Source organism: Falco rusticolus, chromosome 3 (genome assembly GCF_015220075.1).
Source record: "Falco rusticolus isolate bFalRus1 chromosome 3, bFalRus1.pri, whole genome shotgun sequence".
Lineage (NCBI taxonomy): Eukaryota > Metazoa > Chordata > Aves > Falconiformes > Falconidae > Falco > Falco rusticolus.
Window position 1 is genome coordinate 108,435,163 of NC_051189.1, and position 58,323 is coordinate 108,493,485.

General features: G+C 54.3%; 1 protein-coding gene across 1 annotated transcript; it reads right to left on the minus strand.

Moving 5' to 3' along the window:
- Positions 1 to 6,152: 6,152 nt before the first annotated feature.
- EPHA8 (EPH receptor A8) lies at positions 6,153 to 57,672 on the minus strand. The gene is made up of 17 exons (XM_037381879.1): positions 57,506 to 57,672; positions 44,587 to 44,651; positions 35,336 to 35,999; positions 22,020 to 22,175; positions 20,837 to 21,172; positions 18,005 to 18,129; positions 17,664 to 17,826; positions 17,090 to 17,186; positions 16,377 to 16,444; positions 15,720 to 15,845; positions 14,687 to 14,872; positions 14,002 to 14,063; positions 13,408 to 13,617; positions 10,886 to 11,035; positions 9,478 to 9,668; positions 8,926 to 9,081; positions 6,153 to 7,539 (listed from the first exon to the last, which is right to left on the minus strand). The coding sequence occupies exons 1-17, from the start codon at positions 57,588 to 57,590 to the stop codon at positions 7,425 to 7,427; spliced, it is 2,955 nt and encodes a 984-aa protein (XP_037237776.1). The 5' UTR covers positions 57,591 to 57,672; the 3' UTR covers positions 6,153 to 7,424.
- Positions 57,673 to 58,323: the final 651 nt, after the last annotated feature.

Here is a 58,323-nt window from a genome sequence, read left to right on the forward strand (position 1 = left end):
TTGCACTGGCCTCTTATTTTAGCTCCCATCCCACTCAGACCCACCTTAGCTTCCCTGTGCTCCTCAGCTCATCCCAGTTCCTCCTCCTGCCACAGCTCTTCCCAAGTCTCTCAGCCACATACTAGTTCACTCAAATCTGTTCTACCCCCCTCCCTTTCCCACCACCCACCCCTCCATTCTGTCTTAAAAAGCCCCATCACTCGCACAAGATGCTCCTGTATGATGTTATCGCCTCTCAGCAGGGCTCAGTGATGGGGAAGCGTTGATGGAGCCAGTGGGATTCATCTGTCCTCTGGAGCATCTGGAGTCAAGGAGGCTGCTGCTCTGCTCCCGAGACCCTGCAGAGCCCAGAGGTTTTCAGCTCCCCAAGTTCACTCCTTGCTGCACCCCAGCAGAGAGTCACATCAAAGAGCACAGCCTTTTGTTTGGGCCCTGTTTGAAGTTTGCTGCTAATTTTTGGTATGCATGCAGCAGTGTTTGGCTCACACTCGTCCCTGGAATAAATGCTCATTGCATTGCTCTTAAATGATTGGAGACCTCCAATTTTAATCTTTTATTCATAATCTTCTTCCAGCTCAGACACAGAAAAAAACATGTAAATTCAAAACCTGCGAGAATTGAAAATTTCGTAAGTGCTGCTGACCCTTCACTGGCAGCTCTGAATGTGAGAGAAATAAAGAAATTGTAATAAGGAACCTCATCTTTTGATAACAGGTTTAGAGGAGCCTAGCATGAGATGGGGTTTCACCCCTCCCTGCTGCGTATCCATGTGGGATGGGGTCGGAGGGTGTAAGCCTGCTGCTCCTGCCTCTCCGGGGCTTCCCGTGTCTCCGTCTCCTCCGCACTGGGATGGCAGCTCTCCCGGTGCCTGGAGCATGCCCTGCCCGTGTTGCAGCACACATTGGTTCCCAAGCTCATGCCCTATCAGTGCACCAATGCAGGTCCGTCCAAACTGCCTTTGTTGCTCCACACTCCCTCAGCTCCTGTCCAGGCACAAAGACCACCCACCACTCAGCACCTCTGCACTGCACACCCTCGCCTCTCCTCCTCGATACAGTCCGTCAGTTCGCACCCCGCTCTGTGTTTGGGAAGGACACATTATCCACCAAATGCCACTTCTCCCACGCTCTCCATCCCACTGCCCGCTCCCTACAAGGGCCACTCTTCAGGACAGCTTTATCAGGGGAAGATGGGAAGGCGGGGAGGAAATGAGACATAGGCTGCGGGGAGGAAATGAGACATAGGATGAGTAAGAAGAAATCTATATGAGTTAAAGACTCTGAGGTCAGGAAGACATCACTGAGTGCCTGGGAACAATTTCACCTTCTTTCACCATCAGCAAAATGAAAATCTCTAATGTGCTGTGGCTGAGTGTAGATCAACAGGTTTCAACGTCTTCACCCTTTTCACAAGTTTTCTGTGTGGTGTGCAATGCCTTAGCCTTTTTTAACTCAATAAGAAGAATCTTGCTTTTTTTCACTTCCAAGAATAAGCAGCATGGTGTGTAGGGGAAGTGTCGCCAGCTTTGCATGCAGAAATCTTTCTGGCACTTGCAGGTGGTCTGCAATTCCCTTCCAGAAGGACCAGCATAAGCAGGAGATGCAGCAACTGTGCGCTGGGATTTCCCAAGGCACAGCTGCCAGGAGTTTTCATCCAGAAAAGGCTCTGTTGTTTTTCTGGATATTGTGGGTATCTGACAGCCTGCTCAGAAGAGCAGATGTAATTGTGCCTCGGTTGCTGGATGAAGGACCCATAAACTGCTGAAAGTACAGAATCTAAGCAACCTGCTCACGTGCTGCACAGCAAAACCGCTCCCCGCCCCCCCCCCCCAACTACGTGGGGGGTGGTGGGGTGGGTCACAGATCTCTGAGGGCCTGGGCTGTGTGTGTCTGGGGATCCCCTGGCACTCCCCTCTGGGTGAGATGCTTTAGGTTGCATTCCATGGGCTGGTGGGACTCCCCTGGGCACAGGGGTGGGATACACGTCATGTCACTGGAGGTTAATCAGGCTGATCAGTCCAGGTTCCCTTTTACACCCGATTGAGAGAGGAAGGCGCTTTCACAAGACGAGTAATGAAGGGCCATTCCTTTCCTCGTTTTCCCACTCAGCACAGCAGGTGACTGCTCAGAGGGAGACCTCCTAATCTGAGACCTGCGCTTCTTCTCCGAAGCCCATCCCATGCTTCCAGCCCCTGCAGCAGAAGCCAGGCTCACTTCTGCTTTATCAGAAACTGTGGATGAGTGGTCCTGACTCATCCCCGCCAAAGCCCAGCTCACTCCAGCTGGGGAGACCCTGGCCTGATGGCACAGCAGGCGCTCTGTCAGCCTCCCTTCATCCTGGGATAAACCCTGCTGCTATCTCACTCCTTGACGGTGCTTTCCAAGGCGTGACCTATTGAAGACTTCAAAACCCTTGCAGAACCTAACCCGTAACCCTTCCAAGGGTTAAAACAGCAGCTGTGGGTGATACTTCTATCTTACATCAGATTATCCTGAGTAATTTGCTTGGACATGATGCTAAATGACTGTGCTAAAAGCAGAGAGAGAAGGTGGTTTGGGAATACAGCCTGCCTTGGCAGACTAAGCTGGTATGTGATCAGACAGGAATCATATCAGTAAATACGAAGCAGAGTTCACCATCTGTTAACACCATCCACGGAGCGCATCTGACCCCTGCAAACCTGCCTAAAGTTGGCACAAACTGAGTGTGGGTGCGGAGCTGAGGCGGGTGGCTCCATGCAGGGCTCTGCAGGTGCTCTGCAAGTCCAGACTGCCACCTCCAGGCACACAAAGCTTGCAGAGCCTCTTTTGCTAATGACACAGCCGAATTTGGCCTAGACAGCTGTAAATGAAATGCTTCGGAGATGACTTATTTGTAGCTTGGGGTAATATTGGGTGTGACTAGAAAAGAAAAGCTGTTCTACTAGGGAAAGACCAGCTTGCAACCATGTAAGCTGGAATTAAAGTCTCTTGGGGGACATTTAAGGAAGTGTGAAAAGCCCGAGGGCTATTTTGATAGATGGAAGGGGGTTACTTGCTGTCATACGTAAGCCAGAGATTCCATCACCTCTCCTTGGATGGAGGACTTTGCCTCTTGACCAGCTCCTTCCCCCGGACAAGTTCCCTAAGTCTTCTCCACAAGGGATTTGCTGCCGAGCCAGTTCCTCTCTGAGCCATCAGGATCCCCAGGTGTCAGCCCTGTCCCCAGGGCCGGACCAGACACCTACCGCCTGCGGTGGAGTTCAGTGTTGGGAACTCGGAGCAGCGCACAAGGTCTGGAGACATGGCTCTTTGTCCTGGAGAGGAACCCGCAACGACTGGCCTTTGCCAGGGCTGCCGTTTCATGGTCATTCATCTTTTCCAGAGGGGGAAGAAATGATGTGTTAAAAATGACACGACCATGCCTTGTCTTGCTGGTGGTTGTGAGAGCGGGGTGATACCCTGGGCTGAAGCTTCACAGTCTTTCACAAAGTGATGCTGTAGTAGCGGTGGAACACGGGTCCTCGCCCACACGGAGCAATGCACACCAGCCTAGCTGACAGCATCTGTCCCTGGCCATACCTGGGGAAGGAGCCAGGCACCAGCAGCATCCACCCTTCCATAGATCGAGTGTTCGCTTTGGGACTGAGGCATGTAAGAAAACTTCGTACATTTTGCACAGTGCGGATGCCGGCTTTATTCATAACTGAAATAAATTAACAAAATGTGAGTTCTCGGTGAACACTGACACATCCCAGCATTCCCAGGCTGTCCCACTATGCCTGGTGCCAGCAACGGACTGTGACTGAGATGTGACATGGTTGCTGTCCCTGTCCACCTGAGAGGCAAGCGTCTGAGCAGAACCTGCGTGCACTGGACGTGCACGCAACGGAGCGGAGTGAGGTGACCTTTAGAGGTCCCTTCCAACCATATTTTGTGAAATCTCTGGCAGATAAAGGCTCCAGCAAACTAGAAAGCTGGACCACGATCCTAAGGATGTGTTTGGGTGGGTGATGGGCAAAGGAGAAGGGTCTATGACAGGACACCTCAGGAGCAACAGGAGAAGCCACAGGCATCCTGCGGCCATGGTACTGGTGGCAGTGACAGGAAAGGTAAATAGCAGGCTAGGAAATGTAAGGGGGAATGTGGAGATCAAGGCTTGTGAGCTCAGTCCTCAGTGCTGGGGAGACTGCCCAGCAGCAGCTTGCCCAGTCTGGGGGCCTGTGCTGTGGGCAATGGGTCACTGGGGAGAACGGCAAAAGGGGGGACTGGGAGGAAGGATGCTCTGGCAGGATAACTGGATAGCACGTAGGCAGCTGGCACAAGGAGGACTGGGGGGACTGGGAGGACAGGGCTGCACAGCACCCTGGATGGGCCAGGCTGGCCTTTCTCCACAGCGGGGACGTGGAGTGTGGCTGCATTGCCTGGGGACGGCCACCTCCATCCCTGATGCCGCTGCAAAGGCTGGGGACAGGTGAGGAGGCAGTGAGACGGATAGAGCCAACCCTACCCTGTGCTGTGATGCCCTTTTAGTTTCCTATGGCAAGAAAAATACGCTTCTTCCCTGCAAGTGCTAGTGTTGTCTTTGTCCCTGCGATTCAGAGGCTGGTTATTCCTTCACTGGAAGGCAGCTGGAGCCACAGCTCAATGCCCACAAGAAGGGTTTTGCAAACTCACCTACAAGATACTTCAGCTCAGACTTCAGGGCATGAGGACTGAGGTTTCACTTGGGTATTTTTCTTTTTTAAAAAAAGATTCCTGAGTTTCCAGGAGAGGGTAAGATTGGGTCTGGGAAAACCTGCAGGAGACCCCCAAGGTTCAGAGGAGCCTCTGCAAGCAAAATACCTTGTGCTTGCATGATCTCCTGCTTGAGGTGCTCCTACACAGCCATGACTTGATGGTTTTGGAGAGGCTTCTCCCAGCCTGCAGCACAGCAACCTCCCCCTCCCAGGGACCCTGCAAGCCCTTCCCTGCACCTGTGGACCCATCGCACACACTCCTGCTCCCCATGTGGATCATCCTTCACATGTGGGAGGCTTTCTGGAGTGGAGGAAAGTGGTGGCTAGCTGGGCACCCCACTGCTAGCCCCCCTGTGCCTCTGAAGCAGCCGTGGAGGCCCCCATGCCCTCTGCATGTGGCAAAGCAGCTCTGCGCAGCACAGCGACAGTAACAGGCAAGGAGATGGCCCATGGGAAGAAGGAGTTTTATTGTCCAGGAGGAGGTGCACACTCTGAACATAAAAGGCAAACTCTGCCCCACCATCCCTGCAGCTGAGAGCAGCCCAAGGACCCCCCAGCTGCAGGATCTGACTCATGAACCACGTGGCAAGTGGCCATCGGGCAGCTCCCGACCACGGACCCTGCAGCCTGTGTTACCAGGGTTGCCCAGCAAACCCCAAGGACTTTGTGGACACTAGCCTGACCTCTGCTCTCCCCACGTCCATGATGGACTCACCCTCCGGAGAGTCCCAAATGCTGGAAGAGAGGCCATGGCCAGCACCCCCCATCCTGTGCTGAAGGGCTTGGGCTGAGCTCCATCATGATGCTGGCTGCAGGGGGGGTGTAACGGGTCTGTGTGCAGGACGCAGGGTGCAATACAAATTAAACAACACATTGCATCTGTCCCCCGTTACAAAAAGCTTCCATAGGAAGAAGTAAAGTGCCCGCCACAGTCAAAGAATCCATCAGGACATAAGCACCCTGAAAGGAAAGCTAAGCCAGCCCCGGAAAGGCCAGTTTAGCCTGGATTATTGCAGCTGAGAAATGGCTTTAACCCTCCCCCCACCCCACCCCTCGTGCCCAAACAACACTGGGAGGAACAGACCTCAGGCCAGATCCTACCAGTACCTGCATTTGAGTGATGCTGGATTTACTGTGCCAGTGCTAAGTACAGGATGCTGTGGGCCAGGCTGGTCCCTGGCAGTCAGCGTGGCTCACCTCCGGCACTTCTTCTCCAGCAGCGTCCCCCCTCAGCCACGCTCCCAGCAGATTTTTTTTTTTTGCAGTGAGTTCAGCCCCACAGCTGAGGCTTCTGTGCTTTGAGACCTTTTTTGTGTACTTAATATCATATTTCAGTCAAACAGTTCCCAAACCCATAGAAAACTGTATTTACACCCAAAAGAAACCTTCCCAGCCCACAGCCTGCCCCCCCCCCCCCCCCCCCCCTCCCGGCACATCTGCATCTCTGCAGCCAGCTCAGCCTCTCAGACCAGCTCCACAAGGCTTTGGAGGCCACTGCTCTGCACCAGGCTACCAAAAAAAGATGCTCCTATGGAGGAGAGGAGAGCTTTGGAGGAAAGGCCAACCTCCCAGTCACGAGGCTCACCAGCTGGGTAGTGCTGAAGTTCCTCTTTACCTAGAGCCCCCGTCCCCAGACATAGAGCTGTGTGACTGCAGCTGGAAATGCTGCTCAGGACCCCTCTACAGATGACATGGCAGCCCTGGGCATAGGCAGATAGCATGGTAATGGGACAGCTCTTGGGTTTCTCTAGGGCAATATAAGAACACAGAGTTGGGCAGAAGTCTCTCTGTCCCTCCATCACGTGAGATGGAAGCAGACTCTCCCACTCCCCTCTGCTCTGGTACAGCTTTGGGAGATGCCAGGATGGTTGCTCTGCTGGGGGAGAAACCCGAGCTTGTGGCCATGCCTGAGCTGCCCTGGGATGCGGTGGTGGATCCAAGAGGAGCGGTGCTGGTGGCTTCAGGAGGTGGATAGCCTCCTGCAGCACCCTGGGGCTTCTGGAGGCTCCAGATAGCAGACACTGGCCAACTCTCCTCCATGCTGGGGAAGTCTCCTCTGCATGCAGAGCCAGCTGTTCCTGGCACTGCCACCTTGTACTCTGTCCCCTGCCTTCCTGGGCTTGGTAGAGGTGGACCATGAAGTCACTTGCAGGCTGGTGCAGTTCAGGAGGTCCAGGCTGGAGTACACTGGAACTGGGAGGCACTGGGAGCAGGGCTGTCTCTGCTGTGTGGCAGCCTGTGGAGCCCTCCTCAGTTCAGAGATCCAACAAACTGCCCAGCTGTCAGATCCAAAGGAGCTGCGTGCCATGGCAAACCCACTCCCACTGCTCCTGGTATTGCTGTTGCATCTGATACCCCTCCAGCTGCAGGTGCAGCTGGGGCCATCCTGCTGGCTGAAGGGGTTACCACCTGTCCTGCATAGTTGTGTGGGGACCCCCAGTCCCACAGGGACATGGTAGAGGATGGAGAGAGGCATGACCTGTCCCTAGACCACTTGGAAAGCTGCTCCCCCCTTCAGATGGGGGAAGGAGGCAGCAGGACCATCGAGGTATCTCGAAAGCTGTGTTTCCACTGTTACTGAAATCAAAGAGATGCTGGCAGGGCTCCAGGTCCTGGTCTGGTGCCCCTTTTCCTGCTCACCACCCTGCTCCCCCTTTGCCAGGGTAAGTGTTAAGGAATGCCCGATGCGGGTCCTCGAAGCTGATGATCAGAGATGCCTCCTGGGGCCATTTGTGTTCAGCAGCTGAGATCTCATGGCCTGGATGCTGCTCAAGATCTTCTTCTGGTGGCCCATCATAGTGATGCCCAGACTCCGAACGTCCCTGGAGAACAAAGACACTGTCAGACACCCCACAGACCGTACCTGTGCCGGGTCCCGGAGGGACAGTGCTGCTCCCGGTGTGTGCGCACCCCATGGACCAGCCCAGGACCTCATGCCTGGCTCCTCTCTGCTTGCCCATCAGCACAAGGCTGCTGCTGCTGAGGTCCAGGAGCATCCTGCCAGGGACAGAGAGGCTGCCATTCCCTTGGGCACATCCTCCTGACACAGCTGCTGTGATAGCCCTGGGGGGAGCAGGGGGAGGATCACTGACAGGCTAGTAGGTGACAAGATCGATTCTCTGAAATTGGATTCAGTTTTAGCGAGATGTCCTCAGATAACCCAGTCAGAAAGACGGATGGATGATGAGCCTTCCCCACTCAAAAGCTTCCCTGATGTGCATGAGAAACAAGGATCAAGATCAGCTCAATCCCACAGCAACGGCCCCAAGTACAGCACCCGATCAATGCACATGACAGCCTACATCTCTCCATCTTCTCTTTCACAGGCTCCTTCTCTACCTGCTGCACCTCAGCCAAGGCACACACCGTCACTGGAACTGTCCGGCAGCTCCATGCCTTTTCACAGGGAACAAGTCTCCTCATAGGTAGAAAAGGTTGGTGCCAGCCCTGGCACTGATGCTAACACCAAGGGATGGGGAATGTAAGCCCAGAGTAAGAGCAGGTACAGTTGCCATCTTTTCTGGTACCACTTGAAGCATCAGCCACTTTGGTGATGCCCTAGACAGGTGGCAGAGCAGGAGGGGTCATGGGACACGTCTTCCCCAGCTCTCCTTACTTAACCCAGCCTTAGTCACTTGGCTGTGACCTTCTACTCACACCACAGCCCTGGACGGAGCCTCCCTGCCCAGCTGCACTGAGCAGGGAGCCAGTCCAGCACACTGGGGTCTGAAGAAACTCTGAGGTGCCCCCAGCTCTGGTAGTTTCCCAGTGATCCCAGAGAAGCTGCCCCGTATGGCGCAGCCACGCTCTGGTCCAGGCATGCCTTTTTCAGGGGACACAAAGGTGAGAAGTGCAAGGAGATGGCAACCTCATATCTGACCTTGCTTTGATCTGGAGGTTGGATTACACAGCCTCCTGAAGCATCTTGCAACCTGAATTACCTAGGAACCTATGATGACATTGGAGAGCCACCACAGAGCACCAAAGGTGACTTGGTACTCACACCCTCTCAGTACAACTCCACTTTCTCCCAGAGGTCAGCACAGCCTTGGACATCATCCCAGGTCTCAACATCATTTGCTAAGGGCTGTGTCTCTGGCTTCAGGGACCAACTAGATCGAGCAAGCCAAGGCAGGACGGTCACTCTTTGGGGCTAGTGGGGCGGTGCAGGGCAACCCAACCGATGCTGTGTGTTCTCTGGTACTCACTCGATGTCCATGCGCATCACCATGCCCAGGGAGGAGTACCCTGCCATGGCAAAGTTTTCCCGGTAGTGCCCCAGCCGGATGGAGTCCAGCCAGTCCTCCACCGTCAGACAGCTGGCCAGGTCAAGGAGACCCCTCTCAAGGCGTGTTTGGGTAAACCTGGGAGCAGGACAGAAGGGGTTAGACCAGGAGGTATCAGTCCTAGGTGGCCAGGTTGGGAAGCCCACCTCCAAGAGCCTGTGGGCCTGCAGCTGAGGGCAGGACAGAGCCCTGGCAGGCTGGTGAAGGCAGGCACATCACTGCATGGGCACTGCTGCACGTATTGACCAGACCCTGGCGTGGGGATGCCACAGTGGGAGCAAGGCAGGAAAGTGCAGAATGAGTCCCAATGCCCCCGATGACCTGCACCCATGGGCCCTACGCATGTCCATGGTCGCAGGGGAAGCCACTGCTGCTAGAGCTGGATAAGAATATCCACGTTTGCTGCAGCCCACGCGCTGTGCCCAGCACCAGCTGTCAACCCCTGCTCATTGTGGCAGCTCAGGCAGCCCTTACCGGTTCACAGTGGCTGTGCACTTCAAGTTGTCTGGGTTGCGGATCAGCTTGTCCAGGATGCCGACAATCTGGGAGAAGCGTGGCCTCTCACTGCGGTCCTTCTGCCAGCAATCCAGCATGAGCTGGTGCAGTGTCGTGGGGCAGCCCATGGGGGCAGGCAGGCGGTAGCCTTCCTCCACCGAATTAATGACCTGGAAGGAAGCCACACACCGAAGTGGAGCTGCACCCTCACCCGGCTCCCAGCACCCCAGACGGTGGCACACAGGGCAGATTCCTGGTGCATGAGCTGCTGGGGCCATCAGATGGGGAAGCACGGGGGGTCGTACACAAGATTCATGCTAAATGACATGTGAACTGCCAGCGAGCTTTGAGCAGTCTCTGTGCAGAGCCAGAAGCAGACTGGATACCACGCACATACAAGAAATCACTGCTATGGCAGCAGATTTATTAGTGAGTGGTCCAACAGGTCTAAAATACTGAGCTTTCCTCCAACAGACAAGCCACGAGAGCTGCACTCGCCTTCGGTTGTTCTACAGCCAGGGCTTGTCACCAGCAAGGCTGGAGGGAGCCCTGCTCGAAGGGACCATGCAGAGGAGGAGGTGTAAGCCACTGCGTCCCTGCCCTGCTGTCACAAAAGCCACTTTCTAAAATCATAAAAACACTAGGGAGAGAAGGGACTCTCTGGACTCCCAGAGCAGGGAGAAGGCAGACAGACTTATAGTCCCTGTAGGCAGGAAAAAAAAAAAAAGAGAAAAAAAAAGAAAAAAAAAAAAAAAAGAGGGAGCCCTGTGGTTCTGCAGAGTCAAAATACTAATTTTATTGCCTCCTTTTGGAAATTTTGCTCCCATTGTAGCCAGGAATATAACCTACATTTTCCTGCAGCTTTTATGCTACTCTTGAGGTGACTCCACATAACTCTGACAAGCCCAAAGCCTGCTGCTGGGTGGTGAAGCCTGGAGGTCTCAGCAGCCTCCCCTGGGCAGTGGGAGGGATGGACCGGCAGCACTGGGTGCAGAAGGGACTGGCAGGCTAATGCAGCCAGCCTGCTGTGATCCCAGGGCAGCCCTGACCCCTTCCAGGGAAGGAGAAAGGTGACACACCAAGTGCTGAAGCTCTCCAGCCAGCAGAAAGGCTTGTACCGAGCAGCAGGCAGGGATGGGGAGATCCACAGTGCCTACAGCCAGGAGGAGCCGCAGCGCTGCAAGGGGAAAGGCTGCGCAGCGAGGTGATGGGCACTGATGTCCCCACGGAGGGGACAAGCACACCGTGCACAGCGCTGCGGGGATGTGAGGAGAGGCAAGGGCTGCTCTCGGGGTCCCTTTTTCCCACCCACCCCCCCGCTAGGCTGGCCTGGGGGCGGGCAGGAGGAGAGGCAGGCTTGCCACCATGCTGCCCCGCATCCACTCACGTCGCGGTTGGTCATGTTCCAGTATGGGCGCTCGCCGTAAGCCAGCACCTCCCACATGACGATGCCGTAGCTCCACACATCGCTGGCCGAGGAGAACTTGCGGTACGCGATGGCCTCCGGAGCCGTCCAACGAATGGGGATCTTCCCCCCCTAAAAAAAAAAAAGTGAGCGACAGTGGAGGCTCAGAGCATGCAGGGCTCGGGCACCCCTACCTCTCTGCAGCTGGGACAGCATGTTGGACAAGTGATACACTGGGATGGCATCTTCTGGAAAGGACTGAGGAGGCAGTTTGCACAAGATATGCCTAGAGGTGTACCTGAAGGATGACTTCAAGGTGATTCCAGTAAAGCAAGGAGAAAGCTGTGCTGTTTTGCAAGGTCATCTTCATGCACGCCTCTGGCCCTCGGTGTTGAAGAGAGAGGAATTCAAAGTGATGAAGTGGGACCGAGGGCTACTAGACTGCAACAGCACAGAGCACAAGCAGAGAGCCTGACTTGAGCAGACAAGGAGAGTGATGGCATGTGCTCCCTGTCCATTACCACTCTGGCAGGCAAGCACTGAACAGGAGGACTTGTTCAATTAAAGGACCATGCTGACAAAAACCAGAAATATATAGGCTATGGATACGTTTAAGCTGGAAATGTAGTTGCCAGCCCTCTGAAGAGGGAAGTTGTGGTGTAGGGTGTGTTTCCCAGACCAGCTAGGGTAAGCACGATGTGCCTGGGAAGAGCTTTCAGGTATTCCTGTCTAGGGAAAGTTGCCTCCCCCCGAGTCCTGCCTGCTCTGGCACACTCCTTGATGGGGACTGAAGATGAATGATGTGTCCTGTGGGGAAGTAATACCCTGAGCAGGTCGAGGACAGCAGAGGTGGAACACAGGATACCATCTTATCACAAGTTTCTGAACAAGAAAGTACCCTCATTTTCAGGATACCCTGAGACCTCACCAGAGATCTCATGCTCTTGATCCTGTCGCTGCACCCTTGAGCTTCAGATCTGTCCACACTGCACCTAGTCTTCCTCCAAGCAACCAGCTCTGGTGGGTTTCACTGTGCCAAGATGTCTCAAAGACTCTGTTTGTGACATTCCTGGTGGCTGCTCCATCCTCTAGTGACCTTCCTGCTTGCCCTCATAGGGGGGACATGAGACAGCATCCCTGGAAACTGGGCAGGATTGAAAAGGGTCAGCAGGTAGGTTAATACATGAGCTCTGGTCACTCAGGTCACCTTCCTGACCCAGTGTGGCCACCGACATACTGTCCCTGGAAACTTGTGCACAAAGAGTGGGAAAAAACTCAGATTAGGGAAAGCTCAGAGGCTGGCTCGGTGGGACGAAGGGCAGACTATGTGTGTGTCTGTAGGCCACAGACAGGGAGATGGGCTGCTTCGACATCAGCAAGCCCTAGCTGACCTTGGGCCCCTTCTTACCATTCCTCTGGGAGTCCCAAAGCCAAGATGTGGAAGATGCTGTACTTGAACCAAGCAGCAGGAACCTTCCCCAAAATTAAAGGATCTGGAATATCAAGTGATTTCTTGAGATACCAAAGGGAGCAGCTGAATGCAAAGACACACAGGACTCTTTTTGGCTCACTTTCCACTTTGCTGAAGTCAAGCCAAGAGCTGAAGGCCATGTTCTTCAGGATGGGCCACTGTGCACTCATCCCTCAGAGCTGCAACCACTTTGGGCCATGCTCTGCATTGCCATCAGCTACTGCAAAGCAACCTGAAGCTCTTTCTGCTTCTCTAGCCTCGGTCCTTCTGAAAAATGATGCTCAGACTCCTCAGCTGCAGCTTCAAACTGGCCTGCATCAGGAATCATCTATCCACCACATTTTCCCAGCCAGAGGTGTGCCTGTGGAGCACACTAATGCCTTTCATGGCCAGAGAGGAGCAAAAAGAGAACATTCCCTCATTTTGCCTCTGAGGACCTCCAGTGGATGAGCACACCAAGCTCTAAGGCTGCCAGGTTATCCAGAAAAATCTTAAAATGGCTTCACAGATGAAAGTATTCTACATTAAACCAAAATTGCTTACGTTGCAAAGCCAATTGCTGCCCTTTCCACACCTCTGAATGAGGAAAAGTCATATGGAAAAACTAGTGTGTGGCCACACCACTGGGGAGCGTATTGTAACACCCACCTACTGCCCAACGGCCCTAGGACAACTGAAGACATGGATGGAGCTACACAGTCTAGGGAAGGGCTCCAACGGGGACGTGGGAGCATCCCTGTGCAGTGGGCCATGCGTGCCCACGGGAGGTGTTGGCTGGGGAGGTTTGATGAGCTCCCTGCTCTCCTGCCCTGCTTCTCTTATTTTTACTTCACACTTCAGCGTTGGGATGTCCTTGCATGAAGGACAATGCATGAAGGCTCAGAAGCTCTTTGTGTTCATGCTCTTGGTTCAGGTATCAACAGCAAGGTGACTAGCTCCATTCCTGCCCTGCCTAGCTTGACAGTGTCCGACTCTCCCACCACAGTCACTATCAGTAAGGGTCACCAAGACTGCAATGCTAGGAGCCACGCACCGTGGTGGTGTACGCGGCATCGGGGTCATCCTCCAGGATGCGTGAGAGGCCAAAATCAGACACTTTGCAGACCAGGTTGCTGTTCACCAGGATGTTGCGGGCAGCCAGGTCCCGGTGCACATAGCCCAGGTCAGACAGGTACCTCATACCCGCTCCGATGCCACGCAACATGCCCACCAGCTGGATGATGGTAAACTGCCCATCACGTTTCTAGAAAGAAAATAACCCAGAGTTCATTTGTGGTTTCCACCAGCATCCTAGAAATGCTGCCTTTGTTAAACTAATGCCCTGGTACCTCTCGTCTTTGGCTTAGTACCTCCTCTAACCACAGCCCCACTCTTCTGCCTCCCCAGCCCCCTTCCAGCCCTCCCAGTGCCTCGGACATGTCACTCAGGCAGGTGTCCCTGCCTTTGCAGTGCCACGCTGGGGAGCTGGCTGAGATGCCCTGGATGCTGGAGAGGTGACAGCCCTGAGCACACACTCCGGTGCAGGGGTTGCAGTGGCCGTGAGGCTGAGAAGCAGGAACCAGCCTCTCCTCCAGCCACATAGCCCAGGGGGATGTGCAATGAATAAAAATACAAAAGAGCTCCTTACCCTGAGGAAGGTGTCTAGCGAGCCGTTCTCCATGTATTCAGTAACAATCATTACCAATTTGCCTGCAGAAGACAAGGGAGGTCAAGTTAGCAGAGAAGTCACCTTCCTCCGGGAAGCCCAGTGCCAGGCTTTTGCTTGGAGAGACATGAATCCAGGCCTGTGGATCTCCCGCAGCCCTGCAGAGCCGTCTCACCCCTGCACCATGCAGGACAGGGACAACAGTGGGGATGTGGCAATAAACCTGAAGCTTACCCCTCCCTCCAAGTGCTATTGATGTGGCTAGGTCAGCTTCATTATCCTGCTGAAATCTGCATGCCATTAGCATACCGCTTTGCATCAGAATGTGCCTTTTTGGAGGAAGACTTCAAGTAATGATTTAATACAGACAGCCTTTAAAATAAATGCTAATGGGTAGGACATCTCCTAAACTGATGAACCTGACCTGGGGCACAATGCGGAGCAAGGTGGGGAACTGCCACGTGGAAAGTTTGTCCTGTAAGAGAAGGCGAGGGGGTGGGATGGAGGTGACCCTGGCTAAATGGACATCTGATGACCCAGCAACCAGGGCAGCTGAAGGATGGAGCGCACCCAAAGTGAGCCCTGACCCCCGTCTCCCAGGGTGCCCACAGGGAGATGCTGCCCAGTTCTGCCCCACCGTAGCATCCCATCCCTGCCAGCCACATACTCCTGGTCACCACCCCCTCCAGGTGGATGACGTTGGGATGGTCGAACTGTGCCATGATGCTGGCTTCGCTCAGGAAGTCCCGTCTCTGCTTCTCCGTGTAGCCTGCTTTCAGTGCCTTGATGGCTACGGGAATCTCCCTCTTCCCCGGCAGCTTCAGGCGGCCGTAGCACACCTCTCCCGACTCCCCTGCAAGGCAAGGGAAGATGAGGGCATGGGGAGCTCCTCAGCTTCTTGCGCTGACTCACCAGCACCAGGGATCACCCAGTCTGCTGGGATGCTCACAGCATGCTCCAGCCCCTCAGGATTCCTGGGCTCTCCGAGTACAGAAAGTACTCGTGCCATGTCTGGGAACTGGGCAGAAATAGCAGAAACCAGTTCTCTGCTGCCTTTTACTGAAGGCGGTGGGCCTAGAGTGGTGATTATAGTGGCCCTCGCTTTACCACTTTTAATGAACAAATTTGGGAGTCTCTTAAAGCAGCAGGGATGTCTCTCAGCCACGCTTCCTAATGCTGCTCAGGGGTAAGCCCTTGGGGTGCTGCTGGTGAAGTTCCTGCTCTGTCTCTGCCCTGTGCTTCCCTGCAAGTCCCTGCTCCTATGCAAAAATCCCTTTTGTTCTGAAAATTTACCATTTTTCCTTAGAATTCCATTTGCATCTTGTCACCCCAGCCACTTGCTCTGAGCTTTCCAAGCAGGGTGGGCACGTTGGAGCACCCATGCAGGACAGGCTGAGCCATCTGCTGTGTCAGCCTGAGCTGTCAGTGCCACGCTGGCTGACAGCAACCCTCTGCACCAGGCTGCCTCCAAAGAGTTTATTTCATGCACCAAAAAAAAACCCAATCCAAAAACCTAAAAAAATCCCAGTGTCTCCATGAGTTTGACCTCAGAAGGATAAGGAGCAGCTGAAGCCCTGGTGGAACGCTGTGCCAGTGCTGCACAGCCTGCTACGGTCCCAGTGAGCCATGAGGACGGCACAACCTCGGGCCATGAATTGCCCTGAGCAGATGCAAAGAGGCAGCCTGGCCCAGGGACTCACCAGACCCAATGACCTTCTCAATCTTGATCCGGGAGGCCTCGATTTCACGGGTGAACTCATGCACGGCTTGGCAGGGGTCCTCGTATGTGTGGGGATCCACATAGAACTTGGACTCGGGGAATTTCACTGCCGGGTTTCAAAAGGGAGAGAGGAGGTAAGCTCTTTCAAGCAGCCTTGCTGACAAGTAGGGGCACCCAGCAGCTGGGCAGAGGATGGGCAGGGGCAGGACTTCTTGGGTTGACATGCTGAGGAGCCACAGAGGCTGCAGCTCCAAGGAAATCTAAGGTGCTCTTTGGCATAGTAGTGTCCTCAGAGCAGGCCAGGACATGGCTACCCAGGTCTCCTCCATGTGATTGTCCCTCAGCATCACCCCCCTGCTCCCACCCCTCACCTGTGATGAATTTTCTACTCTTCAGGCCTGCTGGTGTCTGGGAGGAACCTGCCACAGTCTTATCTCACGCTGTACAACCCTTCAACCCCATTACCAGGCTGCCCCTGGGATCAGAGCTCCTGCTCAGCTCTCCTAGACGCATCCCCAGAAGCAGGCAGTGGTCAAGCCCCTCACCTCTGGAAACCACAGCAGTGCCAGGAGGTCCCTGTCCATCCACAGGGCTGAGATCCCTCACACCCCAGGAGCAGCAGCAGGGGGGTTCCTACCTTGCCCATTCTGATAATGCATCTTCTCCTCATCGGAGTCCTGGAAAGCTTTGCTGTACCCACAGTGCCTGCCATGGGGACACAAGGGTCAGAAGAGGTGTGCCCATCCCTCACTCTCACAAGCAACCCAAAAGCAGGGTGGAAGGCGGTGCATGCAGGGCTGTAGGCAGCCCAGGAGGAGCTGGAGCTAACACCTGGTCCTCCACCAGCTGCATCCCCGCATCTTGCTGGACAGACACTTTGGCCTGGAGCAAGATACTTTCCAGGTGCTCTCCAAGGCTTGGCAGCTCTAAAAGCTGCAGCCCTTCGGTCTGCTCTGGGCAATGGCATGTGTGCTCCACATGCCTGGCTCAGCCATGCTGAGATGTAGCACACACAGTCCCTCTTGGCTCTTTTTGATGGAGAAGAGCTGTCTCTACTCCCCCTAGCCCATCCAGTCAGCCCTTGTGCTGGTACTGGTATTGCTATGGCTATCACTGTTGGTGTCACTACTGCTATTCAGCCTGGTGGCATTAAGGGAAGGTCTGGAGATTGGCTTTGCCTCAGGGAAAGTGGAGGCAGGGTGACCCCTAAACAAAGTCTCTTGGTTGCTTCTTAACCCCTGACCTACGGATACTCTGGGCAAACTGAGAGGAGAAAAGTTGCACCCAAGCTCTCCCATCCCTCCTGCCCCACTTGGTGACAAGCTGCCCTGACCTCCAGAAAACACTTACCTCTTCTTGCAGATCAGGACCACCAACAACGCAACAAGGCCAGTGATGAGTGTCAGGCAGATCCAGACGATTGTCATTGTGTCGTACCGGAGAGAGACTGGAAGAAGCAGGATAGGAACGAGGAGAGCTGGAGTAGGGAGCACTTTGCTGAGCTCAGGAACTTCCCTACCCTGGTGGGGTCATGGTCTTCAAAGATAAAGTGCCATCCCCCATCCAGCCTAGCTTTTGGGCTCTCCTAGTGTACAGGGACCGTTTACACACAGGGAAACCAAGCACAGATCTGGGAAAGCCATGGTGATACAGCAAACCAGTGCACAGAGGAGCCTGGAGCCTCAGGACCTCTTCTTCAGTCTTTTCTGCCCTAACTGCTATGTCCTTCCTCCCTCTTCTTTCTAATGTATTAGCACATCTCAGGAGGGCAAGGCCAAGCAAGCCCTGCAGGCTGAAACTGCAGGAGACATGCCTCCAGCCTCACTCCCTGTGTGGCAGAAGAACAACGGCCAGGGAGAAGGGCATCACCACCCCCATGCTCCCTACCCCACACTTCCCACATCCCACAGCTGCACACACTCACCTGGCTTCCCCGTTTCCACCTCCACAGTCTGACTGAACCTCCCGCAGCCAGCAGAAGTGCGAGCCCGAACCTGGAAAATGTAGCGGGTTGCAGGCTTGAGCCCAGAGATGGTGGCAGTGGTGCCCTTGGATTTCAGTGTCGAATAGCTCTGCATTTCCTTGTCCTGAGGAAAAAAACACCACCAAAAAAACCTTGCTGCATCAGCACAGCAACCACAGTCTTCCAAAATGGTCCTTTGTGCTGGCTGATAGCAGCAATTGTACCAGCAGGATTTAAACCATCATGCCCCCATCTAAATCTGCCACGCTGGGACCGCTCTGCGGCACTCAGCTCAGCGTTACCTTCTCATAGTACTTGATCTCATACTCCAGGATGATGCCATTGGGCTGGTCTGGCTCTTGCCACAGCAAGGTGACGCTGTTCTGGCCCGTGCTCTCCTGGTGGACCACCACCACCTGGGACGGGGCTGGGGATGCAGACAGCAGAGTGTTAGGTGCCTGCTGGCGGGGGTCCTGCATGGGTGGGAGCAGCAGGACACAGCAGCAGGGAAGGGAGGAGCTGGAGCCCCAGGCAGGACCCCTGGTTTAGACCATGTTTCTGTTTTAATTAAAGCCATGTGGAGATGAGTGCTGTAAAGGGGCTTGCAAACAGATTTTATTCGCTTCAGTTGCCTCAATCTCTTTCCCATGGAGCGAGCAGGCACTGAGGAGATTAAAGAGGAGGGCACTGTCCCAGCATAGGCAGGAGGGGACAGGCTTTGATCCAGAGCCAGAAAGGAGGCTGTAGAGACCCCAGAAAGACCCTGACCCCCCTGCACCACCTGGGTAAGGGGGAGAGAGGGTAATTGCCCAGAGGGGTGATCAGGGACTGAGCATCAGTCTAAAGGTGCCCTGGGGGTGGTCTCCTGCCCTGAGATACTTGTCATCTACCTGGGCCTGAGTTGGGAGCCTGTGAATCAGTCTTTACCTGCCATTCCTGAACTGGAGCTGTTGCAGCTGGGGGAGCCAGCTCAATGGCCTTTTTTCCTGCTGGAAAAATCCCTCCTGGAAGGACCCTAGGATGTGTGGTGGATGCTGCAATGGCCAGGCACAGCCACTGGGTCCTCATGGAGACCCATCTCCATAACCATGAACTCATGGAGAGGGTTCAGGCACCACCTGTGACCCTAACTGCTGGGTGAAAAAGGGTATGTGGCAGCTTTGGGGAAGACGGAGCTGCCATCTGCCGTGGCTGCAGCTCAGGGGTGTCATCGGAGTAGCACAGAGGCTGCAGCAGCAGCAGGGCACCCAGGACTGAAAGGTAGCACTTTCAGCTCTGTTCATCTTTGGGCTGGCTCCTCTGAGAAGCAGAAATCACTGTTGGGACACAGGACGTCAGAGAGCTGGGTCAGGGTGGGATGGTGGGAATCAGCAAAACCCCATGGGCACATGCAACCCCACCTCTCCAAACAGCCCCAGGGCATCTCTGCTTCGGCCACTCCTGCCCCGCTCAGCCACCTGGGGCTGGGGGGGACACACAATAGCAACCAGCACCCAGCATGGGCAAGCCACCCTGTGCAGTACTGTTGGTCTCCCTCAGCCCCTTCTGGTGGGCAGCGATGCTCTGTGGTGGGCAGCAGCTGGAGCACCATGCAGGCACAGCATCTGAACTTCAGTCACTACTAACTTCCCAGCCCCGCTGGTTTCACTGCCCAGCATCCACTTTCCACCAGAGAGGTTGAAATGAGAATATTCAGCCCTTCCCGAGAGCATCCCCCTTCAAGGCACCAGGCTGATGCTGCTTGTCAGCGCTAGGAGGACTCATGCAGGAGGGAAGCCAGTGGGACTGAGCTGTTTGGAGAGGGCTGAAGGAGCACTATGGGCAGGCACTAGGAACAAAAGGGCCTTGTTCTCCTGCCAGCCATGAGCTAACCCAGCGAGGCTCCCAGGTTTCTCCTGCTGGCACCACTGCTATGAGAGCAGAAGGGGCTCAGCATCACAAGGGGCTCCTGTGGGCTCATTTCCAATGGGGAGGATTAACAAGGAGGGTCAGGCCCTGCCCTGTCCCCTCTGCCCACGCAGCACGCTCCATGGAAAGGGGCTTGGCTGGGCTCTGCAATGGGGAGATGCCCAGATGACCCTGGAGCGAGGTCCTAGCCCAGCTGGGCTAGAGCATTGCTCAGAGGTACCTCCTAGGAGAGAGCATTTCACAGCAAGGGATTTGCAAAGATGAGATGTGCACAGGAGAGACTTTTCCCAGCAAAAATTGCTGTCACTTGCCAGGGCCTGGCATCAGGGTGAGTTAATGTCGCAGCACTAGCAAACTAGTAGGCTGCAACAAGGCTTTTACCATCACATCCCAGGTTAACTTCAATAACTAGTTAGCACACCTTGCCCTAGCACAGCCACCAATGCCCCACAAGGTTTCACAAGGTCATCTACTGCTCGTGCTGTTTCTTCATCCTCTTCAGGCCAGTCCACCCTGCTTCTTGCCTCTGCTGCATCCTTCTCCTTGTCTCTCCTCCACCCAGGGCTGGCTCTCACTCTCCTCCCGCTGCTTCCTCCAGGCCTCTCTCCATCCAGAGGTCCTCCTCCATGCCCTTCAGAGCTATTTAACTACTTAGCAGGAACCAGCCACAGCAGCACCTTATCCACGTCAGCCAACCCACCGCCCCTGAAGCCAGCCCACAGCTGTATATTATCAATGTTAATTAACCTGCCTTCATTCCCCTATAATTCCTCTACAAGTTAAGAGCAGAGGATGAACTATGGCTTGGCCCCTTGGAAAGGGACAGAAGGCTGAAGGAAGAGCCTGAAAGATTCGTGTTCTGTTTAGTGTTCCTGTCAATAAACAAGTGTTCTCTGTGTCCCCCGTCTCCTACAGAAAAGGAGCCTCCGCCAGCAGTTACAGGCTGAAGTGGAAGAAAAGGATGACGAGCAACGGTGAACCAGAGAAGGGTAAGGGTTGCCTTGGGCAGTAGCTTGTCTCCAACCCAACCCAGCTCCCTGAACCTACCTTCATCAGCAGAGAGGACAGGGGTCAGCCCTCGTGGGTGTCTCATGCCCATCACCAAACCAGCCCTTGGCTGCTAGGGCAGGTTGTGGCTCCTGCAGATACTGGCTGGGGCAATGTCGGAGCTACATCAGCAACACCCGTGCAGGCAAAGCCTGAGGGGGGGTGTCTGCTCCTCCTACCTGCCTGGTTTGTCGTGATGTTGGCAACTGCAGCTCTCCGGGACTCCAGGCTGAGGTCAGAGACACCGTTGACAGCCTCCACCCAAAAGGAGTAGTTGGTGTGGGCCAGGAGGTTGGTGACCGTCAGTGCTCCCTGCACCAGGCTCATCTGCTGGGGCAAAAAGCGGATCCCACTGCCACACGCCTCGCACTGGCCAGCGTCCCCCGCACAGCGCCTGCAGACCACGTTGTACACGATATCAGCGCGTCCCCCCTTGTCCAGGGGTGGGCCCCACTCCAGTGTCACCGAGGTGCCGTTTACACTGGAGATCAGGTTGACGGGAGCAGAGGGGGGGCCTGGAAAAGAAGCAGAGGGTCAGGCAGAGCGGGGGCTGCTGAAGGTATCAGGACTGGTAGGGTGAGGACCCATGGGGAGATGCATCTTGGGCAGCATGTACCTGCGCGTATGTATGATGCTACAGGGAGCACAGGGCTGCCCAGAGGGGAAAATGCTCCAAAGAGAAGACAGCAAAGACACAGACGGGTCTCAGGGTGAAATGTCATGGAGGTAAGATGCTCTGGATCAGGATGCCAAATGCCAGGCAGGCAAGAGCTGGTGTTTGTCTGGGGGAAGCAGGAAGCGATGGCGATGCATGAAGATTTTGGGGGAAGAGCCAAGGTGTATGATGGGCTGGACAGTGGAGGACAGGACCTGCTCATCTGAAGGGAAGGGTAAACCCGCATCTCCTGGGGAGATTAGCAATCCGGGGTGGATATCCCCTAGGGAAACACAAGTCAGATGTTGCTGACCTGTCTTTCACCCTGGTTTCAGCTAGCAGCCCCACACCTTTCTGCCCTGCTGGACCCAGTACAGAGAGGACTCCTCTGGGGATGCCCCTCAGAGCAGCATATTGCAGAGGGCTGAGCAGAACCCATATGACAAACCCTGGTGCCACTGTTCCCCCACAGCAACAGAGAGCACAGCAACACCTGAGGATGAGACAGAGGGCAGTGGGGGAGTGCAGCTAAGAGGGTCCCATCCCATGTGCCAAAGGGTGTCCTGGGGTTGAAAGGCTGCTGCAGTGCACGGGGCAGTGTGCACAGAGGCAATGGTGCATGCTGCTCTCTGCCAGGGAGCATCTGCTGGGTCAGAACATGATGCCTGCCCCACCACAGCACAGACCTGGGCAGCGGGGGTACTCACGCGTGCAGGCGGCTGAGGGGGGGTCCTGCACCGCCCTGTAGAAGCTGCTGTCGCAGCGGCACACGCGGGCTGCCCGGCTCTCCGAGTGGCTGTGCAAGGGGCACTTTGCACAGAGCTGGTCCCCAGGGGCTGACTTGTAGAATCCCAGCTGGCAGGCTGCAGAGGAGGGAAGGGGCAGAGGTCAGAGGGATGCGCCTGGATGAGGTGCATGCCATGGCCTGGCAGACCCCGCCAGCACAAAGCTGCACCCCGCTCTCACCCCCATCCCAGAGCATGGGAGCCAGCCCTCCCCCCAGTGCTGGGTGAGCCCCCCTCCAGCTGTCCAGCTGGAAACCGGGCTCTGTGAAAACTGCTTTTGTCTCTCCCCCAGGCTGTACTTCTTGCCATGCTGGTACCTGTTCTCCACTGTTTCACAAGCAGACTTGGTTGTTTCTGCTTTTTGTGAGCTGGCTGCAAAGCTTGAGGTGCTTTCCTTGATCGGTGCCCAGAGCTCTCCCTCCTGCAGCCACCCCTCTGGCCCAGGGCAGAGAACGCTTGGAAGCTCAAACCAGGCAGCACTGGAAATCACCTTGTAAACTCTTCTAAGAACCATCATTTACTGGGCAAATTTACAGCACAGTCCTCACCTCACAGTGGTCACCATGCTACACATGCTGGGTGCGCCCAGACACCCAAGGGCACCCACATGGGCAACTTGAAGAATTAAAACACTTGGGACATGGTGCAGGTCCCCCTGCAACCCCCCTCGGTGTGCTGCTGCTGCACAAAGCAACACATTTCCTTGCACAAACCAAAGGAAAATGCGTGCTGTTTGCTCTCGGTGGAGGGACAGCAAGACCAAACCAGCCAGCCTGAGTTTTTTTTCCAGCAACACAACCAACACAACCAACACAACCCGCCTTCAGTTTCTTCCCCTCCTCCTGGTGCTGGGGGCTGTGTGGCAGGAGCAGCCGCTCATCCCACGCCAGGGCTTGCATCAGTCTGCTCCATCCTACCCCCACTTCTCCCAGCAGCCCCGCGGGTGATTCATTTGTCACACAAACAACTCATCTCGCGTTAGGCAAATCGATTAGCTCAAGAGTGACATGTGGCATGTCAGGTATCTGTCTGGGGGTGGAAGGATCTGTCCTCTTTTGCAGATTTTGATTCCAAGTAAGGAAAAACAGGCTCTGTCTGGGTCCCCGTATTCATCAACTACTTCTAGGACCAGTTCCAGTGATTCAAGCATTATTTCTGGCTCTGACTCATTTCTGTTTTTCCCTGCTGAGGTAGTAATACCTTCATTTTCCTGTCTTTACCCCCAGTGGCCAGCTCTACATACAGCCTCAATTTTTCTTCCAAACATGTAGAAGAGTTTTGTTTGTGATCCAGTATCCCTGGTGGTCTGGGTCCCTCTGTGCTGTCTGTTCTGCTTCTAGGTGCTGATTTGTTTTCTTATTAATAACACTCCCTTTCCTTGCCACTGATCTCCCCAGACTGACTGCTACCAACGTACACAGTGATACAACAGCCTCTTTATAACTAAGCTGCTGACCAGCAATGGCAGCTGAAGGCAGTGCTCCAGCCACACACATCCCTGATGGCTTGCTAGTCCCTCTTCAGACCCTGTCACCAGTTTCTGGGGCAGTTTTGCACCAAAGGCTACTTTAAAGTCAGGGAAGCAATACCAGCAGAGGGATGTACGCGTGCTGCATGTGCCAGAGATGCTGGTATCGTGGACTGGTCTCACATTTTGGTACAGCAGGCTGGAAAAAGCAAAGGCCAGCAGTTCCAGAGTTTGTTCCTCCAGAAGTTCCAGAGTTTGTTCCTAAATTCCTGCTTCTCCACTTCCCAAAGGGCATCAGAGCAAGGAGCAGAAATGCCCAGACATGGGGATGCGAGGGAAGGCAGATGGGACTCACAAGGAAATTGCAGCGGCCTGGGGCTGGCTTTGCTCCCCAGCTCTCTCGACTCCTTTCACCTCCTCAGAGGCAGCAGAAGAGGAAAGAACAGAGGAAAGACAGAGCTGGGAGAGGGGGTGTGCTGTCCCCAGCCAGCTGCACCAAGGACAGCCTGGGACATTTGCTAAACCCTGGTGCTGACTGGTCCTCATGATGCCACACGTCAAGAGAAGCAGGGATGCTCTGCCGTTACCAGGTGCCCTCTGCCTAACACTGCAACACCCTCCAGTGTTCCACCCCTTGGTTTGGGGTGTAAGGCTGAGATGAGTGCTGGCACACCCTGTTCTCAGGTGGGGACAAATCTGGGAGGTAGCTAGCTGGGGGGGGGGGGGGGGGGGTGGGCGGAACCAGCAAATCTTTAAGAAAGAAAAGTTCCCAGCTTTTCCCTGTGGAAAAGGATGAAAATGCAGCATGAGCACAGTCTACCAGATGGGAAGCAAGCAATGAGAAAGCCCCACGGTCCGTGCTGGGCAGCGTGCATGTCAGGATCTGCTGCCTTCAACCTCTGCCAATGCCCCTCGGACCTGCAAACCCCCATCATCTCTATCCCTGCGGCAACCAGGGACTCCTGATTCAAAAGACACCTGGAGTGGTTCCCCCCCCTCTCCTAATATTTAATCAAGGGCAGAGAAATCAGTGCTACATCAGGTATGAAGAGACAGGCCAGCAGGAAGGATGAGAACACGAAGCGCAGCAGATTTGCACCCAGCAACTGTTATCACTTAGCATTTAATGCTGTAAAAAAACCCCAAACATCATTAATTACCTGTAGCAATGATTCACAATTATTTTAGATGCATTCAGGGGGAAAATCATCCTAAATGACAAGCTATAGGTGAATATGTGCACCAGGTCAGAGCTGTTGGGAACTACCTCCTGGCACCTGGACAGCTGAGCATGTGAGGAGGTGGGAGAGCAACTGGGGCTGGGGCAGGCACCGCTCTGGATGGGGTCAGACACCTCTGTGTGTCTCAGTGCTTGCTTTGGATGGAAGAAGGACACACGTGCAAAGCAGGCATGGGAGAGGGCACCAGCCTGGAACCTGCACAAGAGATGAAATCCCTGCAGTAGAGAATGACAGGCATGTCCTGCTCTGGATTGAGCTCTCTCGTGCCAGGCCAGTGACACGTGGAAGACCAGGACCTCCTGGGTTAGCTGTGGTAAAAGCAAAGCAGAAGAGAAGTGGCCAGCAAGAAAAATTCAGTGAAATGCACCAGGTCTAAAATTTACAGGGCTCCAGAGCCATGGCTGTAAGCACACACTGAAGCCACCAAAATCTGAAGCTGCCCACCAGGGAGGTGCAGAATGGTTGTCCTGCTGTCTTCACAGCAACCAGCTACTGCTGTCTGCCACAAGTGCCCCCCCAGGAGCCCTGCAGAAGATAGGGATGTTTGTATTTTAAATTATTGCATGCAACTGATAACCTTCCTCTGTGTCTGAGGATCTCTGGTCCCCTCTGTGGACCACCAGAAGTCCTGCTATCGGTGTCCTTCTGGCCCCAGTGCCATTCCTCCTGTAAAACCCAGCCAAGGCTGACTGTCCTTGCAGTTTCATCTCACAGGGTGGTTTCACAGTGCACGTGGGACAGCAGCAGACCTTCACCTGCAGCCCAGCTCAAGACTTGCACATCTACACTGTGCTTACAGCCCAGACACTTGGCTGGGCCAGTGTCACAAGCAGAGCCTACAGAAACCAACACTAAACCTGTGCTTGGCACAGTGCATCCCCAGCCCTCTGTCACCTAGGTGGGTCCCCAACTGCCATCCCAACCTGTTTGGGGTCAATACCACGGGGCATCCACTGAGCCCCCCACCCTGCACAGCACATCGTGCCTGTTTTTTCCCAGCCCATCAGCCCCACTCTCTCACACATCGCTTGCCCAAGGGGCCCCAGAGCAGCAGGTTTGTCTCAGAAACAGTGAGCATGGGTAGGGCTCTGCCAGCCATCTGTAGTTCGGTCCATTTGTTTCCCTCCCTCTCCATCCTCTGGGGACAGGACAACATCTGCTAATAAGCTGGCAGAGCTCAGGAGATGATAGATGAACCTGTCGGGGAGATGCTAGCTGAGAATGAGCCACTCTTCTCAGGCTGAAGTTGCCATCTGGGACTAGCGCTCTGCAGGTGGCCCTGGTGGGACCACTAAGGGTGACTTCAGTGCTGCTGCAAATGCGAGCATCAACCCCGTGTCGCTCCCTCTCGGCTCCATATTCAGCCCAGGAGGTTTGGCCAGGGTGAGGGCATGGCTGAGAGGGTGCCATGGGGCAGCTTAGCAGCACTGGTGCCACCGATTGCCCACCTCCCCGACCCTGCAACAAAGCTGAGCATCAGCAAGCAGCAGAAGAGCAGCAACGTTTCTCCCTTTGGCAGTGCTGGGAGGAGATAAGAGATGGAAATGAGGGTGTCAGAGCCACTGTGACAGCCAGAGACAGGCACTGGTCCCAGAGCCCTCCAGGCTGCGGGAGAAGCTGGCACAGAAAATCCCAGCTCCTTTCAATCCAGTTTAGGCATGATGCCTCCAACCTCAGCTCCTACATGACACAGACACTGAAACAGAAGCATGTTACTCACAGTCATGTCTTAAAAAGAGGCATCCACCTCCTTGCCCCAGACCTTGTGGTTCTGCAAGGCTGTGTCCCCTTTCCCTGCAATCCCAGGCTGCGTCCCCAGGTTGGTCAGTAGTCTGGAGGGGGTCTGGGGGGCTGGCTGGGGTGGCTTTCTCAGGTAAATTCTTGGTCTGTAGATCACACATTGCTCTGCAGCCCTCCTGATGCTCAGTGCACCCTTTGTGTGCTGCTTGCCCCTGCACTCTCTCACACCCCAGACCACTGCCTTACCCCTAGCCCCTGAGTGGGAACAGCCCAGTTCCCACCCTGCAGCCCCTTTGCACAGCTCACAACGCTTTCCACCCCCAATATTACCTTACAACTCATCACACCACTATACAAACCTGAATTTGCCTCATATCACCCCAGACTCCACCTCACATCACCTCCCCACTCCTTGGTCCTTCCCCCATCATTCAACACATCCAGCACTCCTTTGCACCCGGCATGTTGCAGAGAGGGGGACAGAGGGGAGTTTTCACCCATGAAGATTTTGCAAAGCTGGCAAAACCCTCCATATCAGGCTGCAAGCAAACGGCACATGCAGCAAAGGGCATCCTGCACAGCTTCTTGCCCAACACCCAGATTTCACAGCCACCAGGACATGTTGTGTAAGAAGGACCCTGCTCTTCCAACTAGAGTAATTCCACTTGTAGTGCTGGGTAAACTGGAACCATGGTGTTCCAGACTGGCTGCATCCCAAACTGGGTATCTGCATGGTGCTGCCACAGAAAGATCAGCAGGTCTTGCCTCTTGCTTGGAATACAGTACTTTGGAAAGCACTCCTGCTCTTCTTCCCTACATCTTTTAAAAAAAAAAACCAAAACCCAACAAAACAGGAAACATCTGAACCCTTCTGTGGGAGCGGAGCCGGGGTGGTGCTGTGCAGACTGACGTAGGTGAGGCAGCCTGGCACGCTCTCAGAGTGAAGGCTTTTATATAAAACTTATCTGGAGAAACGCTACAGCTTGCAGGAGTTGGATGGAAACAGGTGGCTTAATGCTAGAATTAGAAAAAAGCTGTTTCCAAAACTCAGTTTTGTAGTGGAATTTTAGACAGAACTATCCAAGGCTTCTGAAAAAAAACCCCCACAGTTTTCACCGGATGAAAAACAAACCCAGAAAACGCGGCATTCAGGAGGGAGTGGGGCCAAATGGGAGCCACTGGTGCAGATGGCAGTGCTGGAGGCAACCCTGCATCCCTGCTGCAAGGCTTCAGGGAGCAAATATCCTTAAATGAGGAAAGGACATGCAAAATACCAAGGATTTAATCCCAACCCCTGCAGGAACTGGTATGCAGCTTTGGAGGGGATGCACACATGCAGACGGCTATGGATGCATACAGGGGCTGAGCTTTAAAATCAAGGGTGCCCAGCACTCCAGCAGAAGCAGAATGAAGAGCATCACAGGGAACAGCACAGCCCTCACCCCCGCACAGCTGAGCACCACCAGCTTCTGGATCCCTTTCTCCTTCATGGGGAAGTGTCAGAGGCAGCATCTTGTTTTCAGGAAGGGGAAGAAGTTGTCACACAAGAAGTGGTGACACGAGTGGGATCTGGATCTCATGTCGAGTACAGAACAAATTTTTGGCACGGTCCTACTGCTCCGTGGGATGAAAAGCATCTTCCCCACGCAAGGCAATCACACCCAACCTCCAAATATGCCAGTAGCGAATTTAGGCTCCCCAGCCTCCCATTGCGTTACACCATCCCCAGTGTCAGTGCTGGTACAAAATGCCGGGGTTTTCCCACAAGCTGCCTATTTCTAAATTCCCCAACAACAGCTTCCCAGGCACCTGAACAGTGGTACCTCACATCCAGAGCAACAACCTGTGCCCACGACCTGCACCTGGGCAAATTCTGTGGAGAAAAAGATTGCAAACCAAAAAAACCCCACATTCCAAAGCTAGTAAAGGTCTTTGAGAGTTGCCAGATCCATCCATCACAGTCCCGCTGCTCTTCAGCACTTCTTACAGGGACTACAGAGACCTACCAAGCACAAATGAAATTTGTTTCATCCCCATCAATACCCTGAACTCCAGTCTAGCATCATTCTCACCCTTCATCCACGTCAGCGGCTAAACACACCAAACTCAGAGGAAAAGTGACAAACAATAAAATATTCAGCCAGGGACACAAAACACTGTTCTGTTGGTGGGGGAAAGGCAGCTCTGCAGTCATCTCTGCCCTTTTTCTCTGTTCCTAACCAGAAAAAAAATATCGTTTTAGGTGTGTGTGTGGGGGGGGGGGGCTGCTTTTTTTTGTTTTCCTAGAAAATGCAATTGGCCACTTGCTGGAGTGTTAGAGGAAGGGATGAAGATGCTGGACATGCTGAGATCACCTCACCCTGTGCCCTGCCTTCTCCAGCGTGCTTGTTGAGCTGAATTAGCCATGCATGGGCAGCCCAGAAGATCTGGGATCCATACAGGCTGATTAGCAGCCAGATCTGGAACTATAACCTGGAAGTCCTGGTACAAATCAAGTGTGAGTCCAAGGATCCCATCCCAAGGCTGGATAATCCTCCAGGGGAAGAAGTTTTTCCTAACGTCCATCCCGAACCTGGCAAGCGGGTTGTGTTCCTGAGACATTGTCTTTGCAGTCTGCTCCCATCTGAAGTCTGATACCTGGGTCCTGAATAGTCCAAGATTATATGATTTGGAAAACAAATTATTTTCTTTTTTTTTTTTTTATAGGATACAGGGCTTTGCATGGGATAAGCAGAAGGTGATATAATCTTAACATCCAGTATTGCCTGCATTTTACAAAGCAGCTGACTGGCTTGCAAACCAATAATGAAAATCTTGTGAGCCACTAAGTTCCTTTGATTTTCTTGCCTGGCGTCACGGAAAGGCCGTTTGCATAACTCCCCTAGCGCGTCTTTGAAACTATCACTGCTCCTGCCCTTGAAAGGTTTATTTTGGTACAGTCATGGCAGAAACCCTACGTGGTGGGCACCCAGGGCACTGGTGCAGTCTAACTCTGGGTATGACCACCTGGTACCCTGCCAGCAGGCACCGGAGGCTCTGAGCAGGCATCACTGAGTGCAACACAGGCACCAAGCCTGCGGTTCGGAGCTGGCACGTGTGTGCTGGGACTTGCATTGAAAATCTCCTTGAAATCCGCACCAATTTGCAAAGAAATGTGAAACATATTCCAGCGTGTTTGTCCAGAGCTGCAGTGACAGGGTATTTTGACATACATTTATCTGTCCCCTTGACACATGGTATATATGCATAGGCAGGACCTAAGGGAGGTGGAGCGCAGCCTGGAAGCTGAAATCCCAGGTTTGCTGACTGAGAGGCATGTGTGACCCCCAGGTGCATTTTGGGGGCCCCTGTGTAGCCCAGAACCAGGAAAAAGGGGTTTTGCTTGGAGTCAGCCCAGCAAGAGCAGTGTCCCATTGCCAACTGACCAGCCTCTATCGGCTGTTCCACGTGAAGACACAACACAAGGAGCTCATGGTTGCCCTGCGATGTTTGTACACAGGTAGGAGAAAAAATCACTGTTGCCAGAAAAATGGGAGCGAGAGAAGCCCAGGGCTTCTCAGACCATCTCTGACTTAGGAAGGGAGAAGGAGTTTGGGAAGAGTAGGGAATGGAGCAGGGATCTGGTGGGCTCCCTTAACTCACTAGCATCTCTTTCCTCCTCTCTGTGTGCTTCTCCACCCCTGCTGCACTGAAAGAAAGGAGCACGGGCCGTGGTCTCCCTGGGTTAGTACCCAGGGGCAAGCAGCATCCCCATGTGCAGTGCACTGGGCAGAGGGGTCTGTCCCCTTGCACCCAATCTCAAAGAGGGCAGGTCGCATGCCTCCACCTTTCCTCCCCTTTCAGCATCAGCAGCTGGACCACATCTGTTCACACAGCTGCAAAGGTTTGCTGCTGTGGCCACAGGTCATTGCCCAGCAGAGCACAGCTGGAGCCCACATCTCTGACCTGGCTTCCCCTGCCAACGGCTTCACCCGTGCCATTGTGTTCCCTGGCATTTGGAGGGCTTACCCTCCTCCTGGGTGGCCAGGGTTGTGCCCACCAGCAGGGTACATGTGTGATGGGGTGCAGCTGGAATAGGGGTTCCCCTCCTCTCGTGCCCTATAGCACTGCTCCCCCCTTGCCCCACCAGCTGGAAAGTCAGTCCCCACTGACTTGCTTCATAAAGGTCCGTGGATGCAAAACTGTATTCACAGGCACATAATTACCAAGCCGGGTATTTTCTCCTCTTAATTAGCAATGCTGTAGCGCTTTAATTGCTCGATTAAAGTTGCCCACGAGGAAGGTTTAAGGTACATTAAATGTGCTGATTGGTTCATCAGCGTGAATCCCACCAACTGGAAAAAATTAACCAGCTTCCAGATTGCTAACCAGACTCTCCAGATCTATTTCCACCAGCCATGTGCCACACACAGGAGGGGTGGGACAGCCCAGCAGCAGAGGGGTCTGTCCATCAGGGGCCAGCAGCCCTTCTCCTATTCCCATCTCTCCTCCAGTTTGGGAGATGGAGAGGAAAGGGTCTAGGCATTGACAGCCTCCCTCTCTTCTCCTTGTCCAGAGGACACAGGCCATTATTTTTTTTTTTTGGCTTAAGCACAGCTGGATAAAGTCTACCCCAGGGTCAGATCCTCATTCAGCCGCACACATCAGACCCTTGTTTGGTAGCTGTTCTGGCTCAGCCCTGGCAGGCTACAAACACCCATCCTCCTGTGCAAACAGGCTGATAGAGCAGCAATTGCTTAATTGTTGCTCCCTCATCACTGTTTTCCAGGCAAAGGCAAGAGCCAAGCTGAAGCCACCGAGCACAGCAGAAGGAAAGCACCCAGAGCAATCTTGAGGCTAAGATGCCCAGTCCCAAACTTTAGAGAAAAATTCTGAACTGCTCCAGAAACCCATGGATATACCTCAAAGGCACTCTTTTTAATGGCATTTCTGCTGAAGGCTCATCCACCTGCTCTGACAACAGGGAAGTGGGCCTGTTCCTTCTGTTTGACCCTTTTTCATTTGTATGTTAAAGAAAACATCCTTCCTGGGAGATTCTGCACTCCTGGAGGTCTCTGTGACTGGTGGCTGGGTGGGTGGGTGGGTTTGTGTCAGCTCCCAGAGAGCAGCACCATGATCCATAGCCATAGCAGTGCTGCTGATACTCCAAACCAGCTCTGTGCACGCAAAACTCATCATCAGCTAAACAGATTTTAGCCCAGCTTTCCAGTTTTGCTCACTGATAGCTGGTGACAGATGCAGCCCAAGGACTAATCCAGATCCAGCCCAAAAGGCTGACCCTGGTGCAAGGACCATGGGCTCAAAACCTTGGTGGCTCAGGAGCCGGGCAGCCCACCCCAAAGAGGGTCTGGCTGGGGCTGGTAGGAGGTGGGGGGGTGGAAAGCCACTGTCCTCACCTGCGTGAGCCACCCTGTCCACCTCCCCATCCATCCGCGTGTCCCAGCTCTCAGCCTCTTGGCTGTTTGAGGAGGCGGCTTATGGGTTTCTTCCCTTCCCACAGAAGCAGAGCCAGGGTTAAAGTGCTCCCCTTTCTCATTTCTCTAATTGCACTGACCTTATTGAAATGGGTCTCTATTTGTCCTGTGCAGCAGCTGCATATAAATAAGGTGAATTATGCTGATTGTTTTCTTATCTGATAAATTGCTGGGACAGTTCCTTTTCACTTATGCTGTTGCTTATTCTGCTATTTAGGCAGAGCAGTTGCTATTTGCTGTGTGTAAGAGATACTAACGTGTCTTGCTGCGGACTGATGCATTTCAAGGAGGAAAGAGCAGCGCATCCAAGGCTGGCTGTGGATGATGGGGGTGAGAGAAGCAAAGTCCTTCAGAGCCTTGAAAACGGAGGGGAAAAGCAAGTGGGGCAGCAGGGCTGTGCTGCCCTGGAAGAGACATCCTCCCCCCGGGGTTTCATCCTTGGGGTGGTTGTGGCAGAAGATGCCGTGGGACTAGAAGCTGGGAATTTTAGGAGCTGGAAGACCCCAGGACCCCATCAGCAGCTGTGGCAATTCATGCTCAAACCCGGGTTCTGCCCAGGAAGGCACTGCAGCACCTGTGCCCAGCCACAGCTGGAAAAGGGGGTCCTGTGTCTCTGAAGATCAGGCAGATGCCTGAGGCACAGATACGGGGGACAAATGTCTTGGGCAGTGCGGGGCTGTGACACAGCTGATGCCAGGCTAGCTGGCATCCTTAGCATGGTCCTGACCTTAGTGCCTCGATCTGGTCCCCTGATCCCATGAGAACTGCCCCTCACATCTTTATGGCAAACACCAGGACACCACAACAAGATGAAACATGTGGATCCCACTGGGGCAAGTGCAAGGAGTCAGCGATCCCAGCCACCCCCCCACCCCACCCCCCCAAAAAAAAGGGGCATCCAAGCTGGTGGCTGAAAGTCAAGGGGACAAAAGGCAGAGAAGTTCCCCACGTTTCTACGCATCCTCCACCATGTCCCACCTCACCCTGTCCTTCCCAGCTCTGTGGCACAACCTTACTTCTCCTCTGAAGAGCTGGGAACAGCTCTGGCCATGATCTGGTTTCCTGAACTGTCTTCCATCACTCTGGCAGGTCCTTAGAAAAATGAACATTAAAGAGGAGGGGGAGAAACCTCCACTGTTCAAACATCTTTAGCTTTGACAAATAAGGCGTCTGGCTGTGAAAGGCAGAAGGAAATTAATTTGGAATCACATTTTAAACACTGCCATAGAAGCAAAGTATCTTTTCTCTAATTTTTTCCCCCAAGCAAAAAATGAATTTCCCTGATATTTATAGAAAGATTATTAGGGCCACAAGGAGTGATTTATATCATCTCATCCCTGTGAAGGAGAATGAAAAATTGCTGGGGCAACAGCCACTGGAATCCTGCTTTTGTCCACCTGACAATTAAAACAGCTAATTTCCAACTCCGACAGATCCACTGGGGTTATAAATCATTCTGGAAAGGCACTTTTCACTGTGAAAAATGAACTCTGCCCCAATCAGGCACAAGAAGCTTAGATCAGAGATTTGCATCTGTTTGCTTTCGTCTGTAAATATATGTACTCCTGCTCCACACCCACCTGCCAAAGGAGACAGGAGGCAGGAGGTGATGCCCCTGCTCACTTGACGTGGGGCTATCGAACTCCCTGTGCTAGGAGCTGGAGAAATGGGATGGGGGAGGCAGGAGGGCAAGATGACTCTGAGGTCCATGAAAGGCCGGTGACATTTCTGTCCTGTGATGACACAAGCCCCCGAGAGCTTCACCAGGAGCATCGCTGGTTGAGCAGCGTGGACCTGAGTGCAGCTGCATGCAGAAGGTCCAGCTTCTGCCTGTGTGTCCCCCAGCTGGGGAGGCAGGCTGGACCGTGCTTCCTCCTATGCCCGGCCTATGGACAGGGGAAATCCCACCAGGAAAGGGCAGGAGGGCAGAGAAGGAGCTTTTCCACAGCTTTGTTCCCAGGAGAGAGACACACGTCCAAGGGAGCACAGGAAAATGAGGCAGGCTGAGCACAACGCCGATGCCAGGGCTTCCCTCAGCCTTCAAGCTTTAGGGTGGTGATGCCCTGGGGCAGAGTCTGCTGCATGGGACTGCAGGAGGGGAATATGGGGAGGGGGTGTTTGGCCCTTTTGAACCAAACCTCCCTGCAGTCATGGGGCTGGGACCCATACTAGTGCCCCCTCCCACGGCAGCACATGGCTGGCCCCATGCACGCTTTGCAGCCACTCTTTAGCGTGGGAGAAGACAACCCTTTCTAAATTATCAGATCCATCCCAGGTTGACTTTCAAATCAATGGGCACAGACAGAAGGAGTTGCGGATAGAAGCATTTATTCTGCCCGTCCTTCCCACTCTGTGTAGCTGGGGACCCGCTGGGGCCAGTGCTGGTCCCAGCAGCACCTGGATCCGTTCCAGTCTGGCGTTGGACGTCCTAACCTTGCGTTAAGTCTCCCTAAGACAAATGCTCCACTTGAGAGAGACAAACTCAAACAAAGGCCCCGCACTCTTATTTGTGCTGCTCCCCTAAACACGTCCCATAAAGAAACCAAGAGCAAACAAATCTGCCTGGAGGGCTCTCACGGGGAGCCCCGAGCGCTGTGCTCTGTACACACACATCCCTGTACCTGGTGCGTGGCTGCTGCTGGTCACCCCGCTTCCTTATCACAGTTTGTACAGTCAGCAGCTTGAAGCCTGCCCAGTGGCACAGAGGACCCCCAGGAAGGCTCTCTGGACCCCCAGATGACAGTGCTCTGCAGCAGCCCCAGGGAGGGGTGATGGATGGACACAATAACCTTGTTTTGTAAAAGCTCGGTGTTTTTTCTTTTTGCTTTCCTGGCTTTCAAAATCCCCTGCCAAAGGGAAGCGAGCGGCGGGGCATGTTGGAGAGGCTGAGCTGTGCTTTGCTGGAGTGCACCAGCAGGGATCTCAGCACCAGCCAGAGCTGCTGGGGGCACTGGTTTGGGACTCAGCATGAGCCAGAGCTGCTGGGGGCACTGGTCTGGGACCTCTGGGCCACGCACTCCACGGTAGGGGAAGATGGAGCCAGGGCAGTACTTGTCCCCGTGCCAGCCCCCATCGCAAAGCCATGCCCTGTGCACCAAGACCTGTCACAACCATGCTCACAGGAGTGCCCAAAGGGCTTGCTGGTGGTACCAGTGGCACATTTTGGAAGCATGAAGCCATCCAGCAAAGGTTTGGGCAGCCCTTGGCCTCCACAGAGGCCAGGCTTCTGTCTTGTGAGCAGGTTTCTGTCCTCAGCCCTTCCCCAAAGAGGCGAGAGCCCCTTGCAGGCACCGCCAGTAAGAAGCAGGGACTCACCCATGCAGGAATCCCGCTGCTCTTCATAGCCAGCACTGCACACGCACTTCCCAATGGGCACCAGCCATTCTCCCTCGGCACTGCAGTACATTTTGGGGGTGTCCCTCTCCTCCGAATGGCCCACGCACTCTCCCCGCACTTCCACCAAGGAGGATGAGTCTGCCCCAGTCACAGCCTCGGAGAAGGATGCTAAATTCCTCACCATCGCCGGGCACTTCTTGTAGTAGACCCGCACGGAAACGATGGCGATGCAAGCGCCTATGTCCTGGAAGGCCAAGTAGAAACCCCTCTTGCTCAGTGGTCCCACGCCCCGCACCTCCGTGTTCAGCTTCAGGCGCCTCACCCCCAGGTCCACGTTGGTGAAGCTCTCATCAGCTGCGATGGTGTCGATCTTCATAAACTGGCTCTCCCGGGTGCTGGTGCCCAGGTCCCGGTCGGACTCCAGGTAGTAGAGGTTGAAAGTCTCTTTGCAGGTGCCCAGCACGCCCGGCATGCTGTTACAGTCCCGCAGTGTGAATTTAATCTCTGCATAGACCCGCCGCGCGCCATCCCGTTGAACCCAGTTGGTCCGTAGCCAGTTGTTCTGGTTGGGGGTCATGACATTACAGACCTGATAGGTGTGGATGGGGCTGAAAAACTCATCCATTTCATTGATTGAATCCCACTGCGGGACAGAGAGAGAATAGGTCATTCCAGATGTCCCCGAAAGCCTGGCAAGGGCAAGACATGCAGGAGTCTGGGCTATCACCCACCCCGTGATCAACTCCCTCTGCTCCAGCAGCTGCATCTGGATGAGAGATTGCTGCTGCTACTGGCCAAAGCAAAATGAGGATGAATAGACTTTACCCAGCACTAATTTGGGCAGTAATTCTCACAGCCCACCCTGATGCAGAGCTGGGTGAAGCCCACCCCTGTCTGTGGATGGGATTGCTTGCACAACTCTGATCTGATGGCAGAAGCTGGGGGCAGTGGGTGTTTGGGAAGGCTCCAAACCCTCCAGACCACACGTGCACATCCCTTCTCTTGGTGCTCAACCCACCATTCACAGCAGCAGCAGGAAGGCACCTGCCTGCTGCTCCCCCACATCTCTTCTGGCTCATTCCATCTCCACAGGCCACTTCCCAGCTGGAGAAGGAGTTTCAGGGTGCCTGCCGCGGGGTGAAGGGGAAGCATGCAGTGAACACGGGACTTCCAGCAAGAAACGGGGATCCACAGGGGCTCAGAGCCCCCTTCTTCCCAGGCAAGGTGGTGTCAGTGTGATTCCTCAGTGTGAGCCCTCAGTGTGAGCTGAGAGGCTGGAGTGGGGGAGGGGGGTGGCTCTAGGACCCCAGGGGCTTAAAGCTTGGCAACTCTGGGGTTAAAATTCAGTGTAGCAGTGGCAGCAGGGTGAGCTTGGGGAGCAGATGCTGCACAAAAGCAGGTTGCAGCAAGCACGATTGCAGTGGAGGGGTCTGAGTGAGTTTAGAGGGGCAGGGACACTTGTGTCATCTAGGAGAGGGGTGCTTAGCGGGTGTAACTGCTGAGAAGTGAGGAGTAGTGAGATTCTGCGTACAAATGAGCTCCATAGCTGAGGGACAGGTTGAGCAGAGCTGTTGAGGGCTACAGGACACTTCTGCGGGCTCTCCTTTGCTTCACATGGCTCCCTCTCCACCCTCACCAACCCCTCACCAGGACCCACAGACCTTCTCTTCTCTGGAGGCTTCCCACCACCTCTTCAGCTCACATTCCTGTCCAAACCAGGCACCCCAATCACATCTCCCATGGACGGGTTGGGACCCCTGAATTATTCTTATGGGAGAAGGAGGAGGAGGAAGAGATGCAGAGGACTTCAAATCTTCTGACTTCTCCCTGGATGTAGCAACAGGCTTTGAAGATGCTTGAGTCCCACCACCATCATGCCCCAGTCTACAGACACAACCCTGCAGAAGCTGGGAAGGTACTGGCACCCCTGCGGCACTTGTTGCTCTGCCTACCAAACCATCACCCCACACAGCCTCAGCGCACCCCCAAAGGCAGCTGACAGGGAGCACCCCCCACCATGGCACCCCATGTGCCCTGCCAGTCTGTGTGCTGTCTGGGGGGGCTGGGGGAGCCAAGAAAAGCTCCAGCAGCAGTGCACAGAGCAGGAAAACAAATCTTTTAAGCAGCATTGCAAGTGCATTAAAATAAACCTCTGGGCTTGCTCTGACAGGACAAAAATGGTGTTTTCTTGTGCGAGTGGTGACCTGTGTTCCATTACGGACACAAAACCAACATCATCCCAGAGAGGAGCCTGATACTCATCTCGGAGGGGGTGAGCCTGAGGACTTCACCCCAGTGACTGTGGGAGCTGGCGAGGATACAGATCTCCTGGGACAGGCACCCCACAGCCTTGCTATAGGGCTGCCAGCACTGCAAGGGCAGGACACAGCTAAGGGAGGGCATCACACCTCCAGAACATTGGCAAGTTCTGGGTTATCAGTGGATAACAAGGGAGATATTGGCAAGAGGTTATCAGTGATACCTGTAAGACAGCCCGCTCCCTTCTCCCCTCTCAGATGGGAAAGTTCTTCCTCATTTAACCTCCCCGACCTGCAGCCCTGCGGAGGAGGTGCTGCTGTACTTCTAGTGCTAGAAGTCATTTCAGTGCCATACATCTTCAAAACTCCCCCAGAATCCTGCTTAGGAGAAAACTCTCCTTCTCACTCCTAAAGACCTTAAAGCGACCTGGAAAAGGCAGCAGGTCCAGGTGCAAACGTCAGTGAAAGCTCAGAGGGGAATACGCTGGTGAAGGGTGTGAAAGTCAAGCCACTGCCAGGAGAGAAAAATAATTCTGGTTCTTCTGAATGCTAGAAATGTCCATGTCTGTCCTAGGATCACTGAAGACCTGCTCTTCTCCCCAGCACTCAGGTGGTCAACGTGGGAAGGGGCCAGGCTACCTGTGTGCTTTGCTGGAGGGCCAAGCGGTGGTACTCCTCTCATGCCTCAGTTTCCCCAACCACAGAGGTGAGCCCACAGAAAGTGCTGACACACAGGATACACTCCTGCCTCTTGTCCCGTGCTGCAGAGGGGGTGGAAGTCATTGTAGAAATTAATCGAGCACAAATTAACACAACATCTGTTTCCTGTCTTTTTCCCTGCTGAGTTCCCTGGGGGGAAGTGAGGCAGAGCCGTGCATGGGAGGAGATGCGAGGTGAGGGCAGAGCTGCGGGATGCATAGTGGGGATGCTCCCTGCAGTGCCAGGTCCCCTCTGCAACATCCCTGGCTCTCTAGGAGTGCCCAGCAAGGGAAATACGAGGTTATTGTGTGCACCAAAATGCCTTGACCTCTAGCTAGTGTCCTCCAGACTTTCGCTTCTCTCCCAAATCTGGCAGAGGTGACTGTGCTCTCAACAGCAGTGTCCCCTTGCCACTGTGGTGCTGCCAGAGCTGGCAGCATCCTCACCGCTGGCAGACAGCAGAGCTAAATACCCATCTCCAAGCACCAGCAGTGGTCAGCATCAACCACAGGGGAAGACTCGGAGGGTTTGCATTTGCATCATCACTCTTTCAAACTTGCTGCTTTTCTGCACAGCAACTGGACTGCCAGCTCTTTCCCAAGGTCGCATGCAGTGCCTTGGGATCCCAGTCTGAGACTGGCCCAAAACACCACGTGTTCCACTGGCCTAACGGGGCAAGCACTCTTCCGTGGATGGAAATGCATGGAGGGCAGGCAGGCCAACTGAAGTGGTGGCTTAGATGCCACAAGTGCATCTTCCCAGAGTCCCACCAGGCAACACAGGTTTCCACAAGCTTTGCCAGGTCCCAGGATCTCCTGGGCATCGGGGCTGGAGCAACCCATTTCAGGAATCCCCATGATTGGAAGGGTCTTTCTTCATTACAGGCATTTAAGGCCAGGGAGAGGAACCCCTGACGCTGGGTACCACCGGTTCCAGAGCGCAGGCACTGTGCATGCACCCAGCCCCCTGGCATCCCTGCTCTTGGCTAACAGTTTGAAGAGGCTTTCATTAAACAAAGCTCAGCCCGGCCCCCATCATTGTGATAAGATCCCCTAGCGAGACAGAAATGAGGACATCATAATTAATGTGGTGAGCGCACGCATTGATGGGGGGGGGGGGGGCACACATGATTGCATCTGTATTCAGGGGTTTGCCTAAGAGTTTAAATTAAAGTCAACACCAGTTATAAAAAAAAATAATGCCAGATTATGAAAGGCGAAAGATGCAAACACCAGATATCTGGGCGGCTGAGCAAGGTCTTAGAAGTCTCCCAGGGCCTGTGTGGTGCAGCAGAGTGGGGAGAAGGAGGAGGAGGAGGAGGAGGAGGAGGAGGAGTGGAGGGGATGCACACAAAAGGAGAGACCACCCTCTGGAACAGAAGCTCAGCCTCCCACCACCCTTGTGGTACCCATGGAGGGAGCCAAGTGACAGGTTACCCCAGTCCTGGGATGGCTTCCAGGAGGGATGCCGGGTCTGCCTGGCATGGCAAAGCTTTTCCTGCTGCCGAGACATCCAGCACTTTCCTTCCTCCCTCCCTCCCAAGCACAAGGCTATGGCACCTCCCTGGGAGCCTCTGGGCCCCTCACACCACTGGCACTGGGAGGGGGGGGGGGGGGGGGGGGGGCAGAAAAAAAAAAAAGGGAAGGGCTTTATTGCAGCTATAAATCATTAGATGGGAGGTGTTAATGGAGATAATCCCCATGAAATCAGTCGCTGCTGTGGCTAAGGAGGGATTTGTCAGGCAGTTAACTACCCTGAGCTTCACTGCAGGTGATTAACTCCTGGTAGTGACCAGCGTCTGGGGAATTAGCAATAACCCAGCATTTACTGAACAAGCACTGGGAGATGAGCTTTTATCTCAATTACTAGTCTAAATCTTTATTTTCCAATGTTCTATTCCAACTCATCTTCTTTTTTTTTTCTTTTTTTTTTTTTTTTTTTTTCCCAAAGAAAATGAATTTCACCACAGCTTGCCCTGTAACTTGCTGGTATTCCTGGATCCAAGCAGAGGCTCCGTATTGGAAAAGAAACCCAAGAAACCGCAAAAGGACATCAAAGTGACGGAGGGCAGGAGACATAGCCTGAGCAGGTGGGAGAGCCCTAATAGCTTTTGGTGGTCTGAGGAGAAAGACACAACCCTGAGGGGAGCTGAAATGGCAAGTAAGCAGCGCAGCCAGACTGGAGACAGGGTTTTTGCAGGGTGGGCTTGGAGCAAAGGGAGACCCTGCTTTGTAACAGGGCTGGCGTGTAAGTCAGGGCTCCTCCAAGCCGTGAACTGACTGTCGGTGGCAGGACCAGGCAGAAAATGTCCCCCAGTGTGTGAGCTTTGCTCTGCACACAGTACGGTCCTGGGGCATTTACTGTAGCATCCTCACAGCAGCATGAACTCCCCACCCCTGATGCACAAACTGCTGAGGGACCATCCCACAGGCAGAAAAGTGTTGTCTGTGCTCTCAGCTGGTTGTTCAAGCAAATCTGGTGTCTTTCTGCCAGTTTTACCTCTGAGCTGCTGCAGAACGAGGGAAGAGAACTCTTGGCTAATCGTGCCCAGGGGCCTCAGGATCCGTCCCTCTCCCAGGAGCGGAGGGGCAGGGATGGGGAGGTGCAAACCACCTCGGAAGGTCTTTCCTGCTGCTCCCACCAGCAGAGTCAACACGGAGCATGCCAGGCATTGGGACAGCTGCCTGGGTGGTAGGTGCCCACCAGCCCCCTGGGCTGACCCCAGCCTGGGCAGCAAGGGGGATGCTGTGGGGCCAGACCACAGAGATGCTGGTGGGGGAGCAGACAGGGTGGTCCTGGGCAGCACAGGGGGCCTTTCTCCAGCACTCAAGGTGCTCCCCTTATAATTAGCTTTTGCAAGGCAGCATTCAAGCTCCTTAGATACCCTGTGTCTGAACAAAATCATTTCCTGTTTGACTTTGTAAATCAAAGTAGACGATACAATAATTATTAATAATATGTTGACTTATCTCATCAGCGTTTTAATTAGGCAGTAGAAAAGCAATTTGCAAAGGGGCCGATCAGGCTCCCTCTGATCCAGAGGGTGACTTGCCAAGCGAGGAGAGGGGAGGGAAGGGCACTGGGGCACTGGGGCATTTTGCTGGGAAAAGCTGGGAAACCAGAGGCACAGAAGGGGAAGGGGCAGCCTCTGACGGCACTGATAAGAGTTTAATTTTCAATGCAGAGGGAATTGTTCGGGGGCTGCAGTGAGCTGCAAAGCTCCTGGGAGCCCTTTGAAGTTATAATTGAGAGGAGCCGCAGCCTGCGGGACAGGAATGCTCCCAGTGACCCTTTGCTTCCTGCACGTGTCTCCGGGGTGGAGGTGAGGGGGGGATGCAATTAAACCCCTGAGCGGCAATTACAGCCAATTACCCCTCAGTTAATTGTCTAGCAAGAGGAAATGTCAAAACAGGCCACGCTTGCCTCCCTGATGGCTTGACACTCCCCAGGGCGATGGTGCTGTGCCCATTGCTCCCTGCTCCTGCTCTTGCTGGCCACAGCGAACACAGAGAAGGAAAAAACCTGTCCTGTGAGGCAAGTTCACCTTGCCCACAGGTGTGATGAAAACATCAGGCCTTTGCAAGCGGTAGCCTTCCAGTTTTGCACTGCTGATTCTTTGGATTATTGCCCTGACTGTGAGGGCAGCTCTGGGATCTCCCAGTCCAGAAGAGGACACTGCTCCTAGCTCTGGCATTCCCAGGAGCCCCAGGGAGGTGGGACAGGACCTGCAGGTGCTGGAAAAGCAAGCTGTAGGGCACTAGGGACCGAGCTAGAGGACACCAGTCTCCTTCTTAAGCTCCTTGGGCTGGGGCCTGGGGCTCAGTGGTGTTTGTTGCCATGCAAAGACACAGCCAGAGCCACCCCGCTCCCCGATGTCACCCATGCGGTGGCCCTGGGCTCACACAGGAGAAGCAGGTAAAGCAAAACCAAACATCTCTTCAGCTGGGGAGCTAGGGGCAGCAGCACTGGCCCTTGGCAGGAGGATGCTGCAATGGATCAGTCTGTCTGTGGACAGAACAGAGATGCTGTGGGGAAATCCTGCACCCTCCAGCACCCAGTGCGCGCTCCAGCCATGGCTCAGGCAGGGCAGCCTGGGGGGATAGCACAGGGAGGGGGGGCACTGCCACCTTTTTTTCCAGCAGGAGTGTCTGAATTAAGGAAATGGCAGCAAAAATAGGGACCTCATATAAAATCTAGCTTCACAGTACACCACCTCCTTCCTACACCATCCCAGGGCTGTCAGAGTCACGGCATGCTGGTGGGCTGGGACAGTTCCAGCAACACCAGCAGCACTCCCGAGGTGGTGACCAGCAAACTCAGTCCCTTTCCTAAAGCAGAGATCGTAGCAGGCTGGGAGCCACGTGGAGCCCAGCTACCAAGCCTGTGGAGCAGCCAGCATGCCTCCCACCTGGATCTGACCCCTGCTGCAGGGGCTGCAGCAATCATTACAAATCATTGGCGCTGCAAATGAGTACTGCACAGCAGCTTCGCTGAGACACCACAGCCCCGTATCCCATCTCCTTTCTGCTGCTGGCAGCTGGATCCAAGTGCAAATTTGCTACTCCAAAAACACCTGGAGCTGCAGAACCAGCATGAGGGTAAAGGAATGAGATGCTCTTTCAGGATGATGTGGTGCAGTGGCCCATGGAGGAAGAACCACAGTCCAGACAAGTGTTCAGAGGAGCCATTAAAACCTCCAGCTGGAAAAAGATATGCAAAGTTGTTTGTGCAAGAATGTCGCATCAAAACCCAGGCACCCTCCTTGAAGGTGTTCAAGACTGTTTTCACACAGCTGTGTGATTATCCTCTGGGTAACAAGGCCACGAGCAGAGCAAAAGCACGGGGTAAGTGAGGAGTGGTGACCTGACTTACTTAGGTCTTGTAGGACACAGCAGCATGTCCAGGAGGTGGTTTTGGCGTTAGGCGTCATACAAGTCTCTTTGTTTTTTCTTTTTTTGGCATCTAGCATTGACTATTCTTAATAAACATCACTAATATGTGTGGGCAAACCCATGTAATGATGGGCTTTTAACAAGGACCTGTTAATGACGTTGCTACAGGATCTGGAGGGTTTGCCACCACTGGCAATTTTGTAGTCAATTTATTTTTTTCCCCTAAAAGATGGGCTTTTCTGAGATGAGTGAATTAACAGGTCTGAAGGCCCGTATCTTTGCAGATCACATCACATCAGTTCTGTGGTCCCCTCCAACCTTGTACCTCTCAATCCATTACATTTCCACAGTTGTCATCATTGCAACAGTTAACTGCTAAAATTAGACCCGAATTAATGTTCTAATATATTTACATATATGATAATGCCTGCTATAAATCCGATCATTGTTATTGTTAGGAATTCACGGTTCTGATCACGCCTGCTCAAACAGCGCGGCGACTGAAAGTCTCAAGCAACAGATCAATGAAAATGATTAGAGGCCTGGGAAGATTTCTGTAGGAGGCAGAATTGAAAAGATTAGGACCGTTTAGTTCCGAGAGGGGATGAAAAAGAGTGGACATGAAAAATCAACCCAGCAGCAGAAGCCAGGTAGGCACCCCAGTTTTGCACGTTCTGTGCATGCAGCAAGCCCCACTGTGCCCTGCAGTTGGCCCTGTGTGTATTTATGGGATTGTTTCTGTTCACTAAAGGAATGAGCAAAATCCTTCCAGCCAGGTCCCCCCTGCCATCCGAAACTCACAATTTCCAGAAAGCTGCTGTGGTAGGAAAACCTAGACATGGAAATGCAAGTGAAGGGAGGATGTAGCCAGTAGAGATGGCAGGCTCACATGGGGGTCACCTCCCCTACACCCCTCCTGGTCACATTGCATCCCCACTCCCCGTAAGGAACCAGCCAGAAGGGATACTTCCCTGCCCCTCTTGCCCAGTTCCCACAGCCAGCTCCTCTGATTACAGGTGGTTGAGAGCTTCCCCGTTATTTTGAGCTGTTCCTCCTGATGCTTCCCTGGTGCAGCAAGGAATGAGATGCTTCTCTGTGAGTGCTCGTGGGGGCCACCCAGCTCCTGAGCTCCCTCAAAGCTCGGGACCTGGTGACAACTTGGTCCCTCCCAGGGGACATGGAGAGTTAAACGGCATTTCCAAATGCCACTTTCCCACTGCTAGCCTTTCAGATTAGTATTTTCCCAACAGACGTGGGCTTCTTGCCCCATCAGCACTGACCAAGGCACCAGCCTGGGGCTGAGATGTCCATCCACCCTCCCCGCAGGTATCCATGGTGACCCGTCCCACTGGGGTCCCCCATGTGTCAACTTCATACTTACCCCGTGTGAGGGATACGTCATCCAGCCCCAGTCCCCAGGGATCGTTGATGTGTCTAGCAAGTTCACTGTAAAACACAGGAGCAAAATGCTGCATTAGAAAGCTTTCTCCGCATCCCCAAGGGGTGAGGAACTGAGCTCCCACAAATGACCCTTCCTTGTACCCTGCTCGCTTGATTGTCCCATGCGCCCATCGATCCATAGGGCTACTGCCAGGGACCTGCCTGGCTGCAGCTGAGGCAGATACGGAGCAAGGGGATGGCAACAAATGATGCTCCCCCGAGCTGTTGGTTTGGGGTAGAGTTGGGGTGGGGCTGTATCAGTTCTGGCCATAGGGCTTAGAGCAATGCATCCTCTTGGAGGAGAGGGGGCTGCCAACAGCAGGTCAGAGGGGATGCAGAGCAGGTCAGAGGGATGCAAAGCAAGGGAGAGCTGGGGAAACAAACTCCAAACATCAGGTTGTCTGGCAGTCCCACCCTGTGCCCACACCAATGCAATGGGAGCATCATTTCTTGCCTGGACACTTCTGCTCCAGAGGCTTTGCAGAGCCCTTTAGGCTCATTTCCCTCCCAGCACCACCAGTTTGAAGTCCGCACTCCAGCAGCCACTGTAATTATGCACCATGGTGCCCAGCTCCAGCACAAAGTGACCCCCCACGGTCCTGGCTGACACCCCACTGGACAGGCCAGACCACAGGGGACCAGCTGCGTGGGGAGACCCATCAAAGCCAGCCCTTCAGAAGCCCTGCCACCACTGGGAGCCCAGCTTAACGAGGAGACACGGGCAAATCTGCGAGGAGAGGGGAGCAGCTTCCGTGGGGGGAGAGATGAGGACACCTTTGAATGTACTCAGGAGCTTCCCACAGAAACCTGTGCAGTGTCAGCAGTGGAATGGGGGCAGCGGGATGCCACAGCATTGCTGCGTGCAAAGGGTGATCTGCCCCTGGGTGTCACCTACTGCCGTCAGCCCCACGCTGGACGCTGCAGCACCAGGCAGAGGAGAGCCTTGCCACCACCCTTATAACCCCCCGACTTGCTCAGCACCTGGGGAAGGAGCCCAAGCCCCAGCTCCAGGGTACAGAGCCGGGGGGTGGAGGCCTGGGAGAGGGTGCTGGCAGGGTGCCCTCACCTCGTCGTGCCACCAACACCAGGGTGCCCATGCCTCGTCACCCCTCATCAGCACCAGGCTCCCTCAGGGACCTCCAGTGCCTCCAGCTTTGCCCAGTGCTCTTTGCCCTGCAGCCACCCAGTAAGGTTGATCCTGCTCCGGATGCCTCATCCGTGCTGGCTGCCCATCCTCACCCTCAAGCAGCATCAAACTGGACCTCGAGGCAACTGGGCACCGCATCCCTGCTGCAGCACCAGGTCACGGCTGGTCCCTGGGCTCTGGGGGGATGGTGGTCTCGGTGCAAGGCACCCGCTTGTCGCGGTGGGGATGGGGCACGTTGGGACAGCAGCCCCAGCCCTGGTAGAGGCTGGGCTCAGTGTGACGCTGGTCCCAGCAGCCGGGGGAACGGGTGCCACTTTCATTTACTATTACCAAGCAGGGAAGGAGAAGGGGGGGGAGAGAAGAGCAGAGACGTGAGCTGGCTGTGAAACACCCGGACGTCATGCTCCTGACAGAGCAGATTAGGAGCTTTTGAGGCATTTATTAATGTTAGCAGAACAATTTGAAAGAATTTCCAGGGTTTCTTGTGTGACTCCATTGGCCCAACAGCAGGCCGAGCCCCTCCACTCCCCGCATGGCGCTGCTCCCACTGCTAAAGAGGCCCCTTGCCCTCAGCACGGAGTAATTACCTCGGAGATCTCAAATCCATTTTTATTTGTTATTCTTAATCTGAAGATTTTCTGCCTATTTTCCCTGGGTAATTCGCCCAGCAGGAACCCGGGCTCGGGAGTTTCCCTGCTCACAGTGCAGGAGCACAGTCGCAGTGACCCTCAGCAGGCAGGCTGCGGGGAGGGAACCGCTTTCGCAGACCCTCTGTCCCCCCCGCCGTGGTCTGTGCACCCTCTTTCCCACGCTGAGATGCTCAGCGATGGATGTGGCTGCCTCTCGCTGCTCTCCAAGCAGCATGAGGAGCCTGCAACAGACTGGGGTCCAGCCACAGCATCACGCCGTGGGGAATGATGCTGAGATCGGAGCAGGCATGGTGGGACGTGCCCCAGGCTTCTCTGCACAGCGGCGTGTGGGATCTGGAGCCAGCTTGCGACGCCCCATCCCACCACGTGGACCATATGGTTGTCACCCAGTCTGGTACAGATGATGGAGCCGTCTCCTTGCGGGTGCTTTGGTGCACAAACAAGCTTGCATTCCCTGCAACACGCCCGTGGAGCAGATCGCTTGAACCTCTTTGAAGGAAAAGAGCTAAGTTATTTCTTTGATTCCTTAACAAGCGTTTCAGCCAAGTGCATTGGAGTCCTATGCATTAAGCCCACTGCAGCGGGCATTGCACAAACACAGAGGCATTGCATGTCCAAGAGCTCCTGCATTAACTCATGGTATAGCGCACATCTGTGGCTATGAGCATCCACCCAGCAGCACCATGACAGGCTGTGCTGGGATGTGGGGAGACCCACGCTCTCCCAAAACCCAAACTGTCCATTTCAGCGGGAGGCTACAGATGAACACCAAAGGGAACCCGCCGCATCGCATGCAACAACTGCCCCATCCAGCCCCTCGCAGGTGATCTTCCAGCTGCATCTCTGGAGGCGATGCTCAGAAACAGCCCGCCCTTGATGCCGGAGGGTGAGTGAGGCCGCCACAAAGGACCCCTTTCAGCTGAAACGTTTCTCAGAAAATGTGCCGGTTTGGGAGACCTCTCTCCTACAGCTGGGCAATTCTGTTTGATGTTATGGACTGTCTGCACGTATCAGTCTCAAACAGCGAGCTCCATTTTGTTTTCCTGAGCACCATTTTGTATTTTCCCTATTCTGTGCCTTGGCCTTGACTCGGCGTATTGAGCCAAAACACCAGGAGGTGTCAGGGGAAATTCTTGCACTGGTGGAAAAGCTGTCAAGCCTGATTGCCCGTTCAAATGGAAGCACCTAGGAGCAAGCAGGTCGCTTCCCCAGCACCAACCGGGGTCTTGAGACAGAGTCTCACGCAAGGCAGACCTACTTGCTCCTTTCTAAAGTTGCATTGTCTAACGTCGCGCGAGTAGTGCACATTGCAATCTCATAGGTGCAAATTACGCAGGAGTCAAAGACCAGGTATACATGTATGTATATGATGTATAATTTATTTATACCTGCCACTTTATTTTTGTATGCACATCTGTATCTGTAGCCCTATCCATACTCATACCTGTACCCAGATCTACCAAATTCTAAATGCCATTTGGGATGAGTGAGGAAGCCGAGGCAGGGACTCACATCCAGAGGCTGTGTGTTTTGCCGGGTCCATATATCTCTTGCCTTATACCTATACCTATAGGGAGCAAGTGCTCAGAAACCTTTCCCAGCACTTGCGTGTGTGGCGGCGGCTCCCGCAGGGCTGTATTACAACCCTAACAGGCGCAGGCGCTGGGGGGTCCCACATCTAAGCATGCCGGGCTCAGGAAGGGTCCCACGGCAGCCACAGCTGCCCAGCCCAGGGGAGCCTGGGGACCCTCTGCCCACCCAGGGGTGCGTGGTGGGGTAGCAGGACAAGCCTGGGGGTGACACAATGGGGGATGCACTGAGCCCCAGCCTCTAGAAGAGCAGTGGGGGACCAAAGAGGGCCCTGAGCACCCTCGCTAATTGTTAACCCACTGCAGTCCTCACTCTAATTACTCTGCCGTCTCCCTCCCAGGCAGGGGCTTTGTAGCGCAGGCATGGGGAGGAAGGGTCAGTGGGAGCAGCCCTGTTCCCTTGGGCTTCAGTTCCTCTCCATCACAACTTCAAAGGCCTCCCAAGATTCACAGCAAGGCTCCCCCCCATGCAACAACGCCTTTTGCATCGATAATTAAACTCTTATCAGCACGGTTAGGCGCTCCTGCTCCCCGCTACCCAAAGACTGGCAGGCTCAGCCCCCGCAGCCACCCGCGGGTCTGCACACCCCACACTGGCCCCACAGCCCCAGCCCCACTCGGTGGGGGAACTACACGGCGAGGGCTCTCTGCAGCGGGAAGAGAAAGTCGGGGTATGGGAAAGGGGCAGGGAAAGGCTCCCTGAGAGGAGGGGAACAAGGGCCAGCAGCATTCATTTCCCATAAGCTCAGACAGGACTTTGAAGGGGCAGGTGGGGCCAGGGTGGGTCAGCTATTTGTGTCCCACCGTTTAATCCAGGGGCACGCTGAATAGCCAGCTGCGACCTTTCCGAATCGGGAGGCAAAGCCGACCAACAAAGCTGTGTCTTACCGGCCTCGGAGCATGGCAGGGGGACAGGCCGGCATGCTTTACTTCCAGCTTCCCCCTCCCTGGGACAATATTTATCTTTAAAGAAAGGAAAAGAGTCATGTAGTCACCAACACACGCGGCCAGCCCTTGGGGCTTCGCAGTCAGAGCAGCAAGTCCAGCGGGTAGGTCAGCTCTGCCCACGGGGGAGCTGTGCGCAGGGGCTGAGCCCCACCGAGCCTGGTGGGCATGGTGGTGGTGGGGTGGGCACGGTGGTGGCAGGGTGGGCACAGTGGCAAGGAGGTGGGCACGGTGGTAGGGAGGTGGGCATGGTGGTGGCAGGGTGGGCACGGTGGCAAGGTGGGCATGGTGGTAGGGAGGTGGGCACGGTGGCAGGGGGGTGGGCATGGTGGTAGGGAGGTGGGCACAGTGGTGGCGGTGTGGGCACAGTGGCAGTGGGGTGGGCACGGTGGTGGTGGGGTGGGCATGGTGGCAGGGAGGTGGTACGGTGGTGGCAGGGTGGGCATGGTGGTGATGGGGTGGGCATGGTGGCAGGCAGGTGGTACGGTGGTGGCAGGGTGGGCACGGTGGCAGCGGGGTGGGCAGGGTGGCAGGGTGGGCATGGTGGCAGCAGGGTGGGCAGGACGGCAGGGTGCTGCACACCATCATTCTGCCGCAGCCGCAGCGGGACCCGTGCAGGCTTTGTCGAGCAGCTGCTTGTCCACGGGGCTGCAGGGACTAAGGGCACAGCAGGGGTGACACTCGCATCAGCACCCGCTGGCCTCGGCTGCCCAGAGAGGAAACTGAGGAAAGCACTGGGGGTAGGATGTAAAAGATGGCACCATATCCAGCAGGAACGTGGGATTTCCACAGTTCTGGAAATACCAGAATCAGGCTGGGAAAAAAAAATAATAATTTAAAAAATGAACCGTTTTCAAACAATTGCCATGAAAAGCAGTGCTGCTTTTTGGATGTGCCCTAATTCCCATTTCAGGATTTCTTCTCAGACCTCTGGATTGTCGCTGTGAACTTTCTGTATTTAATTTTATATCGTTTTGTAATGCATCAGGAGCGGCAATGCCCATAAGGACTGCCCAGAGGGTCACCCCTTTTCAGGGTACCACGAGCAGAAGATACTTTGATGTAGGAAGAAAGCTTGTTTGTTCAATCAGTGCTAACAAAAAGCCGCAGTTCAGGTTTTAAAAATAAAATGATCAACCTGATCCTTCCAGACCCTGCATGATATCATGTAAGATAATGTGCAGTGCAAGAGCATAACCTGTGGTAAGACCGAGGTGTCGTGAAATAATGTAAAAAATGAAACAAAACAAAACAAAACACCCTGAATAAAGTATTTCCAAGGCTAAAACCCTTGAAATTACAGGGCAGCATTTTTTTTTCCTAGGAAAAAAAAAAACCAAACAAAAACAAAAAACCCACACATCAAGAGCCAAACAACCAAAAAAAAAGTGTTTTCTCTCGGAAATATAGGTGAGAAAATAGAGATGTAAAATGCTCGTGCTTCCTGCTCGGTTTGAGACTCCTGATGCTCGTGTGTGGTGGGACAGCCAGGGCAAAGTGAATCTGCAGGTTTAGGTGACCCAAATTAAAGCACACACGGTACCCACCCGGGCAGGGTGTTCTGGTACCGGGGTGCATCCCTGCACCGTGCAAACGATAAGTAAAACGATAAATAAAAGAAGATAAGTAACCGGCTGGAAATGTTAAAAATCCACGGGATGTCCCAGGGCTTGAGGACAGGTTGTATGGGTCCAGCCCTGAGGGGGGAGCACATTTCCACTGCCCCTCGTCCAGGGGCTCGTGCCAGTGGGGAAAGAGTTATTTTGGGCCCCGAGGGGTGGTTGGGCTTGTTGTAATTCAGGGCAGAAGCCAGAGGAGGAGGTGGGAAGGCTCTGGGGACGGGAGGATGAGAAAGGTCAGGGAGGCGAGATATTCCATGGAAATACCCGGTGTGAGCAGGAGAAGGAGCAGGACCGCGGCGAGGCTGGGGAGGGGACAGGCAGCAGGGCGCACCGAGGGGAGCTGAAGGGTCCCTGCAGCCCTGGAGAAAGGCTTTGCAGACCTGGTGGCCCCAGGTCTGGCCATCTGGGGGTCACACAAGTCCTTTCCATCACAACGTCCCCAGCCTAAGGGATGGGAAGGCGACATGGACCCATCCATCAGCAGAGAGGAGCCCGTGCCTCACACACCAACCTCTCGGCATCTCATTTGGCTAAAGCCCTGCGAGAACTAATCTGTTCAGGCCACACGTCACCGAAGGACAACTTCTTGCAGCCCTGACCGGTGTCCCCAAACCCAGAAGCCTGAAGAACACCTAACGGACCTGCACTCGGACCTACACGTCCCATTTTCCACCAAGCTGCAGTCCCAGCTTCAGGGACAGGCTGAATATTTCATGCTACCAGTAACACGCGACCATGACAGTCTTTAAAAATTATAGAGGAGATTTTGCTAACACGGAACACGCCTTTTCTGCTTGTGATAAGAAAAACCTGCGGAACACAGATCAGAGAAATGGGAGCCCTCACCAGAGGGGTTTGTGCCGGGGTCCTCACACCAGTCCTGACTCCTCTTCTCACGGGTGTTGGGTTATAGCAAAAGTGGACACAACGTGAATAGACACAAATGCTTTTTCAGCTTTAGCTGCCCAGGTTTCTGACTTCTGCTGCATTTTTGGGGAGTCAAAGCTTACACCAGGGAAGTCCCTAACTCCATCTCAGGTCCTTATCCCAGAGCATGCAACTTCCCACCTAAACCCACCTGCCTGCTCGGTTATCTCCTGCCAGTTTGGGATTTTTGCAGATTTCCTACCCAAACTCCTGACTCCCCGCTGTCGCTCCCAGCCGGTCCCCGTGCTACCCACAGCAACTCTGGTGGGTTTGGCGCTGGAGAGCTGTGCCCGTGGCAGAGTCTGCGAGTCCGTCGGCCGGACGAGCCCTGCAGTGCCCCAAAAAAGACACCCTGCCGTTCCCACTGACCCCTGCAGCCCAGTAGTCCTGGCAAAAAAATTGAGCTTTATCCTCTCTGGAAGATTCACTAGGGAAATGTGGATCTTTGCAAATGTGCTCGCTTATCTGGATTATCGGAAGGGGCTTTGGAATGCAGTTTTTCAGGCTGTTGGATGCCTTTTCCCTAATTTCTCCGAGGATGGCTTTTCCTCTCACACCAGTTGGCCACCCTAAACCATGCTTAGCAGTTTGTACCCCAGTGACATTTTTAAAGCAAGTTAATTTCTTATAAAGGCTTTTGCCTTACTTTGCCCTCTTAAAAATAGCTTTCTGAAACGGAACATCTTTCCAGACAAAAATACCAATACTAAAAACATTTGAGGGGACAGGCTGAATATCTCATGCCACCAGTAATGAAATATCGCAAGAGTCCTTTAAAATTGGATGGGAGGTACCTAGCACAAAAGGAAGGATGCAGTGACTGGTGTGTGCCCTTGATACTGGGATGGAGCTGGTCTCTCCAGCTGCAGCCAGCGCTGCTGCCGCTCACTTACATGGTAAAAGCATTTTAAATACGAGAAAACGGAGATAGAGCAGAAGATACCGCAGGCACCACCATAATACCAGGGATGGAAGAAAAAAAACCATGAGTGAGGGGAACCTGCAGAGCCCAATCTGCTTGTGCCCATGAGGGGTGCGAGGCACCCGGTTGCACTCAGCGTACTTTCACGGCAGAAAAATATGGTGTCTTTAATCTAGCAAGAAAAGCCTAACAAGAACAAATGGCTGGAAGGTGAAACCAGGCAAATTTGTATTACGGAAAAAGAGGGGTCCAATTTTTCAAGGCTGAGGCTGATGAGCATTGGAAAAAATTATTAAGGGCAGGGATGGATCTGCCTTCACCAATGTCTTTAGATAAATGTTGAATACCTTTCTGGACGGTATCCCTGGGCCAAACTCAGCTCATTAAGCTTTATTGGTGTGGCTGGACCTGACCCATGAAGGAGTTACATCCTTTATGTGGTTATTTATGACCCCAAGTAGCACACATCTACATGGGCGAGACATGTTTGGGGTTTTTTTGTTTTGTTTCTTTTTGAAGGAAATAACGACTGCATGATCCCGCCGCTCACTTTTCAACTACCAGGGCCGAAGGGGTTAATTGTTTCTCTGTGACAGAGGAATAATTTTGAGTGTTGGTCATGCAAACACGGCTGGGGTTAGGAGAATGAACTATCAAAAACTGTCAGGGTATGAATAGAGTTATCATATGAATGGATTTGCCCCTGGAGATAAAGGCAGCACTGAAGGCTGCCAGCGAGGCGAGCAGGGACGTACAAAACACAGGACCCGACCGAAACAAAGAGCGGAGGTGTCAGGATGGCTTGATGAAACCGGCGCATCCCGGAGCCTTGCCCATCGGGACCCACGTGCACCCACCCCAGCGGGAAGCGTGGGACGAGCCGCTCTCCGTCCCTCCCTGGGCTGAGCATCTTTGGGAGCTGGAGTTCATTTATTTTTCGTTTGGTGTTTGTTTTGGTTTTTGTTTGTTTGTTTGTTTGTTTTCTTCTTCTAGGTAAAATATATTTCTGATCATTTCTCAACAATCAAAAAAGGGAATTCCTTCATCCCTGTAGTTATTCATCGGGTTTTCAGCTGTACTCAAATTTAGACTCATCAGATCTATTTCCACTGTCACCAAAATGGGTGCCCATTTATTTCCACTGTAAATAAACCCCTCGTGATTTCAGGAAACAAGAATTCAAGGAGAATGAAAAAAAATCTTGCAGAGTTGGTGGGTTTTGTGCACTGTTGTATTATTTTTCTACAAATTCAGGGGGTTGATTTTCCAGAAGTTTTATAAGCTATTAATACAAGAAGGATAGAAATGAAGGTGAGACCAGAAAACATAACCCCATGAGCCCATCTAAAATCATGCAAGGATTCGCTTTATATCAGCATTTTGGGAGCAATCAAAAAATTACACACCCCCAAAATTATTTTCTTGTAATTTTTTTTTTCAAACATAGCCCAAATCCACTCCCTCTTTTAAACTAATGCTTCCCCATCCCCCCATAACCAAAAGTCTGTGTACCTAAACCCTCTTGTTTCCTATTCTTACAGAGGACCACGGCATCCTCACAGCCTTTTTACAACTGAAAAAGCTGTTTCCTCTCCCTTTCAGAGCTTTGCTTCTCCCACAGCCCCGACTTCGGCATTGTTGCGGAAGGGCTAGAAAAGTAGCACTGAAAAAAATGTGCGGATGAGTTTTTACCTCTTTTTCTGTTTGAGCAGAAGGGCAATTAATGAGATTACAATCAAGAGATTAGCGGGGGAGATTGCCACAGACCCTTCCCTGGCCCCGTTTCGGCAGCGCAGCAAGCTGCTGGGTTTTCCCAAGGACCCCGGTGCTCTCCCGCACCCCAGCCCTGTCGCAGGGAGGAAAAAAAAATGTCTCCATCACCAACCCTGTGATACGGGGAAAAGGTGAGCATCCTTGTGTCAGCGGCTCTGCATCCTCCCCAGTACGGTCCCTCTACATCACCCTATCCCTGTCACCTGCTGTTTGCCTCAGCTGTCCCTATGTGCCCTGAAATGCTGGGGGAGACATCTCCAGGTCCCCGTTCTCTCTGGCACCATGTTCCCCACCAAGGTACCACCCAAGTTCATGGGTCTGTGCCGTGATGGGGAGGAAGGTCCTCCACCTCACAGACGGAGGGCAGAGCTGAGCCAGAGGCATCACCTGGGAGGGCGCAGATCCCAGTAGTAGCATTTGAAGTGTCATTTTCTGGCAGAAAATACATTTTTGTCACCCCCTGCCCAAGCCCCAAATGCGGTAATTTCTGCTCATCTGATTTGCTTTCAATCAAACAAGGATATTTCATATTTTATTATTTAACTTCAGTCCACGGCGTCACATAAGATACCCGCTTTAATGTAATTCTTGCCTATGCAACTCAGTGTGTAATAGTGTAAATATTTTAGTCTATCTATGTTACTGAAAATAACTTTCCTACCTCCCTGCTCTAAAGCAATTTAAGACAAAATTTCATCAGTGCTCCAAACAAAAATCTTCCACATCCTGCAAATTTTTACTCATTTAGGAAAAAATCTGAGCTTTGGCTTTCAATGTGTTTTGCAATGGCTGCCACACTGAAATGGGATTTCCCATGAAACGGCGATTCCTTTTTCCTCCCATTTCCAGAGCACCCACTGCATGCAAGACTGAAAAGAATAAACTTCTTGGAACAAATCTTGCAGGGAAGAGAAAGGTACTGGGAACCCTTGGAAGGGGAAGAAAATCAGAGTGAAGCCGTTTCATCAGGTTAATACACATCTTTATATAGTGATTGCCTCCCCATACGCACATGCAGAGTGCAGCAACGCACCCGCCTTAAATTTGTTTTGCAGCTGTAATCTTCTACCCTGCATCTCTCCAACAAGCGTGGGGTTTGCTGGGTGGCATGGCCAGAGATGCACGGCACGGAGTAGACCGTGGCAGCCAGCAGAGGTCACGGTCAGCAGCAGCCAGGCACCTTTGTGCACCACGACAACACCCTCGCACCGTGCCCGCGTGTGCCATGCGGTGTAGAAACGGGGTAGCAAAGGCCGGCAAGAGCGGAGTGCGGGAGACACCACGGCTATGTTACACTTGGCAGCATCTCTCTGTGTTTCTAGTCCCATCCCCATACCAGGGCACTCGGACCAGCACCGCAGCCACCCCTGCATGGATGCTCCAGCTCGTCCCAGCACCCTGAGATGCCAGGTGTTGGCAGGAGCCTGCTGCCACGTCCCCAGCTCCACTGCCCGTACCACGGGGCCTGGCTGGCACTGAGCTGCCCCGTGCTACTGCAGAGCAGTGCCCCACTACCCACAGAGGCACGAGCATCCTTGCAGGCAGCGGACGGAGCCCCACCAGCTTTCTGCAGGGTCCCACACTGTGTCCTCATGACGCCCAGCACTTTCTGCCCAGTCTAACCCAGATCCAACACGCTTGGTCTTCCCCTGAGCCGGGCTCATCCTCAGCCCCACACATCCCCCTGACCACAGCTGTTACTGGGACTAGCTTTCCTTCCCAGAAAGTCTTGTGGGAAACCCAGGTCTTTCCCAGCAGAAGACAGACAGTAGCCCAGGGCCTGGCTGTTCATACAGATGCCATGAAACCCACCCCAGCAGCCAGCAGTCTCCTGAACAGCGGAAAGCAAAGAAGCTCCAGCCTTGCATGTCCGTGCGCAGCGTTAGCTGAGTTCAGGTAGGGCTGCAGCCCTGAGAGCCCAGGGCAGCGCGGGCAGCATCCTGCACTGCACTCTGCCCAGGGTACGGGGTATGGGGCAGCTGCCGCACCGTGGTGCGGAGGGCAAGCAAGGGATGGGGGCATTGGAGTGCTTGGGGTCCCATCGTGCACCCACACAGCCCATCCCCAGCAGTGAGAACCCAAGGGCAGGAAAGCCAGTGGGGAAAGGAGCAGGAGGAGTGCTAGGAAGCAGCCAGCTGGCAGAAAACGGGGTTAGGACCCACAGACAGCTGGAACTGGGTAATACAGGTGAGGCAAGACAGGCTGGTGGGAGGGGAGGTGCAGGTGGGTGTCGGAAGACGGTAGCAGGCACAAGGACCTGGCCCAGCAGGGTGCTGCAAAGTGCATGAGGCATCGTGGTGCCAGCCTGTGGGCCTCGGCATGCCAGAAGGATGGCAGGCTTGCAGGGGCAGGAGAAGGGAGGGATGCCACTGCCGCTGCTGGATAGGGACACCAGCACTGAGGCTCGCTGCAGAGGGCTGCTCCGTGCTGGCCACAGCTCCCAGGCATAGCAGAAGGGAGGAAGGATGCTGCTGCCAGTGCCAAGGACACGCTCAGGAGTGGGAACGGCAGATCTCTGGGTGATGAAGATCAGCAGACCTGGGAAGCAGCCGTGACGCCGCTGCCAGTGCGGAAGGCAGGCGAGTGGGTGGGTGGCAGGCAGCGGGAGCAGCGCTGCTGAACCCGAGGGGAGCCCGAGATGCTGGCGCGGGGCTGTGCTGCCAGCAAGGGCCGGGGATGAGCACAGCCAGCAGCGGGGCAGAGTGGCCTGGCAGAGGGAGCAGGCCTGACCTGGCTTACACCGAGATGTCAGGAGAGAGTCCCTGGCTGCATCCCTGCTTTTCACTTCAGAAGTTTCCAGCCCTTTCCCTGGTGACAAGTTTCCCACCTGAGTGCCCTTCCAGCCCCTCACACCCTCTGCACGCCTTCCCGTGACCACCCACTCGCTCCACCGCAGCCCACACCACCTGGCCAGCAAGCACGGCCCCGTGCTGCCGCCAGCTCCGGTGATCGCCATGGCTGAGCTGGTGCCCGTGTCCCTGTCCCCTCTGCAGCCACCCCTGCACGCTGCAGCAGAGCCCTTGCAGGGGAGGCCAGGCAGAGCTGGCAGGCATTGCTGCAGACATCAAGTCCTCCTGCCCAGCTCCGAAGTTTAGCCTCTGGTGCAAAGCTCCAGGATAAGCAAACTCAGGCAGGCAGGAACCAGGAGCTGTGCTCCCCTGGGAGCACGAAGAAGCTGAGCCCATCGGAGTGAGCAAGCCCATGCGGACACATCCAAACCGCCGCAGCGATCCTGCGGGCCCCCCCAGTCCTGCCCTGTCGCTCCAGGGCCACCCCGGTTCCTACCTTCACTGGTGGTGGCAGAGAGGCAGGCAGCCAAAGCGATGACGATAGAGAGTGAGGATGTCAGGTCCCCCTGTGCCCATGCCATGGTCCGGCAGGGCCACCAGGCACGGGACAGGGCCACCTCGGTTGTCCCAGCACCTCTGCGAGCGAGTGCCCGGAGCTATGGCACACGCCGGCTAATGCAAAGGCACTTTGCGCACATTGCTCGCATCCACACAGGCGAGCGGCTCGGCAGGGAGGGAGCAGCCTGTCTGTCACCGCTCGCAAGCCAATGGGCTGGGTGGGCTCTGCAGCGAGCCCCCCTTCCCGCACCACACGCCACGCTGTACCCAGCCCCAGCATCCGGACGGCGGGCCCCTGCTCCCCGCTGCCAGCCAGCCCCCCTCCCTGGTGATGCTCCAGCAGCCCCCGCTGCTCCTCGCGTTCCCCATCCCTCTTCGCTGCTCTCGCCCGGCTGCTGCGCAAGCCAAACTTGCAGCTGGGGTCAGGCGTGAAGGGGAAGGGGTTGCCCTTCAGCCTCGGTGTGCACAGAGGGGCAAACCCCTTGGACGTGCTCCCTTGCGTGTCTGGGACCAGGGAAGATGGGCAGAATTCCCCCCGTCTCGACGCTTTTCATCGGTCTGGGATAGAAGGTCTCCGCTCGCCCTTGAGCTGGGACAGCGGGAGCAGGGGGCAACACGGCCAGGGCTGGCAGCACCCAGCCTGCTTATAGCCGTGTTGGCTACCTGAGAGAGGACCAGCCATTTCAAAAGCAGGGTTTGGGAGGACGCAGCAGTGTTCCCAGGGTGGGCGAGGGCAGGCACTGGGCAAGGGTGCCG

Coding starts and splice junctions, on each gene's coding strand:
- EPHA8 (XM_037381879.1), bottom strand. CDS start 57,590: ATGGCATGGGCACAGGGGGACCTGACATCCTCACTCTCTATCGTCATC. Junction 44,652..57,505: donor CTCTGCCACCACCAGTGAAG/GTAGGAACCGGG, acceptor TGTGTTTTACAG/TGAACTTGCTAGACACATCA. Junction 36,000..44,586: donor TGACGTATCCCTCACACGGG/GTAAGTATGAAG, acceptor TCTGTCCCGCAG/TGGGATTCAATCAATGAAAT.